The following is a 59,162-nucleotide window of genomic DNA, read 5'->3' on the forward strand; positions in this document are numbered from 1 at the left end:
TGCTTGTGTTCTCAATTCACTTGTAGAAAAAACCTTCTTGGCGAGGTCAACCGCGTTTTGGGATAATTGATAACCATAGAGTAGTGGTGTAGTGGTTACGAGGATTTTTGATCCGTTTTGATCAAAACCTTTAGATCATCAACATCAAAACTCTACCAATTGACTTATCACATAACCTCTCAGAAGATGGGGCCATACTCCCATCAGCAGATCCTCTCCGGGTTCTAGTGTGGTTAGCACCTGCACAGTGGAGAGATACTTCTTAAGCGCTTAGAATGTTGCTTCAGCCTGTTCTGTCCACTCGAAATCGTCATGATTCTTGGGAAGGTTAAAAAAGGGCAATCCGTTCTCACCCAACCACAGAATAAAATGGTTCAAGGTAGCCATAGATCCAGTTAGCTTCTAGACCTCCTTCATCATGCTCAGGGAGCGCATGTCTGCGATAGCTTTGATCTTCTTAGGATTTGCCTCAATGCCATGACTAGAGACTAGAAACCCTAGTAGATTTCCTAAGGCTACCACGAACACACATTTCTCATAATTATGCATCATCCATATTCTTCTAAGGTTACCAAAGGTTTCACGCAAGTCCTCAAGTAAGCTGGTCTTCTTTTTGCTCTTCACGACTATATCATCTACATAAGCCTCAAGGTTTCTTCTAATATGTGAGTTGAATCCAATCTTGTTCATTGGAAGGTGGAACCAACACTCTTTAAACCGAAAGGAATCTTTACATAACAATACACCCCCAACGGAGTGATGAAGGAAGTCTTCTCTTCATCCTCCTTACAAATGCTAATCTAATGGCAATCAGAATATGCATCTAAAAAGAAGAGTAATTAGCACCCGAAAGTTAAGTTGACCAACTGGTTGATCCTCGAGACTAGAAAGGGGTCTTTCGGACAAGTCTTGTTTAAGTCAGTAAAATCCACACACATTCTCCACTTGCCATTGACCTTCTTTACCATTATCGGGTTGGCTAGTCACTCCGGGTGGAATACTTCTCTGATGAATGTTGCTTGTAAAAGCTTGGTCACTTCTTCTTGGATGGCTTTATTATGGTCTTCCACGAATTGTTAGCGTTTCTGCTTCACATGTTTAGCATCAAGCCAGACTTCTAGCCTATGCTTGATCACCTCCTTGGGGATTCCAAGAATGTTAGAGGTTGGCAAGCGAACACATCTACATTTGCCCAAAACAAGGTAACGAGTGCGAGTTCCTATTTGTTATCCACTTTCAAGCATATCTGAACAATCTTGGATGACTCAACTGGATCAAGCAGAATGGTCTTGACATCATCGTTAGGCGGGGGAAGGGGCTTTAAGTCTTGAATGCTTAGGGGAGCCTTGCTGCACGGCATTAACATCGTGTAGAGGCATCTGCTCAACCATGTCCAGTCTTCGCTTGGCACATTTGAAGGCCATGGACTTGTCATCCTACACTGCAACCTTAGGCCCAGGCATGTTCATGCATTGATAGGTGTAGTGAGTCCCCAACATGAACTTGGCCAACACTAGTCGACCAAGGATATCATTGTACACCATTTCGAAGTTGGCCACATCAAATGTGACCTTCTCCATCCAAAAATTGTTGGGCTTCCTGAAAGTCACTGGGAGTTTGCTTTGCCCTAACGGGTCAGAGGAGGAACCATGGATGATTTCTATGGAATGACCTTATTACTGCCTCGATCTAAGTTCTTAGTATCTGCATGGCATCTAGATTACCGATGAACAGAATATTCAAAGAACTCTCACCGTTGACAAGTACATGACTAACCTTGAAGTTGTTGATAGTGGGTCCAACCATGATAGGGAACCTTCCTGGTCGTGAGATAAACTCGGGGCAATCCCCTTGATTGAATGTTGTCATGGAATCCGACCACTTAGTTACCTTATGGATGGGAGCGATAGTAGCACAGACCTCCTGCTCTACAATCTTGTACCCCCTCTTCAAGCGGTAAGACAAGGACCTTCCAAAAATATGATTGACTTTGTGATCCGTCTTCAGAAAAAGCTACTCATCATCTTTTGAATTATCATCATGCTGTTGTCCAGCCTTCTAGTTGGGTATCACGTCGACGGGATTCCCCCTTTTGTGCTTCTCGAATTCTTTCAAGAAGACCCGACAATTAGCTAAGTCCTAAGTATCCAACTTGTGGATGGGGCACCGTCTCTCCTTTTGGGGTCCCGCTTCTCCCTTCTAGAATGCAGCCGCAATGACTTCAACACCACCTTCTTTTTTTTTTGTTAGCCTGGTTACCGTTTTGGTTGTTCTTCCTATTCTTGGCACCTTTAGACGACCCTGGGTCAGTCCCTAGCCAAGACAACATGGCACCCTTATCGGTGGAGTGTTGCAACCCAATAGTTTCAGCTACCGCGAAGCAACCATCAACTAATTTGAAAAGTTCTCTAACCGTCTTTGGTCGCTTTATCACTAAGTCTTCTGACAACCTCTAGTCATGTACACCTTCTCGGAGGGCATTGACCACCATTTTTCATATTGGGAATTGTGTTGTGGACAACCGCAAACCTCTTAACAAAGCTGCAGAGGCTCACATCCTCGCTGTGGCGAAGGTGTCTCAGATCATCAGTCGTGCTAGGTTGATCATTTGTTCCTTGAAAATTTCCAATGAACTTCGTGTATAGGTTTAAACCTTTAGGTAGATTGATTAACCATGATCTAGTGGAACTCAAGAGTAAAGTAGGTAGGTAATTTGCCATGAATTTCTCACCTCCTTCTGCCGCCTAGATGGCACTAGTGTGAACCTAGAAGAACTCAATAGGGTTATACTCCCTTCGTACCTTTCTTGTAGACTTGGCTTGAACCTTAATGGCCAATGCACGTCACAAAGTCTGGACGAGAAGGCCGGGCACCCCATGATCACACCAGACAATTTATGATACCTTGGGGAAGGACTCATGTCATCGAAAGCTGACTCATGGACGTCAAAGCCAGAACTAACCTTCACTGGTGACTTGCTATGCCTTCCCATTTGTTTGTGGCAAGCATCAAGCTTGTGGTGCAAATCCCACCTATCTCGACTTCTAGGCAATGCAAATCGTCATGAAGGATGCCCTCGCCCCTCTGTACGAGTTTGTCAGTGTTGATGCTGCCAATCTTGAGATTTGGAATGAGAAACTGATGTCTTAGAGGTGGTTGTGTAGCTCTTGGCCATGTGTGAGGCCTCCACCACTAGTTGGGCACCATATGCATATGTGTCCATGCCGCATGGCCACTCGAGGACTTTACATCTGAATTTTTGACATTCAGGGGAGGATAACTGAGTAAGGTCCCGACGCTACGCATGCAAATCACAATGCTAGACTTAAACTTGCGATCTTTGTCGCCTCCATCCCCCGTATCAAATAACCTCCGATTAAGAGGAGTTTCGTCTTTGTTATGAGAATTTTGCAGAGGTTCACAATTTTCTTCTCTTCTCTGGGTTTTGGAGGGCAACTGTCACGTCCCAAAAATGCTAATTTTGTAATTAATCATGCGTAATTGTTATCGCATGTGCTTACACGTGTTTGCCTATCAAAGACTAGTTAAACATATTTCAAATACCTTAGAGATGGTTTAGAGCGCTTTGGAGAATCCCTAAATACCTTGGAGAAGAAAAAGAATAGAAGGAGGTTGATGTGGGGAGACTTAGAAAAATTTCAGTAAAAGAACCCCCTCGCGGTCTGACCGGGGTCCCCCGTAGTCTGACCGCCAGGTACGTTGTCACGTGGGCTGCCACATGGATTTCCCACGGTCCAATTAGAGCCAATCACGGTCTGACAGCCAACACACATAGGCTCAGGTTAAGTAGATCGATCACTTTCTTTTGATCTCCCCCTCCCCACGTGCACACTCTCTCACACCCTGTCCCTCATTTCCCCCCCAACTAGCCAAGAGAGTTGGTGGAGAGGAGGAGCAAGGAGGGGAGGCCTAGGAGGAGGTCTCCGGTGAGCTTCCCCACTGGAGGTGGATTTCCCCGTCGAGCCCGAGCTCCTCGGCAACGTCTTCTTCCTCCTCAAGCCGTCCACCACCTCCCCAACGGTGATTTCGAGCTCCGACCATTCCTCAACCTCCACGACTGGACCACAGACTTGCTAGGATGTGGTGAGCACCCTAAACCCCCTCCCATTCCTTTCCCATGGCTAGATCGACCGGATTTGAGCTCATCGAGCTCAACAATGGCCTCCACCACCATTAGAGACAATAACCGAGTTTCAATCGTTTTTGGCGTGTGCTTGTTATCCTACGTAGTAGAGGAAGTAAAAATGATGCTTTAGGTCCAAAATCCCCACCCAAAAGCCATCGGAATCATCGACGGTGAGCTCACCACACAACGGTCTGATCATCGTTCCAGGAGTCGGACCGCCTCCGAGCCGGTCTAACCGCCAGACCCCACATCTCTCTACACGCCAACTGTCTGATTGCATTTGCCCACTATCTGACCACCACTCCCGACTGTCTGACCACCTATGTTGGTGGTCTGACCGTGGTCAACTCAGATAATACCGTTTCAGCGGAGTTCACTGTTTGCTGAAACTTGTAAAATTCATAATAAATTCTTCGTAGCTCCAAAAATTATGAAACCAATTTTATCGGCTTCATAATATCCTAATATACCTATTAAAAATATTCCCAACTATGAAATAATTAATTAATTTTCTGAGATAAATTAATTAGGTTGAGGCTTCATTAATTCATCGTTAATTCTTTACAAGTCCAAAAATTGTGAAACCAATTTTGTTAGTCTTCTTATTACTTTTTCTAGCTAGGAAAAATGTTTTCATGCATTATAAAGTATATGTTATGGTATTTCATCATATGCATATTGTAGCATGCATTGTTGCATTTCATTCATGCTCATCATTGAATGCATTCTTCTTTAATGAATGAAGAACCGGAGCGTGGAGCGATCGTGGTTGAAGGCGACGCCAATTCCCAGAGTTTCGTGAGTGTTGTACAGGGAGCATCAAGCAATCACCAGAGCAACAAGTTAAGCATCTAAGCATATTGTACCCGTTGAATTGAAGTGTGGAGTCTAAAATTGATAAGATATGCTCTATTTATGTTTGTATGTGTAGCGAGTCAATATCGGATTTATGTGGGTAGAAACTATGTTGATTGCATTACCTCTACGTTGAGTTGTTGAATATCCACATCCTTATAGCCTTGGCGATATTGTTGATGTCTAATTTATAAGGTCATTCGAAATGCTTAGCGATGCATAGGTCACTGGTAGATGTCGAGTGGTGGAGTGTTCCATCGCTCGCAAGCTATAGGTTTTATTACGGTTCACTATGATAATATTGATGATGTTGGTTGGGTGAGTTGTGAGGATGAGACGAGATGTGGGCAGTATTAGGTGTGTCTTCTGCCCAGGAGGAGTTCCTTGGGGTAGTTCGGGAGAGGAGCCCGGGCACCATATACCGCTTTGTATCGTTTAAGCACCTTTCGTCGGTGCTGTAGGCTTTAGCACTTTCCGTATTTACTACAGGTCGTATTATGGGAATGACAAGCCGAATACCTTTGTAGCTATGGCCTTTTGGCATGCGAGTCGATGGTGTGAGCGGGCGGGCTTGTAAGAGTATCCAGATTGCTCCGAGAGAAGTTCTGGATGACTCCGACACCTATCGGCGCATGAGCAAATGATTGAGGCTTATTGGGAAAGGTTGACTCGAGTACTCCCTTGCGTGAGCCTGTGTGGGCACGTGAGCTGTATGGTCCTCAAGTCGTGTAGGTAAAGGAGTACCCTCTGCAGGGTGTAAAAATAATTAAAATTACACGCTCTCGATCATGAGCATGCTTCTGTCCATCCGCATCGGTCGTAGAGTTACGAGTGTGGGATGATGGTATGGATGGTCTGTTGGGAAATATTGATGTTGGCTATTGATGTATTGCTATGTTTCCATTTACATTTATGTGCAAGTTGTTGGTTACATGGTATGTTAGTTAAGCATAGATGCTCACACATATGTGTCTAGGTTGCTTAAGCATATGAATGTACTTAATCTTGTGATCTTTTTCTTGCTAATGGCTCAATGCATGATCCTTGGAGTCGGGTTATTTATATGTACCCTATATGGATTAAGTCTTGCTAGTACCTTCGTACTAAGCTGCTCTACAGGTTTTGCAGGTGAGGAAGAGGCGGTGTTTGGCTACTTCACACCTGCTGAGGGTGGCGGGCATGAGTAGGCAATGGTCGCGCTTTTGGGATGAAGCCTAAGGGCATATGGATTCACCCACCTTTTGTGGTCTATAGCTTTTGTTTCCGCTGCGTAGTTCTCTTTTGGCTAGGAGTTGATCAGTTTTAGTTTCCTCCTAGATCTCTTTTGTTGTAAATTGTTAAACTTGTTAATCCTTAAGAACTTATAATATAATTTAATTACTCACTCTTTATTAAGCTTGATTGTGATGGCTTATGTTGGAAAGGCATGTGTTCCGATCTTGAGCACAAAATATGTGCCGATACTACTGGGATAGTATTCTGGTTAATCTTTGAAGTCGTGATTGAGTAAATGATCAACTTAATGATTAATTAGAATACTGTTTGGACGGTTTCTCACAGTGTGGTATCAGAGTTTGGTTTAATAAAGTAGCCTAAATAATGCTTAGGGTGTGGGTTAGTAAAGTGTCAAATCCACTAAGTAACCCACTAAAGTTTTTTTTATGCCTCTCCATGATTAATATGTATAAAACTACTATATTATGCCCCTAAGTGTAATACGTTGATGTTTGTTGCGGAGAGACGCGTTTGAGAAAGAAACATATAGATAGGAATCGAGCATACGTTAATTTTCTGTAACTCATATGCATGTTTTTTTTTCCAAGTATAGGGTATTATGAGATCCAAGTAATGATATCCGGCTAATGCTATTATACTAAGTTAAAATTTGATGTTCCCTCTTCTATCTTGTCGTCATTAACAGGATGAAAACCGACGGCAGTTTGGTTGAGCTTTCTGAGGCCTCGAATGATAATAATCCAGTGCCGCCTCCACCGTCGAGCATGGCAAAGGTACTCATCCAAATTGAGTAGAACCGTCAGGCCCAGACGGTGCTCCTCGAGGCTCTCGTGTGCAACACGGCCCCTCATGGAGGAGGTGGGGCCAGGCGCTATGATGACTTCGCTGATTTTCTATGGACTCAACCACCCACCTTCAAGCGGGCTAAGGATCCTCTGGATGCCAACCACTGGCTCCGGACTATCGAGCAGAAGCTCGCTCTCCTTTGATGCGAGGACCACGAGAAGGTGCTCTTCGCCGCCCATCAGCTTCAGGGTGCAGCGGGCGTGTGGTGGTCCAACTTTCTGGCCATGCACCCCGCTAATCACTGGGTGTCTTGGACGGAGTTTCGCCAGGCATGCAATGAAAGAGGCTCCACAGTGTATGACACAGTGGAGATGTAATGTTTCACGAGGTGAGTTTAAATCATTAAGGATTTTCCTTAATTTAAATTACTGTTAAACATTTAATAATTTATGCATTAAATTAAGCTTTAAACTAAGCTTAATTCTAATTAGAAAGTTAATTATGTTTAACATGAGTGTGAGTATTTTTAATGAATAGGATATAATTAATAAGATTTACAAAATTGGTTTCACCAATTTTGGAGTTACCAATAATTAATTATGAATTGATGAAGCTTAAACATATTTTATTAATCAAAGAAAACTCAACACATATTTCATGGCTCCTAGTATTTTTAACATGAAGAGAATAATCATACCAAGATAACAAAATTGGTTTCATAATCTTTGGAGCAATATTCAATTTTCTATGCATTTTACAAGTTTTGGGCGATTTAATAGTTGAACAAATATTCTATTTTGCATTTTCCCGAATTAATCGAATAATGAAATGCCATAAATACTTTTTGCACCGGGGAACTCTAGCCACAGCGGCTGACAGTAGGCCTAGGCACTTGACTCCGGTCAAAATGGCTCGAGCCATTGCCGCACAGTGCACCGCCGGTTCAACTGGCTTGACCAGCACTTCACTAGCTATCCGCCCAGCCAAGGGCACCAACAAGATTAGCACGCCATGGCGAACCTGACTGAGGCACGTGTGGTTGACAGCAATGACCGGAGGGTAGCCAATGACGGTGCACAACAGCGACAGCACGACGGCGCATGCACGGGGACAGGGCAGAAGAGCGCGCTCTTCGTCTGAACGAGGGCATGGGGAGCTACGGAGTGCTAAGAGGAAGCTGGCCAGCAGGTCCCCAGGCTGACGGCCTGGCCGTGGCAAGGCTGACGACAAGCCCAGGAGCAACGGCGGTGGGTGGCTCACACAGAACCGCGCGCCGGCGACGGGCCAAGACGAAAAGGGCGCGTGCAAAAAGGTAGAGAGGAGCTTGGGGAGCTCACCGCGGGTTCAGTTGGGCTGGAGAGGCTGTGGTGAGGCAGCCAATGTTGAGGGTCAAAACAACTTGGCCGGTGTCGAGGAAGATAGCGGTACGACGTTGATTTGGAGGGGAAAATGACAGGATTCGCGTGGAAGACTATCGGCGAGGCTCCCAACGTTCTCCCACTTGCTCCTTATGGTTCGGGCTTGACAGAATAGTGTGTGGGCTCGTCGGATTTGGTCGACGGTGGCGGTGTTTTGCTGCTCTGCTCGTATGTGATAGAGAAAAGTGAGGGAGAGCGAGAGACCAAGGGAGGGGGAGGTGGATATAGGCGACGGCCGATCCCCCTCAAAGCTGCTCAGAGGTGTGACTCAACGGCGTGGCTCGGTTGCCGACCTCATAGTCAACAACGGCGGTTGCCCTCTCAAAGCCACTCAACTTGGTGAGAGGATGGAGGGGATGACGAGTTGGGCCTCGGTGAACAGTGATCGATCAGAAGAAAAAAATCTCCGCCACTTCTTTAATCCAAAAGAAAGCCTTCCCAAGCTCCAAAATTTGTCTTGTGAAACTATAATTCATGTGCAATTCATTTTAACTTGTTTGACCCAAAAAGCCTAAGCAAGTTTCAAATTAAAATTCCTCAAAATTGCAACATTTTCTAAATTGCTCTAATATTTAAGGCTTCAAAATAATTCCCAAAAATTTGAGAAAAATCACTAATAATCTTTTCATGCCATGGAATAATTTCTAAAATTATTTCTAACCCTATGTTGAATAGCAAAAATGTGAGTTGCTTCACAAGGCATCAATTATTATTAAACTTAACCATTTTTGTTTAATTCTTTAATTGCATTAATTACTTACTCAAAACTTCAATTATAGTGCTTATAATGATCGTGAATGGTTAATGACTTAATTAAGGACTTTGGGACTTTGGACTGTCACAGGAATCAAGCAAGAAGAATTCAGCAAAACGCTTTTGCCCAAATGGTTGGATCATAGCATCTTCTCGACGAGAGAAGGCCGGACGATCTGCCCTTGGTATCGACTAGAGCCTCGAGTCTACGGAAGAAACCTGAGATATCTGCCCTATCCTACCCCTTGTATCTAATGTTTCCTCTTATTACCATAATATTTACAAGCATTACGAAAACTGCATCAGCCAAGTTGTATCGATGTTATGTTGATATATGGTAAAAATAGGTACACTTGTTAAAGTAGTTAAGAGATAACCATGTAACATAACGAGTCATAGTGATTGCTCCGTCTCTGGTGAGTTCCGTACCTAGGTACAGAGTTCATCACTTTCTCATGAATGTAATCAACAAAATTACCAGATAGTGTTGTAAGTTTCACAAGGAAATGCACCATAGTATGTATATGAATCCACCAGACAGAACGATGACATACACCGCAGTTTATCGGGAAATCACCTGGGCAGGGATCCGCACGAAACCGTTGAACAGGTAGACGGCGGGTCCGCCGCGTGAGGCTAGGGCAGCGGCGAGGACGGTGAGTGGGTTGTAGGAGGCGCCGCCCGTGGCGGCCTCGAGCCAGGCGAAGACGAACATGTAGACGACGGAGAGCGCGATTTTGGCGACCTCGCCCTCGGGCCGCCCGCCGAGGCCGAGTGTGTCGTACACGGCCAACTGCACCCACAGCGCCGCCAGCACCAGGTCGCCCGCCACCAGCCACGGCCGGATGCGGCCGCGCGACGGCGCGAGAGACGGATCCGGATCCCCTGACTTCAGGGGTGAAGTCACGAGTGGACAGTAATTTGTGAGTAGATGAACAGTTCTCTGACATCAATTTACTGTAGCAAAAATACTGTGGCAACAGTTCCGTTAATTTACTGTGCACATTTTACTGTCCCGTTACACTGTAGCAGTGCATCTGATCCATCCATCCATGATCCAACGGTCTACAGACGTTTGAAGTCACCTGACTTCACCCACTGGTGAAGTCAGAGGATCCGATTCCGCGGGAGACATGGGTGCTGGTGTCGGACTCGGAGGTGGGACTGCCAGACAGGGGCGCCGTGCGCGCGCGGCGGTGGCGGTTGGATTCCTCCCGCGAGGGATTAGGAGGAAGGCGAGCGAGTGAGGAATTTGGAGGAAGCTTAATGCGTTTTAGCCCTCCGTTGAAAGTGGAATTCAAAATGAGTAAGCCAAGATTCCCCATGTGATTAGCGGTAACTTGATGACAAGGAAACCAGCACTTCATCTTGTCGTCGTTAGATACAACTTCACATGTTTTTACATATACATGATCTGTGAGCTATCTCTTTTATCTAACTAGTCATTGGGTCCGTCTATATACGGGTGTCAGCTGTGGGAGGATGTTGAAGTGCATGGCGCGTAGCGTGTTGGGCAGGTGGACGCGCGAGCTACAGGCGAAATGTGGGAGTGAGATATACAGGAGCAGAAGACATATGAGCGGAGTAATAGGGATTAAGTGACATAAGATAGATAATTTCTGCGAAGTTTAGGGGTAATCTACAGAACTAGAGGCATGATGGAAAAATCACTACGTATTTTTTAAATAGTAGAGATACTCATATATTTATTGGTTTTTCATCTACTTAATAATTATTTTCATCTACCACTTTAATACGAATCTCAACATTGATGAATCATCCCATAATACGTGTCCGCATGCTAAAAATTTTGTATTCCTTATCGTCTCGTGTATTGAACAAAAACATAGTCTATGAAGATGTTGGTCGGTACTTGCTTCATTTAAACGGATTCCAGGAACTTAGGCAAAATGTCTTAAATTAGAAGAAAAATAAAAAAGGATTGGATCTAAACGCTCTTTACCTACGTTTGTTCAGTGCATCGTATTTTAGTTATCTTCTAAGGAAGAGGGGAAATGTCAGAACGGAAAAAATGCAAAACAGATTCCGTTGCCGGGATTCGAACCCGGGTCTCTCGGGTGAGAGCCGAGTATCCTAACCAGCTAGACTACAACGGATGTCTGAGCCTGATAGCTTAGTTATCATATAATTTATTTGGCTTGATGACTTTCACGTACAAATAAACGGCTGTACTTCATATTTATCCACATATATTGAATTTTCTATTGGAGGAGCCCTATCGTGGCCACATTACACAATGTATTCACATGCTTGGATGCAAGCTCGACCTCGAGACCAAGAGGAGATCAAATGAGGTGAGGGAGTACGAATCCAGCACAACACCCATCTGCTCTCGCGCGTTGGTTATCGGGCTTGCCACCGGCACCACCTAGAACATTTCACACCAAATTTTAGACATTACAAGCACTAAAACTACTAAATCCCAGGCATAATCACTATCATGTTGTATTTTGTTGGGAATGCATTGATTCAAGTTGATGTACCAAACCTTGTCTGGTTGTTGGAAGGAGTTCTCATCCCGCAGCCAACCAGACGTAAGAACCGTCTTTATGGATCCAAATGTCTGAATATCAGTTTCCAGCCCGGTTACAGATATATTAAGATTAACAGCTTTGCTACCGAAATTTACAACCTGCAAAAGAAAATATTTTGCCAAGTTATTTTTTTATTTGCATTAGCTCAGCTAAGTTACTCAATGAGAGAATAAAATCACCTTTATTTTCAGGTAAGTGTTCCCATCTTGCGGATTCTTCCAAGTGATAGCAGACGTGACCAATTGATCATAGTTTGACAGTTGAATAGTCGGATGGAGTGTTGCACCACTTGAATCCTTGAAGAAGTGTAGCATCCAGTAATTTGGACATCCATAATGTTGCCATGAGTTAAAGACTATGGCATCTGGATTCCACCTATGAAGGAGAACAGCATATTTTATCGATGAATCATTAAGTAGAAACACAGTTATCATGCAGAAGTAAACATCCATTATCAAGTGGAAACACAGCTATCATACAGAAGTATATTTCCTTATCCAGAAAACTTCCCATTTAACTGATAATCCAAAATGTAGTTTGTCTTCTGTACATGAAAGGTGGGACAAGAAATTTTAACTGATTGCCCAGTGTGAAGCATATATATCATTTACCTGCGATCATTGTCATTTACAAAGAGTGGGGCACAGCTTGCCATCTCAACCACATCGCTGCATAGAAACAGTTGCAAAACAAATAAGCCTTAACAAAATCTACTATCACCCAAGAGCCAAACCAGAAATAGCATTAAGAAACCTGTTTCTTTCTAATCCAATGAGAAATGCAGCTTCAGCTAAAGCAGCTATGAGTGTTCCTCGGCCAGCATCGTTTCCAGTCACAGCATATTCACTGACAATTGCCTGCAGATTACACTGGGCATTACCAGCAAGTTGTAAGGATGACAATTGAGGTAGAAATTTCAAAGCAATTACCTTGGGTCCATTACGGGCAGAGTTATCAAACATTGTAGATTTGGAAAACATATCACTAGATGAGGTATAGACCTGTAACATAGCAGATGTCAGACTCTCCTAAAAAGATAAAATAAATTATTCTAAGTGAAGACCGAGCAAAACAGTCATTACATGAACATCATATAGATCAGCAGGGTTGACTGGTGAAATAGCAGATCTATCACAGCTTGATATGATTTTGACGTCTGGGTAGGATGCTTTTATCGCAGAATAGAACTTCACGTAGTTCTCTACAAAATGAGACAATTGGTTTCTTGGCATAGCAATAAAACTAAAACCTAAGGAATTTAATGTTTCTTTGAAAAAGAACGTTCCTACGAAGCCAGACAGGAAGAAAATGGAACTGTCTGAAAACCTTTATAGTAGTACTTCGAACATTCTTGATTCCCTATTGAAACATAATAAAGCTGAAAGGGATCTGGATGCCCCATTGCTGCACGAACTGAACCCCATGCAGTCTGGGGGTCTCCCCTGGCAAAATCAATTCCATTAACAACATCCTGCAACATGCAAGCACGAAGAGATTTGAAGGAGAACACAGTGTGTATTAAGTAATTAAGGATATTCCAATCAGAAAATTTCTAAGAATGGAACCATATACTCTAGAAAACTTCATAGCACCTAAGAGTAGGGATTTTCCCTACTGTAATTCCTTAAAAAAACGTATGTGTGACCTTTTTTCTTAGCATAACGAGGAAGTGGTGGAAATCCTAATTAACAATATTACATGGAAATCCTAATTAACATATTACAAGCCTCATGCCCATGCCAGCATTTGACTTTCTTTTTCCTCATTTCCAGCATATTTAGACATGAAGCGCAACCATTGCCTGAGCAATGCTTGTGTGGTAAGTAAGTACATTATGCTAGTCCAAAGTTGTTAGAACAGATGAAAATAAAGTATATAAGTTTAAAGACCCAACAATCTTAGACTAGAAATCAAAAGTCACTTACAATGTCAGTAGTATTGGACTAAGGATGCAGAACCCCACAATTTGAATTCACCAGTTAGCATACTTGCTATTAGCTCTGTAGCATTTTTATTTCGCAGTTCTCGTTGAACAAGCTTATGCTTGTTTCTTTTTTTCTGTTGCCATTGGTTCTTTCCTGGGATAACCCTTGACAAATAAATTAAGGGATAGTTTTCATACCACATTTTTCTGATTACTAGATGTTAAATTAAGGAAAAAGAGTTAATAGGTAACCCATAACCATATTTTTTTCAGTTTAATGCTGAGAAAACTTGCTAAGGGAAGAACTCAATACAGATAAATGCACTTTGTGAATCATAGAGTTTAAGCACCTTCAGTTCATTCATCAGCTCTATTCTTTTTTGGACCAAAGGATCATTTTCAAATTAAACATTCAAAAACAAACCTTTACAAAAGCAGCAATTGTTGCAGATGGAACTTCTTCATTGAGGCTGGCCCCTGTCACATTGGAAGGAATTCCACCAAACCTATCAGGGTAAGTTATCTCTCCAAATATGTGAAGGCTTTTTATGCCTTTTTCTTTTTTACTTTCTTGATATAGCAATTACCATCATTGACCACCCAAACTGGGTAAGCACCAAGGTCTTCTGCTAGCTGCATTAACGAAATAGCAAATCTCAGCTTCAACAGAGTTTTTGTCCACAATATGTGAACTTTCAGTTCAGAGACAAGCAGCAGTATTTTACTCACTTGGAGGAACTCCAAAAATCCAAGTCCATCATCAGTCCAGTAGCCCCAAGCATCATTAAAATGACCAGGTCTCTCTTCCCATGGTCCAACAGTTTCACTCCAGCGGAATGCATTTAATAAATAATTCCCCATTACATAGTTGCCACCTAAAGTAACAAATGTACTGTCAATTCCCAGCAATCTCAATGTCTAACTAGGAGTCTACAAAGGAGATCATGATTTATTTTCTTAGTTGACCATTCTGGATTAATTCATATAATGAAAACACAAACACAAAATATATCATGCATATACAAACTGATGCATCTTGTATTCAGTAAAAGAGTGATACTAAATGTAGTACTCAACGAGTGATACTACATCTAGGAAGTTTCTTCTTTATTTTTCTTGAAATGCTCTTACAAAGTTATAGAAACGTTGATATCGATTCCTTTTACATTTCAGATCAGGATTAGATTTGCCAAAAGTACAGGTAAGCTATCATTTACAGATTCTGTAGCATAAATTGTGTATGGATGGAAATATATAAGTTCTGTGTCAAACCACAAGAGTCGGTAACAAAACAATTTTGGTAAATAACATACTAATAATCATGGTTGCAGGGCACATATTTTCAACATATCTTTTTTTTCGAGATAGAGAGAGTACACGGCACATCTTTTAAACATATCATCCAATTCTTGCACATACAGAAATGGAGGGAAAATTTTGCATGCTGCAATCATGATTACTGGTTTGTTACTCTGAGACCGAAGGTGTACTCTTTTACATAAATCATAGACATACATGATTGACAATGATAAACGAATCAAGAGTATGTGCAAGGTATATGCATCTAAAGCTCTACCGGACTGCTAGCCATATAATCAGCAAGTACTTGCACATTATTCACAACATCGTATTACTTTGTCTGCTCTTATGGTGAAATAAATCCAGGCTCTTCCCTCACATGTTGGGTGGTACTGAGGCATAATACCTTCACCTCTATATATGAAGAATCTCATGTAAGATAAAATGAAAAGTGACAAAACCTGGAAATTTTAGAAATCGAGGCTTCAGGTTTGCCAGCATAGAGACAAGATCTTTACGAAAACCATGCCCCTGAGAAAAAAAAATGATAAATAAAGGTCACTGTTAGATCAAGAAATGGAAATTCCTTGACACCTTAGTTAACTACAGATAAGATATTTTCCTTTCTTGTGCTTAGACCATTTTCTAAACGTGAATAGGTATTAAATTTTCAATGAAACAATATAATTGCATATAAAAAATTTATAGTTTAGCAGGCATTTCAAGGGGTAAAAACATCATCACACAATGCAATTCTGATTATCCATGGACAACATAGTTAGACGAAGATCTGTTAACATTATCTGAACCAAGAATAATTCTTTTCAGCAGCAGAAATTAAATTTAACGAAAATTATGATTCAGGATATGATGTGTTTGGATATGTGACAAGATATATAAAATAGTTGGTGATTGTAAAACGGCCTATACAATGATTTTGTGCTTCTCACATACTCTTTTGGCGGAAATATGCATCAAAGGATAAAAGGGAACTTGGAAATTAATTACCATGTAAGTATCTGATGGCATAAGTGATACTTGATCAAACCAAATTATGCCACTTTTGCTGGTTGTAAGCTCAAGTCTTGAATTAGTATTTCTTTCATTTGATTGCAAATCAAATTCAACCTTCGTCCACTCGGCAAAATCTTCCTTGTCAGCTCTACAATAAATATTGCACATGTTGTTATTTCACTGAAAAGGACACAACGGTAACAAATACACTGTATTCTTGATAATTTGAACCATGAGATGTTGCTTACGTGATGGTATGAGCAGCTAGATTTTGTAGACCATCTGAACTTGTCAAGGAAACTGCCAATTCCACCGAGTCTGATGACTTAATGTACATGCTAACTCTATAAACCTTTGTCTTCTCAATATTCTGCAACAATTGTAGCAAAATTATTTCTTATTGTTATACCAGCGAGAAGTTTATCTTATGAATTTATCAAGTCTGAAAGGGAGAAGAAATGAACATGTTTTGTATTTGCGTTGATTCAGATATCCGTACTGAGAAGTGAATACAGAGGACCTTAAGTAATCTAACAAACACCTAAGTGGAAATTGCTGACAAAGATATACATCAGGCAGATGAAAAATGATAAAAACTTCAAATTATGTTAAATGCATAAAGGTCATACCATGCCCCAGAAACCAGGATTGTAGATTCCAACACCTCCTGACGGGCAGGCATTAGTTCCACTAGCTTCACAAAGTACTTCCATTCGAAGTGCAATTGGGTTACCAGCAAAACAGGATGACCTATCTGTTGCCACAACAATATTTGATTCATCTCCAATAATCAACCATGGGTCAATGTTTGAAGGAGTATTAGGACCACCAGCTTCAAAACCTGTAACTTAAATTGTTAGATATTTGCGCACATAAAGGAAAACTTATAAGGAACCTGAAAATTGTAGGACTAAATCTTTAGCCCAATATCTACATCCTAGCCCTTGTGACTTCCAAACAAAGAATTAGCTATAAATGTTTGCTAGCTGCGATGATGGAGATATTGAACAGAATGAGGTCTGAGCAACTAATCTACACAAACCAGTATGGTTATCAGTTATCACAAACAAAGAGCATCATAGCCATAGTGAAATAAATTCCCTGACTATTAACCATGAGTTATTACAGATAAAAAGTACCACTCTGATGATGAAACATTTAAACTGTTTTTCAGTAATAGATAAAAAGGGGGTCACATGATGAGCACGAATTTCTTCAGATAAACCAAAGTGCCGGGTTTTTTTTTTCAACACCGGGCCCCCTTCCCGGAGCTTTCATTGGAGGCTTTTTGACCGGGCATGCGAGACCGGGGGCTCGAGCCCCCGACCAGCTCCCTCCACCCTTGGAGGTTTGCCACCGGGCTACAAGCCCATCCGCAAACCAAAGTGCCGGTTAAACTCAGACATTGAATCCCATTACCTCTGTTGCTTACAAGCTCTGCCCACAATCCACCAGCCCCGGCATGGTTGATCTCCTACAAGTACAACCAAGAATTACTGGCATTCCTCACCTTAAAAGTAAAATAACTAAGCAAACTATAACACTAGTGTACTACTCTACAAGGTTCAGCTGCTATGATATGAAGAGTTGAAAGGAAATGATGTAATCAAGAAACAGCGTTTATGGACTAGTATCACCATAGGTAACTTTTCCCATGCAATTATATAGGATTACATTTCACAGAAAAAGCAAACACCAACTGAACTCCTGAAGAACCATGCATGCAGATGTGATAGCCTGGCTAAGCAAGTAGGTTATGTAAGCTGCAGTTGACTGTATATGGCCATTTAGCACAAATATAGATAGCTAATCATTTTAGACATGTGTACGGGAGTTGATTGAGTAGGCATAGTAAGTGGCCCAACATTATCAAGGCATTGCCATAGTGTCTCCAAAGGGCATGGTATTGGTAGGGTAGATACTCTGGGAATGGTGAAAGGAAAGAAGCCGCAGGATTTTTCAAGACGAGGAGCTGACGGAACAGGCGCTACTGAAATGCATGCAAGAAGAGGTCATGGATTGGGGCATGGCCGGCGTGAAGGCACACAGCAATTCGAGATAGCAGAGAGAATGTCACTTAATGCTGTGTAATTTTTACTTATGTCGCTAATTTTCTTTCAACTGACCCCTGGCATGTAACTGAACCTTCGGCACCTCTGGTGCCTTGCTCTCCTCTCTAATGTAATCACCCACATGGTGGCTTTAAAAAAAACTGACTTACTACAGGTCATTGAAATGACTACTTAAACTCAATGTATGAACATCAATCAAACATTAGGCTCACCTCAAAGAAGATGCCAAACATATTTCCAGGGATCATCTGAACATTCTGAGGTGAAGCATCCACACTCAATTGAGCAGTTTGTGCGGCCACTGATCCAGCAAAAAGAATCTGGCGCAAGGTGCAAACAAGAACCAGCACGTGGAGCAACCGCCAGACCGAACTGGGCCGTAGGATGCCCATTGCGACCTATTACAGCTTGAATCAAAGCACCAACTAACTGCAAGCTCTATGCGCTCAAATATACATGCTGCAATCCCAGAAACGTACAACAATAGCAACCTGCAAGGATAGGAAACAACAACTGGCTCAGTGCCCCAGAGCAGTAGTGTACGAGTAAAAGTAAAGCCAAAAGAAAATATCAGAGAAGAAGATAGCAACATCGGCTATATGTAATCCTGTCTGAAGATTACTTCTCACACTTGCACTCCGTCGCGGGCAAGCAACACAGAAGCGTCGTTTTCTCCTTATCCATCCAGGAAAGCAATGCCACGTAAGAACTAAGGTACACTCTCCGAAATCTGCATTTCACTGTAACTAGTTTTTGCTGCCCAGGACAAGTAATTTTCCTTCCTCAAAAGTGTATTTACCTTTCCAATGTAAATTCTGCAACAGTAACCCCTCTACATAATCGCATATTGCATTTTCTAAAACTATTAAACTGGAAAAGTACTACTGCTATCGTTTGGCCGAACATGGAACGGTGCCAGATTTGCACAGTATATCACAATCCACAAAATGTTTGCCAAAAAGGGGCGGACTAAAAGTGGGCTCAATTGAACCTCCCAACAATTTTGGAAAGCAAACCAACTGCTCTAGTCCTCCACGCAGTAAAGAAATTTCCCAACAAACTGGACGGATTGATCCGTCCCCGAAAGAAAGGTTGGGAATTGAGGGCTCGCAGCAAAGAAAAACCCTGCAGAACAAAAACGAGCGACCCATCCAGGCGAGCTAGGGCTTCCTTACCGAGCGAGGCGTGCTTTGCTTCTGCGGAGAGGGTTCGATGCTCGTGTGAGGCTCCCGGGGACAAGGCGAGAGGGCGTCGACTGATCGGTGGCGTCGCCGCGGCCGGCGACGAGCAGGCGAAAGGATGATTAGTTAGAGCTGGATGTGCGGACGTGGCAGTGATTAAGTAGTGTTCGGTCGAGATTGAGTTGGGATGAGATGATTTTATTTGTGTATTAAAGGAAGAATAGAATTATTTAAAATTAAATAATTGTTTAGTTGATGGGATAAAACGAGTTTATTTTAGTATTCGATTTACTGTCAGCGTCACAATTGAATGGGATAGTTGTGTTTAGTTTTTTTTTAATGATTTTGTTCTAAATCTTTAAATAATATTTCCTAATTAAAAATATTATATCTTACTAAATTCCACTAAATAGTTTTAAAACGAAATAGATTCACTCCGTCTCACCCACCAAACGCCGACGCGTGAGCTGTTCTCCGATCCAAAAACAATGGTGGGGCCCACTGGAGCCGATGGAGCCTGTCAACGCCGTCAGTGATGCAAGGCAAAGGCGCCGCCACCGCCTCTTCCTCGTCGGGTTGCCGGCGGCGTCTCGGTAACCACTAACCAGTGGTGTGGCCGACGAGGAGGCACTCGTAGGCCGTAGCTTCCACTGGTTATTCCTCGGCGAGAAGCCATGCCGCTATGGTAAAGCTGACGTTTACTCATTACTCGGCTGTGCCTCTTGCTTATCCCGGCTCCGCAATGGATGCGACTTGACAAATCCGACCATTGGTGATGCATACCGGGACCTCGTTGGCATGGAGGGTCGGTTCACGGCTTCACGCACCGGATCGGGGGTGGCAGACTGGCAGCATTCAGGCAAGATGGAGAGGGGAGGGCACAACAAGAAAGAAACTTGCCTTTTCGGGTTTACTTTCTGTTCATGCTTCCTTTAACACGTACTCTGATTCACTTGAATCTCGTCTCAGCGTATCAGTCCATACTCCATACTTCGGGTTTGGCGGAAAATCCTCTCAAAATGGGCTTTCTGAATTAGAGTTTGCAAATCGCCTTGGAAGTTGGAACAGAGTTTGAATGTCTTAAGTATTGGCTTTCCATCTCTGGCAGTTAAACATCATAAACCTTACATGACATTGGTGATATGATTTATGTTTGCGCACTCTCAGCACAAGTCATGCATCATGAATCTTACATTTGCAATCACGCATCAGTATTGACATGCAACAATGCATTAACTGCTCATTCATCTGGGGACTCGTCACCGTCTTCATCAACAACATCTAAGGGCCTGAAAAACTTGCCGTCCAGCAGGTACGTGCCGACGGCGAGCCGCACGGCCCAGACGTCCTTCGGCTTCCGCGCCATGACCCTGCTCAACCGAACGAGGTTGCACGAACGTCAGTACCAAAGCCATTGTAGATTGCACACAGTTTATAACACCAGAAGAGCATATCAAGTTCACATGTCGCTGTCAAGTAGAAGTCCTACTACCTTCCGACGTCGCCGGCCTTGACTTGGCCACTGTTGTGCCGGAGCGACGGCACCGACGCGGCGGTCTTCAGCATCGTAGGCGCCTCCAGGATGACGATCGGCGAGCCTACCTTGAGCTTCGATTTCTTGTCGCCTGCAGGTGCGCCGCCGCCGCCGCCGCCGCCGCCGCTCGGCGCGCACCGGACGGCGACGCCACCGGGACGTCGGCGCACCGGAGAAGCCGGGACTTGTGCTGGCGAGGCGTGGGACGAATACACGGCAGCGGTTGCTGCCGCAAGAATTTGGCGTAGCATTCTACCAACTAAAAACACATAGAGAGGCAAGTATTCGATTCTATGCAGGGGAGGACTTGTGAACGACAGAGGAAGTGAACGGTTGCTGTGCGCTGCGCCCTGTTGCTCCCTTATCCATTTCGTGTGCTATCTAATCCGTAACCTGCATAAAAACTGGCCGGTAGAAATGAAGCCTCAAAACAACAGCACATCATCTCACCATTTCTCTGATGTTATAACTTGTAAGAGAACCATCACGTCATGTCGCGGCCTCACTCATAGACTTTTACCACAATATTCTACATATGTCTCCCTCTCCCACAAAATTCATGGTGACCAAGCCCCGGCTACATGCTTAGGTTTCACTGACATGGTGCAGTTTTTTTTACTGCCCGGAGCTGTTGACATTTTTTACCAAGAAAAGTTTCATGCGGCGGCTATGGTTCAGACCTTCTCAACAGTTTTGAGGCAGTTGCTGATCAGTTGCCCTGTTCGTTCCATGCCAGCGAACCGGGTGTCTCGGATCAAAGTTACCCAGCCTAGCTATTTCCATGGCCAAAAAAAAACTCTAGCTTCGATATTATGTTAGAAATAATAATTTATATTCAATATTAGTCTCTATAAACAATATATAAAATACACAAGTACAAGATAGGAACTCTTGTAATATAACATATACCTAATGGATAAAGAGTATGTATTACTAACAAGGACACGTCTCTGTTCTCCAACGGTTGCCTTGGCAGTTTGTACCGAATGACAGGCTCAGATAATTCAGATCAAGTGTATTGTAGCCTCATAGGATTCAGTCCTATCCTAAAACGAGTGCGTCGTCACTCGTAACGGCATTTGCTATGTGAACGGGGCGTGTGGTCTTACGAAGAAGTCGCAAGTGAAAAGAAACGGATGCGATCACTGTCGCAAAAGAGGAGCAAATTAAAAAAGGCGCGTTTTGTTCTTTTTGGATTGCCCATTTTCCTGCTCTTTTCAACTCCCATGGAAAGTCTCTGTACCATAAAGCAGATGAATACAAGACCAGGCCACGCGCCAATGAAGTGAGTGGAACATGAAATCTTAGCGTTGAACTTGTAAACCTCTTCAAAAGTTCGAGATTTTTCGCACCAATATATGGGAAAAAAATGGCTGTGTTGCAATTTGGAAAGCTGCTTTGGCTGGATGATTTTGATGCGCAGCATGGCAAAATCACAAGTAGAACAAAGATGAAAAAAATAGCATTGTTTTGTTTCGAAATAAAGAGAGTAAAATATCGAGTTTTGTGGTAGGATGTTAAATTTGGAGTTTTGAAAGCAGAGAAGGGTAAATTGGATTTTTTTTTTCAGAAGCTATTTAGTAACCAATGCAAAATCAATTACGGGTGGTGCCCTATGATCTCAAAGACATAAACTTACCAGTACAGGGATAGAATTTTGACAATGCCACATTTTTACACAAGTAGCAGGGAGCTCACATTGACTGGAGGCTTATGCAAGTGCAAGTGCAACTACTGACATCGCGAGAGAGAAGCGTGAGCGCCTGATTTTCTGAGTAGCACCACTAGGCTACATCCCTGGTTCCCTACACCACTCATGGTCACCCCAAACTGTAAATATGTGATGTACAGCTTCTCCGCGACCAGGGAGAAGAAGCCAAGGTAAGGGATGATCAACTGATCATCCATGCTGCTGCACATGAACACATTCGATGGCCTCGAACGGCCGGACAAACGAACACGACGTTATCAGTGGATCATCAAAGTTCAGAGTTCAGACCACCTCGTTCTTCCCGTACATGACGTCCCACGAGTCCAGCGTCGGGAAGAGCGGCTGCTGCTCCGCTACGGTTGCCGCGGCGGTGGGTGCGAGCGTATACGCTGCAGCGACGTGGGCCGCGGTGGCCGCAGAGTCCGCCGGAAGAAACTGTTCGACAGCCTCGAGGCCGAAGTGTGGCAGGAAGAGGCCAAGGCCCGCGGCGTCCTGCTGCGGCTCGGCCTCGCCGATGCCAGTGACGCGCTGCACCATGATGCGGAAGGTGGCGGCGTCGGTGCTGATGTACGTGGTGGGCACGCGCTTCGACGGCCGCGGTCGCCGCCGCTTACCCGCGTGCCCGCCCGCTGGCCCCAGCCGAAGGCACCGGGCGGACGGCGGCGACGGCGCCGCGCCCATCGGCGGGTGACCCCCGGCCCCGGCGCCGTGCATCGGCACCGCCTCGGGAGATGCATTCGTCGTGGCCGTGGCCGCGGCGCGGGCGCCGAGGTCGGTGGCGGGCACGGACGGCTCGGGGGCGTCGGAGAGGGAAAAGTGGAGGGCGCGGGCGATGGCCGCGTCGGTGAAGGAGCGGGAGAGGAGCCCGGTCGGCGGCGGCACGCTCACGCAGGACACGGCGTCCATGGCGTTGGCCTCGCTGACTCGGTGTGCGTGCTAGACTCAGGTTCTCGGCTTTCTAAGCTGCAAGCGGAGTAGGAGGGGGCTAGCGACTCGACCGGCGATGGGAGTGGGGGCGGGGGAGTGAGCGAGCGACTGAGCGGCAAACGGGCTTATAAAAGGAGGCGGCTTGGCTGGAAGAGCAGCGTGGTGGGGGCGGCCGGGCCTCGGTATTGCGTCGGGGTCGGACGGACGGACGGACGGATGCGGAGGCGTCGGCGCGTGGGCGGTTTTGCGTCCTCACAGCAGCCAACGGCGGGTCACGGGGGACGACGGGATGTGGACGCGTCGTGCGGTGCGTGATGGACTGATGGCAGCATGGTCGCATGATTCTGAAATGGACTCCGGCCAAACTGTTGTACGGTATCGCCGATCGGGTAGGTGCCGTGCGTACGTCCCTGCGATCAAAATCCGGTTGTGTCAAGCGTCTAGAGAAGTAGAGTGGCAAAGTCCCGTCGCGACTATGCGTACGCCCTCCCTTTCCCCCCGACTGCTCATGATAATCTGCGAGGCTTTTCCTTCCCCCTTTTCTCCTGGGAATGTGAGAGAACTTTTTTTATTTTAGTCTTTTTTATACTAATAAAACTAAATTTACAGAAACTACCCTATTTTATTAGGTTAAAGTCTTTGGCGTGATTTTCTAACCTGATCACATTAATATATATAGTGTGATCAAAATGACCATGGTATAGTCCATCATAACACCTCTACATATGGGATCAACGTGGCAGTCTCGAGCACTTGACTAGTAAAGAATGAACAGTACCAACATGATTCTAACCTTTTCTCTTTCCTCTTTCTCTATTTGATCGGTGGGGTTGTTGTATTTCAAAATTTTCGTAACTTTTTTTTTAGGTTATATAATTCATATTGAATCCATTTAAAAAAGATTCAGCTCAATACCCCGTGTAGGTTTCAAAATAAAAAAACTCCAAATAGGATTACTTTAAAAATTTCTAGAAATTTTTTAGGTCTCAAAGAAATTCTCGAAAATCTGAGAAAATCAATAATATTCCTCTCATATGGCTTAATAATTTCTAAAATTATTTCAACCCTAGGTTACTTGGTGAAAAAGTGAGTTACTTTGCAATTCTCTATTTATATGCATTTCTATCATTTAATGTGATATTCTCTTTTAGTTCAAACACTCTTTGAGAACTTGTCCACGACTCTTATAGTTGAAGTACTAAATTTCACTGCTCCTAGCAATAGAACCAACTGAGGAATTTGTTAATGTTGTAGGTTTGTTCTTCTGATTTGGAGTAGATGCTTCCTTTCTACTTAAAGACGAGCTAATATTTGCATGTAAACCTCCACCAAAATTATTACTAAGATCATGTCCGATATTGAACTGGGGTGCAAATTTGCTGCCACTTGCAGTAAATCGTGAGTTAGTTATTGAAGCTCGACTTGATTTTCTATCTTTTTGTAGTTGACGCTTGGCTTTGGACGCTTGATGCACCAACTCAATAAGAGGCTATTGCAACCTTCTTTTCTTCAGAGTAATTGTGCACATGAAAAATCTTGTCAACCTTTAACTTCCATGTGAAATATGTTTCCGGGTCAGTTCCACCTTCACACTTAGGCATGGTAAATTTTAGCTTGCCAAACCTTTCCTCCTGTTCATGGTCGCGATAGTTCCAAGGTTGATGCTTTGTATATATGGGGAAAACATGATTATCTTCATCAAATTCTTCTTAGAAGTCATCATGGTTCTCATCACCACATCCACGACCTCTTCCTGCACCACGACCAACAGCAGCACCGCCATAACCACAACTAGGGCCATGAGGCCTCATGGCATAAGCAACAACTCTATGTCTTCTTGCTTGAACTTCTCGAGCCATTCTAGCATCAGCTTCTTCATCCGTCTCGTCTAGTTCTTCAACATGTACACTTGCATCTTCAGCAGGAGGTTGGAGACCTTGAATATGTACAATAAGATTTTGAAGTTCTTGTGAAATCCTTTCTTGTGAGGACATGTCCAAATTAAATTTGAATTAATCATTAGGACAATTATTTAATAAGATGAGAGCTAGCTCGCACCCGTCTCTCGACGAACCACGTACTAACCATACCTCACCACAACAATCGTAGACACTAATGATTACAACGAATCTAATTTCGGCAGTCCCGGTATGTATAATATGGTAATTCTCAAGAAAGCTATTACCAGCACATACCTTTATAACATGAATACCACAATATAGCAACAAACTAAAGTTCAAATATTACAAGTTGATACATTAAAAAAAACAAGATTTCATTTAGCATAACATACAAACATCGCAGCGAAAGACATATCTAACAAAATAAAGAACCGGTGGAGCCATTTACCCACAAGGCAACCAACTAGGGTTAGAGTAGCATAACGACTGCTCGCTAGTATACCGCTTCTGGTGGGATTAAAGTAGCTGGCACCTAACTTCATCTGAAATAAGCAACGTGAGTACGAAGGTACTCACAAGACTTAATCCATATTAGGTACATATATATAACCCGACTTCAAGGATTATACATTTGGATATTAGCAAGAATACGGCCACATGGTTAAATAAATTCATATGTGAAAGCAAATTTGATACGAACATGTGTGAGCATCTATACTAGACTAAAGTGACATTCTAGTCCATAAACATTAACTAAATATACATGTAAAAGGAACTATAGTAAGCTTGTAGCTCGACCGTAGGAGTTGGGAAGGGCCGGAGCTCGAGATGACGTTGGGGAGGGTAGTGGCCGGCTTGAGGAGGAAGAAGAGGTGGCCAAGGTGCTTGAGCTCGGCAGCGAGGACGACCTTCGGTGGGCTGCGGTGGGGGAGCTCGCTAGGGACCTCCTCCATGGCCTCCTCTTGCTTCTCTTTCTTCTCTTGGCTCGGTTGGGGAGGGAGAGAGCAGGTGGAAGAGGGAGCGAGTGAGAATGAGATAGAGAGGGAGTGGGTGGGCGAGTGAGGGGGAGAGAGCATGGGTGGGGGAGGGGGATGCTGCTGTGGAGAGAGGGAGGTGAGGTGGTGGGGCTGGCAAGCTAGGTGGGCCCCACATGTTAGAGAAATAAGGTACAAATTCAATTTTTTCTCTCCCGAATTTTCTTTCTCTTACTAGATTGACTCAAAGCGAGGTGTTCTCGTACTCTAAAATAAAATTGCTCAAAAACACATTCCTCCGGATTAGAGGCAACCATCTTTTCTACATGGTTAGTAAAACAAGTAGTTAGAAAAACAAATATGTGCTATAGGACAATTTATGGAATCTAACAACCTCACCTTCCCTTATCAATCAAATCTCTTATGTTTCCTTGCAGATTACAGAAATATATGTGTGGTGGTCTAAGTGATGGTTAAGCAAATACAAGACCAGAAATACGTACACAATGGTTTTTTTTTTTTGAGCTCGATGGGGATTAATGCACAAGGAGCGATCTGAAATCTACTTGTTGTAAAGATAAGTAACAGGACAAACTAGAAGTTCAATGCCTAGTTCTGATCTCAAGATACAAGTGAAGTGTTTGAAGCAACTCACACACAAAGAAATTTTAGATTTGATGCAAACAGGGACTATGCTCGGGGTGCAAGTGTTGCAATAAGATCCAAACAAAAATTTCACCAAAGAAAGATAACAAACTATTTGCCCACTTGATATACGATTTACACTCTTGCACACTTTGACAAAAAGGATTACACTTAGTTGTACAACTTGATTCAAGGTTTACGCACTTGTGCAAACAAATCTTTCTTACTTGTTTCTCAAGTTTCCCTTTTTTGCAGCAACTTTCTTTCTCTTTTTCTTGACACTTTTTAACTCCAACACAACAAGACCAGATATATGACTAGCACAATTAGAAGATAAAACCTAACACGCAGCTAAAACTTGATGGGATCAAAATTTTCGCAAAGGACAACTTTGGCTACGACTTTTTTATTTGTGAGATTTTCACTTATAGATATGAAACGACACAAGAATATAGAATGACACAAAGAATACACAAAAGATGGATGATCAATGACTAAAACAAATACTCTAATGGATAGAAACTTAACCAAACTCATCAAAATAACAGATGCAAGCAAAGAGCTTTGTCATTTTTTTTTTTGCTTTTTAGTGGATAGGGCGAACACAAAATATATAAAGATAGGGGTAAATGATCCTACTATGGCAACAGAGGTTCTGATAATAGATAAAATGACATCAAATAAAAATTACATGTTTGAATTCAAATTGAATTAAAAAGAGAATATCACATGAAATGATAGAAATACATATAAATAGAGTATTTCAAAGGAACTCACTTTTTTACTAAGTAAACTAGGTTTGCAAATAATTTTAGAAATTATTATGCCACATGAGAGGAATATTGGTGAATTTTTTTAGATTTTTGAAAATTTTCTTTGAGGCCTTAAAAATTAATAGAAGTTCTAAAAGTACTCCTTTTGTAGTTTTTTTTTAATTTTGAAACCTACAGGGTATTGAGGTGAATCTTTTTAAAACAGATTTATCATGAATTAAAGAACGTACAGAAAAAGTTTCATAAATTTTAGAGTATGGCAAACCCACAGTTCAAATAGAGAAAGAGATAAAGAAAAAAAATAGGAATCCTGATGGATACTGTTCATCTGACACTTAATGTCGCTACTAAAGACTGTCGTCTCAGTGCCACATATAAAGGTGTCAGGACAGACGCTAACGTGATCACTTTAATCATATCATATGTATTTATATGACTAAGTTGAGAGTCACACTAAAAACTTCGGTACGACAAAAGCAGCTAGTTTCTAAAAATTTAATTTCTCACATGCTATTATTATATATTAGTTTAAATAAGGCTAAAATAAAAAATCGGAACGTGAGCAATGCGCGTGGTATTTTCCTCTTTGTTATTTGGAGACCAACATGAAGTTAGTTAGCCGTGCCGACTGCCGACCCAGTATGCTGTTCTGGCTGTCGTCACAAGGAAACAAGGAAGCGTTGAAGAGTTCAAACAAGATCTAGAAGATATCTCTCCTATGCGCTCTTTTGGAAAGCTTACCGTGCATTTTGGTCGGCTTTTCGAGATGCCCCCGTCGGCTCTCTTTAGTTAGTGCGCCTTTTGGCCTCTCAACGTAATTCCACTGCTGTTACCTCGGAGCATATGAACATGCGAGCAACTGCACGCTGAGAACGACACAAGAACCTTCCGCGACACCAAGCTACTAAGTTAGCTTCAAGTTTTTCTAAACTCGCCTTTTTATCACCCCATCTTGGTTATTAAAGCGAATAATGAATCTTACGTGCTTGTCATGCATCTGATCTTATGCATCCTGGGCGAAGTAAAGCATCACCCAAAGGCGCAACATGCGTGGCAAGTGAAACTCTCCAAGAGTACTCAGCTAGAACACAAAAAATCCACTATAGTATGCAGGTTCGTATCAGGATTGTTTATTGAGGTTAAGATTCGTACGGAAGATATTTGTGAAAAAAATATAAAAAGAATGGGAGAATTAATAGATAAACGAAGTGGGAGAGATGAATAGCTAAGATAGACTATACTTATACAAAGACATTCAGAGTTGTAGAGTTGCAGGCTTACTTGCGCAGAGTTACAGACTTGCAGCATTTATGAGCCGGAAGAGCAGTGGAATCCAGCCCCAAACTGCTCAACAACTGGAACAGGTATGAAGATTCCGGACGCTCGTCAGCGTTGATCTTTAAGGAGTCCAACTGCTTCATGATAGGCCACTTCACTAGGCAATACTGGAACTGTTGCGGCCGTCATGTTTCTTGGTTTTTTCTTGCGCTAGGCATGACGAATTATGGTAGTATCACAGGTTCCCAAGTCCTAACCTCCGACTATGGCTTAGTTTAGCCATCACTAATATGCAATCAGCCTTGTTCCACGGTGGAACTTGATGGAGTGGTTTGGATGTCACAGCACTTGATCACTCCCACTAACACACGTACGACAGTAGTCAAATGGATAGAACCAGCGTTCACTTAAAAGTTGCAATTTACTTAAAAATAATAATTGCAACGTACATTGACACGAAACAAAATCTTCAGCAATCAATCCAAATAGCGTCCCGCCGGGGAAGAGCCGAAGAGGAAGTGCCTGAACAATGAGTGACCAGTGAGAGTACATTGCTCACTAAGTATTTGGTTTCCCATATTTCACAAATGAGTTTGATCTTGAAAATTTACTGGTATATAAAACATGACATCCCCGTTATCTGACAGTTTTTTTTTCAACTAAAGTAAAACGCACCTGATTTTTTTAGGGATATGCACTATTTAGCCCATTTTTACATGAGTGAGGACATCATGATATCAGTATGTGGTAATCAATCACTGCCGCGACATTTCTTTACTTGGACTTTCAGGCACGTCAAGGCACTAGGCGCCACCTTAGAATACTCCTTATGTAATTCGCCCTGCTTTGACATTGCTGCGTATGCGTCTCGTCCGCTTGTCCTTTCTTTTGAATTGTGACTGCGAGCCTGGGGGTATTCTAATCCAATGCCCACAAAGGCCACAAACTGAATATTTATAGTGCATACAATATATGTACGAAGGTAGAAGGTACCAATCATGCTGATGGAAAGGAAATGAATATTATTTAAAGCCTGCTATGACACTAGGTAAACGTTAATTCTAGATGATATTTCATCGTCTCTTTTGATATTTATAGGCTGCTTAAGAGTTAAGAACATCCTACCCTTATTCCCTAGCTACTGCCAAGGTTAATGGCTGATGGCACCTAACATGGAAGACAGGGAGAGTTGTTTCGGTCAGCCGGATATCAACAAGGGAGCCATGTTCCAACAGATATACTCTGTTTCTTCTTCTTATCACTATTTTTTTATTGCATGTCTGTTGCTTATTCCTTCTTATTTCAGTTTTCTAACCCCCTGGTGTTGGTTAATGCTTCTAGTTTCAATGCATGATCCTTCAACGTACGCAGAATCTTGTAAAGTAATTGCTGTTTCTTTTTCATATACCGTTGCTTTTATGCCGCAAACAACGCAAGGCATCATGCCCTAACCAGATTTGACGTGTCTACTCCTAACAAGCAGCAGTACTATATTTGTGCGTTGTACAATACTGCAGCCTACAGTAGGACTACGACTTGTCCCGTTACTGTTAATAGGTAACCTGTTGGGCACGCTGTGCCCAACCACGCAACCACAGCCAACCCGGGCCAATTATTCTACTTGTCATTGTCAAGTTTATAAAGGTATCACTAGTGTTTGTGCCAAAAGTCGCCTTAAGGCGATGTGATCTGCCCAAACGGGTTTTAAGGCCTCGAGTATATAAAGCCCAAGCAGGCCTTAAGGTGGGGCCTAATTCTACATAAAAAATCATGTCCACACCAACGAACTCCCCCCCCCCCCCACTCCCGATCAAGGATCAACACCGTCCTCCCGTCCTCCACTACTCCTCTCACCTGAGAACCCGACTCTTTCCATGGCCACTCTGCCCTCATCCTCAGCCGCCTTACCCTCCTCTCCATCGTTGTAACATTGCGTAGTAGTGAGTTGGCCTATATGATCCAGATCATGGTATGTAGCGAATATGATTTTATTGATGTATGTATATAATTTTAGTGATTAATAATAATATAGTCAATGCGACTATCATATTTTTTAAATATATATTTTAGTAAGTTTTATGAATATAAGATATAAAAAAGTTATCGAAGTTGGAACAAAGTTTGGACTGAATTGAATAAGTTCTAAGAAAAATGACTATACCGGATGGTCTAACGCTCAAGACATTGTACACATCAGAGTATTCCTCCCGGGTATATTATACTCACCGGATAATTCGATGATTAGAGTGCTACACATCGGATGCCTACACCAGAGCATTTAACAGATACTGTGCAAATAAGGGAAGCAAATATTTTAACTCACCGGATGATCTAGTGATGAAAAAGTTAATACACCGGAGTGTTTTTCAGCAAGATGTCAAAGCCTCAGTAGAAGATGAAGGTCAACACACCGAAAGATCCAGTGATCAAAAGGATCTACACATCAGACTAATGCACAAAGAAGAAGTGGCTCGACTTGGCTCAAGACTACACACTGGATTGTCTGGTGATGGAAGTGAAGGAAACACCGGACATCAGGTGTTCATAATATGTTTGAGTGGGGTTCCAACGGCTAGTTGCTGATGCTACTCACCGGATAGTCTGATACTTGTACTACTGTTGTCACCAGATCATTCGGTGTTCATAGTAAAGTTGAGTCGTTAGAGCAATAGTTAGTTATCGGGTTTGAGACTATAAATACCCAGCCACTCGGCCATTTGAAGGTGTTGGAGTCCAGAGAAGCCTATATACACTTGAGAAGACATTCAAGCTATGAAAGTGCTAAAAACGATCATCCAATGTGATTAAACACAAGATTAGAGAGTGATTAGTGCTTATAGGTCTAAAAAGAGGTGTTGCTAGGTGCTGCAACCTAGAGAGTGGATCAAAAAGTGATCCAACCTTATACCGAGAGGTACGCTGACGTCTTAGAGTCTTGGTGACTCGCTGAAAACTTAAGTATTGGTGGCTCAAGCTTGTTAACCCTTCGACTTGGTGTGGAGTGGTGTCAAAAAATGTGTACGTGGATGCGGAGGCCCTTGCCTTAGTTGCTAAGACTCTGAAGTGAGGACGATGTACAAGTGACCGGAAGAGAGGTTAGTTGTGAGATCTCGTCTTAGTGGCTTGGTTGCTCATCGTGCTTGAGGCCTTGCCTTGGTAGCTTGATAGCTCAAGAGCTGTGACCAGAAGAGTCTTGGCGATTGAAAGCATATCCTTTGTGGAGCTCCAACATGGACTAGGGGTGACTTGTGTGCCACCGATACCATGGGATAAAAATCTTTTGTTCCGAGTTTGCTCTCTCTACCTTATTTACGTTTCTGCATTTACATACTTGCAATTTATCTTCCTAAAGTATATTGCGAATATTTTTGAACGGTAGAGTAGACACACTAGATAAATCTAGAGTACATTTAGATAGAAATTGATATATGTTTATCTTGTGAAGCTTTTGGAGCTATTAGTTTTTAAGTGTCATAATTTATCTTCTTCTTAGTATGTCACCATTCCTCATAATGGTGTCTTGGGATTAGTCATATCTTGTGTGTATTAGGTAGGTGAGGGTCAGCATATAAGATATTATGCTCTAAATATATCACTGATGGGTTAACTCTTTTACACGAAATGATGACAAAAATGTAAGCGGGGTGCTATGTATATGCGAGTTCACTCCCGTGGGGCTAGGCTGTAAGAGGGTTTTGAAGGCGGGATGTTACAACCTCTTATCAATCTGCTAGCAATGGTGTTGGCTCATGTGACACAGGTGTTGGTGTGGTGTGATTAATGCTACCATGGGTGTTTAAGTGGGTAAGAGCCAGCATATAAGCTATTGTGCTCCAAACACATCACCTATGAGTTAGCCATTTTACACAAAGGGCAAGGACGAAAGTATAAGCGATGTGTTGTGCATACACGGCCACACAAGTCCGCCCTCACGTGGGGGTTGAGCAGATTTTAGAGACGGGGTGTTACAAGTGGTATCAAGGCATCAACCTTTGTTGCATGTGCATATGGATCGGCCCGCGTCACGGCCTTGGTACTGTGGGGAGATTCCGGGTATTTGCTTGCCGTGTATGCGATGTGTTGCCAGGGCATCAATCCTTAAGAATAGTGATAATTGTAACACCCTGGTTTGTTAGTAGTGATATTGGCTCAGGTGTTGGTGTAGTGGGATTAGTGTCACCTTGGGTGTTTAGGTGGGCAAGGGCCAGCATACGCATTTTATGTGCTATTCATACACGTATCCATCTCACGTGAAGGCTAGGATGTAAATGGATTTTAGAAGCGGGGTGTTACAATCACGCCATGCCTAGTGGTGGAATTCCACCTCCCACCATTCAAATCTACGAACGGTGTGGTGGATCTCCACAATTAGCAGCATGGGATGCACCCGGTCTATAAGCGAAGGCCTGATCTATTGTCGCGACAGGCCTTGCGGGTCCACTTCTCCAATGGACGAGTTGAAGACGAGGCTCGCCGTCTAGATCTAGGAGCGGCCGAGGTTGGGGATGATGCTCGCCGGCAGGATTAAGGGGTGGCCAAGGTCGGAGACGATGCTCACCGACTGGATAATATGGTGGCATCAACAATCCTCTCCGCATTAAAGAACCCTCCTCTTCCCTTGGTTTACATTTGTTTTATTGCTTGAGACCAGGTCCGAAGCTTGAGGTTCAACCTTAAGCCTTTTTTCCTTATGGCCGACTTGTTTAGTGCATGAGGTCGACCTAAAACCCACCAAGTCATCCTTAAGACCTCCATTTTCACACACTACCAGTACCCTAAGATTGGTTATGATGTCATGTTGAGATAGCTACAAGCACATAAAGCCAACCTGTAAGTATATATATTTAGGATCACTTGTAAGTGTAATTCATCGATTTGTAATGTTCGATAAATAAAATTTACCAGACCTCCAATAGATGAATTTCCATTAACAGGAATAGGCTTAGCTTGAACTGACCTGGTTCCCTCACAAAAAAGGAAAAAAAAGGAGGAAGAAAAAGAATAAGACCTAGTTCATTTCTGGCTAACTTCTTTATGTCTTGGCCCAACCCAAACTGGCTATCGGGCTACAATAAAAAGACCAGCTTTGTTTCTTTTTTTACGAACGAGTCCCCCCCCAACCCAGCAACCTCCACAGAGTTTTTTTTCTAGGTAACGGTGATCCTATAGACCTATATGGCTATATCCATCTGGCACGACACATGTACTCCTAGTCCAAGATATTGTATACAAATACAAATAATTCCTGGTGCTGATAAGTTCCGTCTACATGGACTACTGAACAGCAGGAAATGGTGTGGTTGGATCGTCACCTTTGCACCATTTTCATAACTAATAACATGCACATGCGACACGCACACTTAATTTTTGTACACGCATGTATATGTACTCAACATTTAGTACATTGCATGGAAGCCATGTTTCTAAAAATAAAACAATGTGTACTATAACCTTTCTGCCAAACAGTTTTGAGCATCCCATTATATCCTGGAGAGATCTATCAAGTCTTTCAACAACTTGACATTTGGTCATGGCAGCTTCGTCCCAGATTATCAAGTGTGACATGCGAAGAAACTCGACGTTACCACCCTATTTGGTGAAATTACATATGATGTTATCAGAAAGCTATATGGGTTTGCATACACAATTCTCCCAAATTGTGGCATCTTTACTCTTGACTGCCAACGCTTGTCGGACCTGATCCACCAGAAGTGCTTCGGGAATTCTCTGTATAACATATGTGACGTGCTATCAACCCGGTTCATCTTGAAATACTTAGTAAGCGTTGACCTTTTAGATTTCTTGTGATTGGCAACATCATTCAGGTTATCAGAAGCTTTGTATGCTACAAATTGCATGTTTGGCTGATGAAGTTGGAGTTACAAAACAGAAGGAGACACGACATACAAAGGGAAACCAAATATTCGATACAAAACCTCATGGGGAGTTATGAACCTTGCATCCATGTATTGTCAAATCTCGTTGATTGCTGCACCATTTTGATGGTGTATCGACCGAGAAGGTTGCACGGTCATTGCCTTTATAGACATATTTGTAGAGGTATTTAACTACCTTGATGCTTGAACAAACTTTGACATTAACATGGTAGTTATACCGCATAAGTAGTTTGGGGTTGTTCGAAACATCCCATCTATTATCCAAAATGGCACCCCAGATCTCTACTTAGCGGCCATATTCTCTTCTCCTATATATAAGATAAGAGTCATTTTCTTGTTGTATATCTGAATAGAACTATTGAGGATAACAAAAATGACAATGTCCGTCTATCATGCAGTGGCGATTTTGTTGAAAGAACCACATGATCCATGTAGCTCTCACCCCCTCCCCCACCTATGTCTAATAAAAAATTGGACAAAACTGGCCTCCCACTTAATTAAAAAACTAAAAAAATCACAAAAAGAAAAAATCGACAAAACCGATAACCTAAACCTCCCACCCCCGCCCCACCCTCCCCTCCCCTCATGCCCAGACGCACCTCTATTGTAGGGAGATACATAATGTGGAGCTAGTATAATAGCTTATGCAAGGCACCATTAGAAAAAAAATCATGATGTCGAGCTAGTAGAATAGCTAAATGAGCAAATTATGAGGAAACACCATAGTAATTGTAGCTCAGAGTTCAGAATTCGTTTCACGACAGATGAGCTAGGATGTCTTAAGTAAATGTCAATTGCTAAAATGCAGTCACTGCAATACATACAACATGGGGACACATAGAATCATCTTAGATAGACTGTTTTTTAAAGAAAGCACACAATTGCAACATGCACATGAGTCACATACTCATATAGATATAGTTACATCTCACAGGAACAAAAGGGATACATCAAATAAATTACACTACTCTCATATATACTGATAAGTTATCATCACGCTTACTATATAGACATATGTACATATACAAACATAGTTATCACATAAAAAATGAAGTCATATACAGCAGTTTTTACCTATTGAAAACTGTGAAATTGATACAACTCATATAGATATAGTTACATCTCATAGGAACAAAAGGGATACTTTAAATGATGTACATATTGTTGGTGATTAATCAAGTATTGGACACCTAAGCTTATGAGCTAGCAGCAAAAAACACGGTACAACATATTCAACCAATGTGTGTGGGTGAGAATCCAAAGCTAAGTGCTAGGAAGACCTGCTAGCAAATCAAGTTACTCCATGGCATTTTTGGGAGAGTGTACGGCTTCAACACTCTGCTCTATTTCTTCTCCATGCAATTTTTGCAAACATATGAGCTGTAGCTCGCTCCCTGCAAGGATTCTACACATTTTTGCTTTGGTGAAGTCTTACCCAAATAGCCAAGAATCCCTGCATAGTGTTAGAGTATATGGCATAGGATACACAAGGATCCAAAAACCAGCAGTAGGTCAGGCAGCTAGCGGTGCGTGCAGCCGACGGCATGACACGCATGAGCGACGATGGCTCGGCCCACACACGGCACATAGATCAGCACCTGTCGGCACGACCACGCAGATCGGCACCTGTTGGCACAACCACACCCTAAACCCCGCGGATATACCTGCGTACTTCTTCTGTTGATGACACATGACGAGCGACGGAAGAGTGGGCGATCAAGCAGAACGACCACGTGAGTGACGAAGACGTGACTAGGGATGGCAATTGGGTATGACGTGTACGAGTAGTGCTCACCAATACTTGTACCCATCAGTTTTTACCCACCCGTGGATATACCCGTTAACGCTCACAGGCAAAGAGCGGACGCTAAACCCATCTCCCGCGGGTATACCCGTTTACTCACCGACCATTTACACTCATGTGAATACAACAGTCAACAATACAACACATATAGCAACACATAAGGTCTGAAATATGGTTCTGAATATAACACATACGATTATGAAATCTGAACACAATTTACAGACAACACAATACTCAAACATCATACTCAGTACTAGGATTCATACTTAGACATGGGGTTCATTACTTACAAAATAACATGACATGTTAGGTAAAATTGATGCCCAAGCTTGCAGTGGCCCTGGTCCTAGAAACTGATACTCTAGTGTCATGGTCCATTATTCCATTTCATCAGTCCTTCACCTAAAAGAAGACTTGATTTTTCTTTCTATCAATGTGCACGTGATCAGAAGGAGTTGAACTTGTGCAAAGGCACGAGGCATACAAAGTATTATGTCGCTGGGTGGTGATGCATCTATATACCAACAACTAATGAATCGATTCCTTCTACCCACTACATGAATAGATCCACGCACACATAGAGAGATTCCATCATTAACCTAATAAGGAGCATTGATGTAGGTACAAATGTGTGATGATTGTGCATCTTCCAGCCGACGACGTGGAGGAAGCCAAGGAAGGAGTCGATGGCGGGTGCGAAGCTGGTGCGCAACTCAAACGAGACGTGGCTGAAGAGCTCTATGACCACGTCAGCGTGCTTGCTGAGTGCCAACCGCACCTCATCCACCATGCGCCCAACCACCAACGATGACCCCACCGCCTCCTCGTCCATCTCTTTGTAGATGTCCCTAGGCTTCACTTTTATTTTGATCTTATCCACTTTGCTTTGCTTTTTTTGCTAGGTTTCATACTCAGACAAGGGCAAAGTTAGGATTCATACTCAGACAAGGGCGGGGCTGGTGGCGACGGCTTAGGGCAGAGCTGGGACTGGGAGGCGGCGGCTTGGGGTGGGGTGGGGCTAGGTCGCTAGGAGGAGGCGGCGAGGTGGGGCTAGGTCGCTAGGAGGAGGTGGCGAGGTGGGTGGGGCAGCGATGCGGTGTGGCTAGTTGGGATTGGGATGCTGGGAGGTGGCAGTATGAGTTGGCCGAGTGGGGTTGGGTCACTAGGAGGTGGCTGCGAGATAGGTGGATCGGGGTTCGGGGAGAGGGAGGTGGCGATGAGCTGCTGGATAGGGGTCTAGGGAGGGGAGGGGGAGAGAGGGGACTGGAGAGGGAGGTGACAGCGGACACGGACTCATGCTACGGGAGAGACTGAGTTTGAGACATTGAGGCCAGCTGCGTTTGGATTTGGAGATTAGGGTTTGAACTTTTGATAATTAGGCCCACATGTTAGACTAGTTTCATGGGTAAACGAGTTTCATGGGTATGGGTACGTCTTACCCATACCCATACCTGTTTACCCGTTGGGTAGTATTATTTGCCCATGAACATACCCGTGGGTATCAAATGCTATCTATACCCTACCCTATTCGGGTATTTACCCGCTAGTAAATGGGTAGTCGGGATAAATTGCCATCCCTAGATGTGACTTGTCAACATGACCATGTCAGCGAGGACCATGACATGAACGACCACGTGAGCGGCAACCACGCGGCAGATCGGCGAGCTCAGGCGTGGGCGCAGTGCAAACATGGGCACCCATCGGCACGACCATGTGGGCGCATGAGAGATAGAAGAGCGGGCCCAAGCACGATCCTGTTGATGGCGTGACATGTCACGAGTGACGATGCAGATGTGCGTCCGACGGACCGAGCCATCCACGAAGGAACATGTGGCCAACGAGCAGAGCGTTCCAACGGGAGAAACGCACGCATGGAGGAGTCCTTCTGCTGATGGATGACACGAAGATGGTGGCGGATCAATAGGATTGACCACGAGACTGGTTGTGCAGCCCCAGGCAGAGATCATGGAGATCAATCTCCCTGGGGGCGGGGCGACAGAAGCGGAAGCGGTTTAGGGCTATGACCGAAACTTAAACTGATACCATGTATGAAGAATAGATTGCATAGGATGTTGATTGTATTGCATTGAGCCTCGAGGGTGGAATATATAGAGTACGTGTACCTTGGATATCAAGCAACCTAGAGATAAGATTGAATCTAATCCTATCCTACCATAACAATTGGATCCTTGTGTATCCTATACTATATACTCTAACACATAGCAGCAATAGTGCAATTAATATTTAGATAAAGGGTTACACAACATGAAAAGAAGTAATACAACATTGCAATTTAAATAACAGAGCTCCACATGTTCCCATCCCTTTTCACTTTTTCAATGTTGAATGACCATGTTGTATTAAAGTGTTTTCTATATATAAAGGGATTCATGTGTGAATCTTATCATCCATGTGAGATCACAGAAATAGCCTTTGTTACTTCCAGTTCACATAACGCAATACTATATTTCTACAACTAGAGCGATAGCATAAACCTAAATTTTCCAATCTTATCTGAGAAGCATCAAGATTACTCATAAGCAACCTTAGATCAATGATCATTTTTGAAATCTACAGAGTGATAATCTAAAGTTAAGCCCAGGAATTGAGAAAACACATTGAAGAAAAAGATTAGTGTAGGAAATCAGTATATTTTCTCCAAAGAAAATCTTTGATCGGAAAGTGATCCAATGAACCTCGGTTGATAGGTGTATGTCAAAGACTATGTTCCTCTGTTTCCATCAAGATCATGGATAGCCCAAAACAATAGTTAGAAGAGGTCCATGAGTAGGACAAATAGGAAAACAAATGGTAATTGTCACGTCCCGAAATCCATAATTGTGTGTTTTAATCCTAAAACATGCAATTTCAGCTTCATGTTCCAGTTTGGGTCACTGGAGCACTTCACTTTGAGTCAATGAGGTGGGAGAAGGAAAAACTAAGAGAAATAAAGGAGCTGGAAGCAAGTCTGGACTTTCCTCTAGGTAAATGGGGCCCACTTGGGTGGAAAATATCTCTCCATAAGTGGGCAACAGCTCTCTCTCCCCTCAAACTTGCCCATACGTACTCCTCACCCACTCCACCATATAAGGCTTTTTGAGGAAGCAAGTTGGAGTTGGCTGTCTCTCTCACTCTCTCTCTTAGGCTCCCTTTTTCCCCTTTGGATCCCTACCTCTGGGAGCAAGATCAAGGTACGTATGTGGTACTCACGAGACCACCAGCTCAAGGACTACTCGTCCATCCAATTCATTTTCAGTTTCCCCGAAGGAATTCGAGCTGGTTCTGAACTTGTTTGGTGTTCTTTGGGAGAAGCAAGGAAGCAGCAGTTTTTCCTCTCTTCTCCAAGCCATTTTCCGTCGTTTCCTCCTTCAACTGGCGGTCACCAACCTCAGCAAAGGACCTTAGGTGAGTCTGCTAGGCTCCCATGGCAAGTATGCTCATTTTTGGTTGGATAGATCTTGAATCTGGAACTAGGGTTGCAAAGTTCTTAAAGTTCTGCAGTCTGGGAACAAATGAGGATTTATGTGGATTTGAGTTAGGAATCATGTTACTAGGCGGTTGAGCAAAGTCTAGACCCTGTACACCCTTCTAGGCATTTTTACTTTTGATTTAGAGAGACTCCCAGGTTAGTTTAGCCCAGTTTTTCCCTTCGTAATGGTTGCTGTTCTGGAGCTGCGCGAGGCTGATTTTACTGTAGCGCCGGGTACTGTTCACCCGAGCACCCCGGGTACTGTTCACCCCGAGCACCCCCGGGTACTGTTCACCCCGGGTACCCGTGAGTACTGTTCATCCCGGGCACCCCGAGCACGGTTTATCAGGCTTTCCTGATAGCTGATAGCTTGTAAAATTCGTAGTTAATTCGTAGGAACTCCAAACTTTTTGAGACCACTTGGAAAATTCTGGTTTGGACAGTACGATCTTGGAATAATGTTGTCATGTATTGTGGAGCATATTTTTCTTACATGATCGCATTTCATACATGCTCATTACATTGCACGCGTTGCTCTCTGTAGTGAACGTCGATCCGTCGATCCCGGAGGCCGTGGGCGATCGTGAGGCGTCCCACCTTTCTGATTCAGGGCAGCAAGGCAAGCATCGTTCATATTGCACCGTGTCTACTTGAAATTTTAATATGTTATCTACGCTTATGTATACATTGCATGTGTCGGGTACTGAGTTGGGTAGAACCTATACCGATGCATTATCCCATTTCGGTCACGTGTCATGTGTTGTTCCTAGGAGCCTAGTGGTGTCATCGAGGTCTAATTTTAGTTCGCTATGCTTAGTGGTACTTAGGCTTTCCGGTAGAAGTCGACGACGGCGTCCACCGTTGTCGCGAGCCTAGGACTTATTACTTGTTCGCACTTATGGTTGTGTTGATGATGAGTCGGTTTGGTGAGTGGTGAGTTGAGACGAGGTGTGGGCGGTGTTAGGGGTGTCATCTGCTCACGAGGAGTCCTCAGGCAGTTCGGGGAGGGAACCCGGACACCGTAGACCGCTTGCACCGGTTAAGCACCGATTATCGGTGTAGTCGGCTTTAGCACATACCTTACTCACCACATGCTGATATAATGGTAGGCGAGCCGATTACCTTCGCAGACGTGGTCATGTGGGCCTCGTCATAGACGGTGTGAGTCCGGTTTGAGTCCGGGCTTTTAGCGGTATTAGTTTGCTCGGGGAGTAGTTCTAATACCGCCGTGCCGAGCTATGGTTGATCCACATGGTTGGGCCTGGTTGGGAAAGGTTGTCACGGGTACCCCCTTGTGCGCATCTTAGCGGGTGGCACAAGCCGTATGGTCCCTGTGTCGTGTGGGTCCAGGAGTATCCCCCTGCAGGGTGTATTATCAGTTCGAACTGCCGCGCTCTCGGTTATGAGCATCGCTATCGCTTATCTCCACCGAGCGACCATGTTTTGGTCGTAGAGTTTCGATGTGGGTTGTGGCACGGTTGGATTGGGGTAGCTTGGTCGGTATGTGGTTGGTGGTTTGGTGGGAATGGTTTGCTTTTATACACTTGTTGTTATATATCTGTTTTGATCAGTTGGTTGGCAGGGTTTGAGTCGGTGGTTGGTTAAGTCAGTGGCTTTCACCTAGAGTCTAGGTTGCTTACTGCTTAATAAACTTAAACATGTCTTAATCCTTGCTACAGCTTTAAATGCATGATCCTTGGAGTCGAGAATATATATACTCATACTGTGTAAGACTTGCTAGTACCTTCGTACTAAGGGTGCTGCCCTTAAGTTGCTTCCAGGTTCGCAGGTCGGCGAAGAAGAGGCAGTGTTCGGCTACTTTGTGCCTGCCGATCAGGGTGGCGGGCAGGAGTAGCACCTTCTACTCCAAACTCCGGCGCTTTTGGTATGGAGCCTAAGGGCATACGGCTCCATACTCTTTTGTTGTATAGGTTTTTCTTCCGCTGCGTAGTAGTTGTTGTTGTTCCTATTTTGTTGTAAATTGTGGAAGCAGTTGCTTGTTTAACAATGGTAATCCAGTTTAATTATTTGCTCTCTATTAAACTGTGTTGTGATATCTGAGTTGGAAGGCATGTGTTCCGATCCTGGGCACAAAACACGTGCCGGGACTACCGGAATGGTATTCTGGTTAATCGTCGAGGTTGTGATTATGAATAATGATCCTCCTGATGATTAATTAGAATACTATTTGGACGGTTCCTCACAGTAATGCTATCTCTTGCTGCTCGGTGGTGATCAATACCAATGTATAGAAGTTACCTTGCAACGAGGAAGGCGAATTGGTGGAGGATTTGACAAATCCCCAAAATTCCCCTTCCTCTCTTATTCTTCTTCCTTCTTTCTCTTGATGCTCTTCCTTCCATGCTCTCCTCACCTTCTCTCTCATGTTCCAATCGGCCATACAACAGTAGTAGCAGGGCACAACAGCACACACAATAGTCGCAGCACAGAACAGCAGCAACACGCAGGCGCATAGACCTAACTATGAGATAAGTTTTATATTCAAATAAAAAGTTGAAATAATAACTTGAATCAGGTCTCGTATGCAATTTATATACGACCTAACAAAGTACATAAAAGGTTATCATGAAAAATGGTCAAGAATTCATCTCTATAATGCCTTTAATTTGTGATCTAACAAAACAGAGAAAGACATTTTAACACAAACCAGCTCTAATGGCCAAATGAAACAAAAAATGTATCAGCCCTTATTACAACACTAACACACGTGTTTAAACATATATAGCATATTCGCATGCCTTCCAAAAAAAGTGTATCAATAGGAATAGCATGATTCTGATCGAGGAAGGACAGGGCAATGCAGGCATCAACCTTTGGACCAACACCTGGCAGAGTGCAAAGAGCCTTAATCACCTCCAGAAGTTCCCTCTCACGTAGTGAGGCAAGCCATTTTTCACCTCCACCAGGCTTGGCCTGCAATTCTTTAGCCGTGCCAACAATGTACTTTGTCCTGTTGATTTGTCATGAAAGGAACATAGAATTTGCCCAAATCAGTGTATTATGAATAAAACACAATTGCAGAGGAATAACTAATGTTTGTAGCAAACACAATTGCAGTTCGAATGAGAAAAGGCACCAAGAATTGACTTGTACCCAAACCCGGCCTCCCGAAGCTCCTGCTCTAACAGACGTGTGAGCCACTCGATCATGGGGAACTGGTGGAACACGAACCCACCAACCCCACCGAGCCGCTCCCCATAGCCAGCGAGCACCACACCATTTTCTCGATCCTCTTAATGTTGTTGGAGGAGCAGAGGAACCGGAAGACGCACTTGACCTCGGCATAGCTGCTCCCCAAAGTCGACGACCTCGGCGAAGTGCTCGTTGACGGTGGCGAACTGGCGCCTGACGTCGGCGAACTGGCGCCTGACGTCGGCGAGCGGGATGGCCACGTTTAGGTAATTGCACAGCGCGGCGCAGACCGCAGGGACCAAGTAGGAGGCTGGGTGGCCGCCATCGGTGAGGAGGGGGAAGGCGAAGCTGCATTCTAGGAGGTGTGAGAGGGAGAGGAGGTGGGGCCCCATGGCGCCAGTGAAGCGGAGCGGGGAGAGGGAGGTGCAGCGCCAGAGGAAGGTCTGGCCGGTGAGGAAGGTGAGTGAGAGGGAGAGGTTGGTGGCGAAGAGCGGGAGCGCGTGCCACTCTTCTTGAGTCTACTCATCGGCAGCAGCGGAGGTGAGGGGGCAGCGGCGACCGGTGGGAGGGTCATGGTCGTCGGGGGCTCCTGGATTAAGGACCTCTATGGGCGGTGTTGGCAGTGGCATCGAGGAGAGGTGGGAAGGGGAAAGCAAGATGGGCAGCGGTATGACGACGACACGGCGGTGGCGGCGATGAGGCATGGCAATTGTTGCGGCGACGATGGTATGGGACCGTGAGAGAAGCGGTAGGGCATGGGAAAGCGAGGGTAGATGGCAAAAGGATAGAAATGTGACGCATTGCGGTTGGGGGAGAGAGGGCCATTGTATAAAATTTACTAGACGTCCAATAGATCAATTTCCGTTAACAGGGATATGCTCGGCTTGAACTGGCCTGGTTCCCCCGAAAAGAAGAAGAAGAAGAAGAAGAAGAAGAAGAAGAAGAAGAAGAAGAAGAAGAAGAAGAAGAAGAAGAAGAAGAAGACCTGGTTCATTTCTAGCTACCTTCTTTCTGTCTAGGCCCAGACTAAACTGGCTATCGGGCTACGATAAAGCAGACCATTTTTTTTTCTTTACAGACGAGTCCGCACGCCCCGCCCAACAACCTCCAGAGAGTCTTTTTTTTTCAGGTAACCGTGCTCCTGTAGACCTATATGGTTATATCCATGTGGCATGACATATGTACTCCTAGTCCAAGATACTGTACGAAAATACAAACAGTTCCTGGTGCTGACAAGTTCCATAGACATGGACTGCTGCACCGCAGGAAAGGGTCCGGTTGGATCGCCATCTTTGCACCATTTCCATAATCAGAATGGCAACGCCAAACTACCTTTATCACAGCTCTACTTTGCCTTTTCCAGCCGCAGCTTACTGTCTTAGACCAACTCCAGCGGCGCCCTTATCCGAGCCGCAAACTACTGTAGCGGCTGATTTTTCCCCCGAACGCGCCCGCATCCGTCTACCGCTGGGTGAACAGGGAAGCGGGGCAGCCATTCGCGTCGGCAAATTTGCGGGGAGATGCGGGCGCCGCAACACTGTGCGCGAGGGGAATCCAGCACCGGCCGTTGCTCCCGCGGAGAGGAGGAAGTTGAGCTGGCGAGTGGTTGCGGCGACGAGGTGGGGACGTTCGGGGGACATCGCAAGCGAGCTGCTTCCGGCAAGCCGGGCGACGACGCGGAATCGGCGGCTTCCCCACCATCTATCTGCTCGGCCGCCGGCGCCCTAGCGACACCGTGGTCGACCCCAAAGCTCTGGTAAGCCTCACGCGCCGAGATCCATGGGTATTCGTCGAGGTTGGGCTGGTGCTGCGGTGGGTTGCCGTGGGCAATGTCGGGGATAGGCCGATGTAGCTGGTGTAGGGATTCTTCGTCCCGAAGATCCTGTGATTTCCAATGTTTTGGCTGTGGATTTGTCAAATTGTTTGGTTAGGTGAACGGATCTGAGGGGGTGGCACTCGTAACATTCTAATCTAGCATGCAATTTGTTGTTGTGCAAGGATTTGCAGTGTAATTTCATTTTGTGCATGGAAACCGAACTGAAGATGTGCCGCAAAATGGTAGGGTGGTAGGATATTGTACCAACTCGGGTTGCAGCATTGCGTTGACATGAAATGTGGTCAAATTGATCAGGGTTTGAGATTGAATCGAGTTCATTTGCAGATTGGAGCGTTTAGATTGATATAGGGTGCTCTGATATGGTTTGGGCATGCCAAATCCCATTTGTTCGTGCTGTGTATGTGCCTAGGATTTTTGTACCTGCTCTGTTGGTTCATAGTGGTGTGGTGTGGTGTTGTATAAAGGATGTCTGTTGCTCTGAGCCATGAAGAAATCAAAATGCAGGTTGACCTAAAATTTGGTGCTGCAATGTAGGACCCTTGAGTGCAAATGAAGTAGAAGAATGTCAGGTAGTGTGGTGACAAATTGATACCTATGGGTTTGTGGGTTTCATACAATTGATTGGGTCTATAGGCAGTGCTGGGAGGTGTACAATTGAAGTAGCTGGCCTCTGTTTAAATGGAATGGTGCCAAATTCATAACCTAACCTGCACCTGTTACATGTAGTTTCAGTGGAAGTGCATCTCACTGATATAATTGGAATGTTTTTGTTTTGAGGTACTGCTTTTGAAAGCTGGATCTTACTCATGACTTAACTAAAGGTTGAGTTCATGTATGCATAATGTGAAATAAGGGGTCATTTGACAGGGGAGGCATGAAACCTTGTGCAATTCTTTGTTTTGAATGGACAATCATGCTGATCAGGCTGTGTTCATACATGTTTTTGTGTCCAATGTTGATGCACCTGATGCTTGATACTTGTAGGATCAGTGAAAGTGCAATTCACTGAGACATTGGCATTGAGTGTGATGCAAATGAAGTATTCGGTTCTGCTGACTTAAGTGCAATTAATGTGTGGAACTCTTGATGCTAGTGAGAGCTTTACCTAAGGGGGGACAGTACTAAGAGTGGACCATATACTAGAGGTCTGTTCTGTTTATGTATCCTAACTTCATGACATTTGTAGTTTGTCGCTTTAGTCTTCCCTCTCCTTGGTTGTAGATGGACACCGCCGAGCTAGCCGATCTTGTGTCGAAGATGCAAGGCTGTGTGCAGGTGGCGGTTGATGCTTTGCAGAAGGTGGTTAGCGATAACCTGAGCCCGGATAGCACCCCTGGTGCCGTGGACCTGAACATGGCACTTCTGCAGGTCGACACCATTGCGGCGGACCTTCAACAACTTGGGTTCGAAGTAGAAGATGCATTGAACCGTGTTGGTCACGCCGATAATGGGACCGACGAGGAGGTACAGGAAGGTTCAGCATCATTGGACGTTGACGACGATGACGTGGTTCCCGTTGACTGGAGCCCGGATGAGTTACTTTGTTCAGATGATAGTATGCCCTATGAATCCGATCGTTCTGGTAGCATTTAGTCGGGGAGGGTGCAACCTTAGATGTTGGCAATGTGCCGTAATGTATGTGTTCCAGTAGTAATGTGTTATGCATGTGTCATTGCCTTAGGCGTACCAATTTGTGTGTGAACTCATGAGCTACGTTATGTGTCAATGTACCAATTTGTGTGTGAACTCCTTATGGCAGGTTGAACTTTGTTGCTTCCTGTGCTACATTATGTGTCAATGTACCGATCAAAATCTGTTGGACCATACTGATTTCATTACAATGCATGTCCATTTGCTGATGTTGTTGTGTTCAGGGAATTGATGGAGTATGCCGGGCTCCTTCGTGGCGACAGCGAAGACATGAATTGGGCCGATGTTACGCCGCTAACCCAAGACAGCATTTTCGGTAGCCAGATCCCGACGGCAGATGTCCAGAGTGGGGAGGCTACTGGAGATGTCGCTCCTGGGGGTGGCCGTGGAGCCAGTTACAGGATTGAGGAGGACCTTCTACTGGTGGGGGCATGGCTGCAAGTGAGCATGGATCCCGTGGTAGGGAGCAACCAGACGTTGGGTGCTTTCTGGCAGCGGGTGGAGACTTTCTACCACGAGAACAAAAAATTCGCGTCTACCCGCAATCGGAAGTCGCTGCAGGGGAGATGGACTTTCATCAACGGTATGGTGCAGAAGTTCTGCGGCCATTATGCTAGGGCGCAGCGCAACAGGAGGAGCGGAACAACCGAGGCAGAGATGGTACGTCGTTAGTTCTGTATTTGTTTCCATTCAGCAATGTCTTGCAACCACAGTTTCGATTGTAGCACCATGCAATGCTTCGGTTTCAAACATACCTCTTTGCCTAGGCTTGCACCATTTTTCACATGGCTACTATGCAATACATTTGCATCTCGTAATCTGATGGCTGCTATTTTTTTACACATTCTAGGTCGTGGAGGCGTGCACGATGTTTCAAGCCGCCGAGCACAAGGAGTTCACCTTGCTGCCATGTTGGAGGGAGTTGAGGGATCATCCCAAGTGGCAGGTAGAAAGCTCGCGCAAAAGGCAGAAGGTCTCCGCCGCGGGAAGCCCCTCATCGACCCCCAATGTAGGCTCGTCTGCCGGCTTGAATGGAGCAGAGGATGTGGATGCAACTCCATCCAATGCCGGTGAACGTGGCAAACGGCCACCAGGTCGCACTCGGTCGAAGGAAGCCCGCGGTAATTCGTCGTCGAGTTCAGCCTCAGGGCCCATGACAGACTTATTCGATCGGCAGTTGGCAATGAAAGACAAGATTGAAAAGGAAAGAGCTGAGAGGTTTGCAGAGTTGATGGATGTTGAGCGGCAAAGGCTAAGGCTCGAGGAGGAACGAATGAAAATGGAACTTGAAAAGGAGCAGCAGAGGCTGAGGCTCGAGGCGGAGCGTATGCAAATGGAAAAGGACAAGGAGGAGAGGCACATAATGAGCATGTACCTTTCTCAAATGGATGAGGACCAGCAGTCCTACTACAAGAGCCTCAGGCAGAGCATCATTGCCGCTAGGCGCGTCACCGGAGGCCCATCTTTGTGAACTCCTTATGGCCGAATTTCAGTTTATGGTTACATTGTTGTCCAGTTTGAGGTGTCGCATCTGAACCATGGTCTTGTTCATTGTTTCTTTCAGTTCGGTGTGGAGTTTATGTAGAGTAGCTGTCCAGTTCGATTTATGTTCGGTCTTGTTCCTGGTGTTGGCATAAGGTACAAATGTTGCTTGAATTTCAGACGGCTTGATGCCTGTGCTTGTCTAGAGTATGATGGGAAATTACTGGTGTACACCTGTATGAATAAGCTAGTGTAATGGCTATGCTGCATTTGAACTGATCCTTGCAGTTCCAGTCAGTCTTCACTACGAGGACATACATTCGTGCGAAGTGCCAAAGAGCATGGCAATTTTTATTGCACATAATACGCAGTACCCTCACACTAGCTGCCAAAGGACGGGTGACAAATTACTAAACATAATACACAATACCAAAGTACACACGACCAATTATTTAACGTAATACTGACTACCAAAGGACACGTGACGAATTACTCGACTCCGTGGAACTGCCACAGATGCTCGACAAGATCCTCACGGAGCTGGTGATGCCCCTGCCTGCTAGTTATCATCCCATACCTTTGGGCAAATGCTTCTAGTGTGGCGGATGGGGTGTGTGATGGCTCCACAGGATCACCAGCACCCTCGTACACATGCTCGACGTCCCCATCAGGTCTCTCATCTTCGATTATCATGTTATGCATGACAATGCAGGCGGTCATGATGTTGTGAAGTGTTTCCTCATCCCGTAGCCTCGTTGCCCCCCTCACTATGGGAAACTGAGATTGTAGGACCCCGAAGGCCCTTTCGACATCCTTCCGTAACGCCGCCTGCTGAACGACGAAGTGCTGCCGCTTCCTCCCAACTGGACAAGGAATTGGCTTCACGAAGGTGGCCCATTCCGGATAGATACCATCTGCAAGGAAGTACCCCATGGTGTAACCGTGATCGTTAACGGAGTAATGTACCTGGGGGCCCACGCCAGCGGCAAGATTGTCGAGGAGATGCGAGCGGTGCAGAACGTTGATGTCGTTTAGCGAACCAGGCATGCCGAAGAAAGCATGCCAAATCCACAGGTCCTGTGACGCCACTGCCTCTAGAATGATCGTCGGAGAGTTCACATGTCCCGTGTAGGAACCGGACCACGCTGTGGGACAGTTCTTCCACCTCCAGTGCATACAATCGATGCTTCCGAGCATCCCGGGGAACCCTCTTCGCTCGTTTGTAGCAATCAAGCGCGCGGTGTCCTCGTCGTTCGGAGCGCGGAGGTACTGGTCGCCAAACACCCCGACGACGGCTCGCACAAACCGCCTCATACTCTCAATGATAGTTGCCTCCCCTAGCCGGAGGCACTCATCGAGAGAATCGGCGGGATCATCGTACGCGAGCATGCGAAACGCCGCACTGACTTTTTGCAACGCCGACAGGCCGAGATCTCCTGCAGCATTCCTCCTCTGTTGGAACCACGGATCGTGGTCCGCAACTGCCTGAACAATCTTGAGATACAGGTCACGTTTCATCCTAAACCTGCAGGAGTGACGAGCATAAGACGTTTCATCATAATACTGTGACAACACACTTCCTTTTAATAACATTACCTGCGACGAAAGATGTAATCTGGGTACACCGGGTGATCGGCGAAGTAGTCATTAAACAACCTATGATGACCCTCCAGGCGATTCCGCTCGATACGCTGATGGCCCGGCACTGAACCACCCCAAGGTCCCCACTGTGATGCCTCCGACTCATGCAAGGCGCTCACAGTGGCAAGGAACAAATTAGCTTCCTCATCGGAAGAGTCATTTCCGAAACACAACTCCCTCACGGTCTCCTTCCAAGCTTCACGACGATCCATTTGTTGGTGGCTTGCCAATTGTGAGTACCTCACCCGTGTATATATAGGGACCTCATGAGCCTTCTGACGGAAGACACCGCCCCTCCTTCCCCGAGAAGCCAGTTCTCGTGAGGTTTCTAGGGGAAGACTCGCCACATTCTTCCAGGATACATTCCATCAGGTCATGTTCGAATGCTTACTTGCAGGTGCAGCGATACTGATTTATCCCTCAAAATTTAATGCAAATATATTGTCCGCAAAATTATTTTCTAACAAAATATAATTCGACACACTAATTTGTAACGTGCGTTTCAATGGCCGCTGCAACGGGATCATACGACAAAACATTGCCCCTCAGACGGTTATGGCGGTTGGGAAATAATCATTTTAATAGAGGGGAGAGAAGATAGTGGATGAGATATAGAGTATCTGCTGGAGATGGATAGATTGAGGGATGCTGTAATAGTGATAGGGGATGCTGTAATAGTGTTTTTAGGATGAAAATTTAAGGTAACTAATGGAGATATCCTTACAATTTCACACGTACGCTCTAGAAAATGACTAATAATGTGAGGTCTTACTGGGCTAACGACGGTCTCGTAAACCAAAAGAAATCACTTGTACACTAATAAACGCTCAACTTAATGAGCTTATACAGTAGCCTAGTACCGTTCAGGCAAAGCCGCATGCAACTCAGCCGACCCATGTCTCTCTCGGCGACAGGAACGCGAAGACGTCGCCGGAATAACCGATGCTGTTTACTGCTACGTGCCACGGTACCACCGCGCTTCGCGCTTGGGCTGTTATTGGGGGGGGGGGGGTAATAAGACTAGCCCAACAGCTTTCCTTCATGTCATATTCTTGTTAAGAAGAGATTTTTTTTTCCTTCAGCATCCTAATAATTTCCTTTTACGGTTCCTATCATGGCGGGATTTTCAGATCATTACTTTCAGGATGGAACTCTCTTTTTTCTCTTCGCGATTCCTTTCGAAAGAAAGCTGTTAAAGATAAGAGAAAATAAAAGGAATAGGAACGAGAAAGAGAATCGGGAAGATAACGAAATGAAGGGAATATAGTTTGAGATGATCTAATGTGTGTTTGGTTTATGACCCAGTGAGTCGAACTGAAATTTGGTCATAATTACAATTGGAGGAGTGTTAACATTAAACTATAGAGATGGTGTTTGGTTTAACATCAAACCAAATTTAGATAGTGTTAATGTTAAAACTATTAATATGATATATGAGTCCATATGTTACTATTATTTTTTATTTTTAAATATAGCCAACATAGGTCTTGTTGTATATTAAATAGTGAGGAGTGCAAAAATTCAAATGGATCATATATCGGATGCATGGTTTAGAAAATATGGCTGTTTAAATATCATAAATCCAAAATACAAAGCATTTATTAGAACCAATCAGTAGCTGACACATAAGCAAATCACCATGCCCAGCCAAGCCAAATCCCCAGGCAGCCGCTTTGCTGGCCGGAATTTTGCCCACCTCCACAGTTAACTATAGCTGGGCATGAGCAATTGTTTTAGGCATGGCTAAAGTTGGGCTACAATCCAAATGGAGGCCAAAATTTAGCTTGGCACACCCGTTCACTAAACCAAACAGCCTCTAAATCTACCTGTTTGTGTCCTCACCATCGCTGAAGGAGACAATGAGATCCGGAGCGTGTTTGGATGCCCGTATCATGATATCAGGTTGTCTCTACGTATATTTTTGTGGAGAATATCTTTTTTTCAAACACGTAGGAGAATTGTGCATTATTGTATTAAGAAAGAGTGATCTAGTTTATAAGAGAAACCGGATCCAAAAATCTTAACAAGTATTGTATTATAACCTGCAGAGTGCAGCTCATGCGCAAGAAAAGGAGAAAAAAAGAAACCCCAAACCCCTATAACAACCGAACGATGAAGATATGTAAAAGCAACATACAACCCAACAACCACATAATAAGCAGCAACCACACCAAGCAATGCTACACTGTAAGCGACTATGCTCTGCTAGCACCTCGACCAGGATAGTCCGACAACTCAACAGGGAGCCCTACTCCCACGTCTGACTACCCGACTCGGTTGGCGGTCACACCAAACCACAAACTCGAAGGCAGGTCCTACTGCCACGAAGCGTCGAAAGGTGATGAGAAGCTCCACCGAACAGGAGAACGAGGGGTCGGAGCAACCGTAGAGGATGGTGTGCTTTGCAAGGAGTGCCGGCTATAGTAACATCAAGTAACAGAGGGATTCTCTGATGCCACACAAGCCAAAGATACTACTAGACTACTCTACAAACACACCGAACTAGCAAAATTTTAGCAGCAACTCAGAACAGAGGCTACACAGAAGCAACTAACAAACACAGATATATATTATGAACAAACCAGCACACTAACATTTTAAAACATCCTAGCAATAAATGAACAAGAGCTTAACTGCTCTAGAACATTAATAAAACGGTCAAGCAACGACACCAGCAACTATTACTTTATTATTATAGCACCACTCTATATTATTTGTGATGGTGCAAAAGTGGATGATGTGTTACTAACCCATTCCTTCCACGCTAGCTTCCATAAAAGCAACCTAGGGAGAGAGAAATACAAGAGTGAGATTGAAAAATCTCAGCAAGTAAACTGGTTTTACCAAGCTATTTAAACCACAAGTACATTATACATCAATTTAATAAATGACATGTAAGAAAGGTGTTAGCATCAATTTGGTTCATCCTAAAGCAACTAAATATTTAATTTCTCTGTGCTTAAGTAAAATGTGGTCATCATCCCACTACATCAAACTCATCATAGCACATAACAAGAACTAGATATCATGTGAGACAGGATACGATCTTTAAAACCAAAATTTAAACTTCCAGACACAAACAAATATAACATGTGGGATAAATCTATCTAGACATGATGGATAAATATTCTAAGTTGTGCAAACAAAGAAAAACATAAGGTTACACAAATCATAACACATGGTATGACATCAACAACATTAAACTATAGGATTCTCACAAATATCATAGCTACAAGTATAATTTTATATCCACAAGAGCATATAAACTTTAATATATTCCATAAATGCATATGAATGTAATGCAAAACCACATATACATATCTTTATAATTTCATAAGCCACACCACAATACAAATCACCACTGAGAAGCATCACTTCCCATCATAACTTCGAACACAAATCCAACAATCTTCTATGCAACAAAGCATATGAATGCATAAGAATGCAATGACGCGTCTTCTTTTGCATCGCACCCCTCCTTGGGCAATATACGATGTACGGTACAGTCATAATCATAAGATCACGGTATAACTTTCAATGCATATGTAAATGCAATGCAGTGGAAATGATGCACTTCAAATGTCATCTGACATTCACATACACCACACTCATCAATATGCATAACATAGATATGATATTTCACGTAAGGCAACATATAAACATGTGCCACTGATATCAACATATAAGTGAAACTTCAAAGATAAATAACATGGATCATGATCTTTCGTATATAGCAGCATATATAACATATTTCTATTGAACTAAAAGATGCTCGTATGGATGACTGTTCCCATGAAACTCATCAATAAGTTAAGTGCTACACTTATATTAGCTCATGATTTCACTTCTTTCATCTATGACATTATGTGTATGATAACAAGATTGCATTAACAAATCTTATAGCAATTAAAATACCAAAGATAGGAACTTTCTTTAGACAACTACCCGAATGCTACAAAGACATAGGTACAACCTACATCTATAAATGAGAGAAACTAAAGATCAAACCTTTTACCTTCCATTTAGCATGACTTACCAAATCTCACTTCTCTAACCCAACAAAGGCCATAGCACGATGGCTCAATCATCATCTACATATATCCAAGAATTTCAACCATTGGGAAACATAAGATGTCAATTTGCTATAAACGACTAAATCCCATCATCAGTTTCCTTTCTACCGCACTACATTCCTCATATATGTAATCAATGAGGATTTCAAAAATACATCATCGGCAGACCCTAGCACAATTAATTTATGATGCATGGGCCAATTGAGCATTTCAAAATTACCCACAAAGTATAACCATGTGAACAACTTATTCTTGCTAAAAAACACAGTACCATACTATCATCCTACTCACATGGCCAACATAAAGGCATAAGTCTCCATGAGCAAATAAAGCAAGAACTCCAACATTTAAGACATTTAGGGCATACCTTAACCTGAATCATATCACAACATGAATGAAGCATGGTTTACATAGGTTATATAAGTTTGGTATTTGTATTGAAATTTAATGTTTAGGCAGAATAAATAACAAGATAAAATTGTAGCAACCACCGCTACGTTTACTTAGCTTCAACTAGCGATGAGGATAAGATGTTCAACACAATAAGAAGCACTACCACCTGCTATCAAACACCCACTCAATACAAACTACTCATACAAGCACCATACAATAGTAGGTAAAGCGCTTTTGTGACCCAACTCGACAAAAGAGCGAAAATAATATTCAACGCGATCGGTTGAAACAGCAATAGTAAACAAATACACTTCTGGAAACTAGAGAATAATACCTACAACTTTTATGCAGATATCCCATTTTAATTTTGAATTTGTTCAAGGCTAAGCTACCGTTGAAAACTGACTCCATAAACTGCCTAAAATTTCATACAATCACATTCAAACATCCATAGCTGCTAATCCACGAATCCAAAAATTCTTAAATTTCACCAGTACATGCATCTATAGATTCTCTACAACTTTCTAATCATCACTGTTACCATTAGAAGAATTTAAGGTCACCAAAAAAAAGGTCTGAAGCTCTACTGCATAATCTGCCCCTTTCGTAGATCAGCTAAATTTGACAGATTATAACTGACAATCTACCCAATCAAAAATTATGAATGTGTATAATCTAGAAATCTTATGAATTTCTCTGCAACTTCCTCCAAAATAACTCAGATCAGTTATACCTCTAAGGCCTCCAAACCTTGAGTAGATCTATTACTGACCAAACATCAACAGCTCATTTCAAAGGGCCATATCTCCTAAACCACCAAAGAAATTCTTATGAAATTTTTACAGTAGGTTCTAATATTAATTATCTACAGAAAACTTCATAGTGGAAAAACCTAATTCGGCCACTATTTTTCCCTAAAAACTAATGGATCCTTTGTTGTCCAGATTCTTGACCATAACACAACAGTCATCTTCAAAACACGATATCTCCCAAACCAAATCTCCTAAACTTCTGAAATTTTGACAATATCTACTACTCTGAATTATCTAAAATTTTCAAATACAAACTTTCCTCGGGAAAAATAATTAAGGCCACGAAAACAGCCACTGAATCGGGACTGCACCGATCAAACATTACTGCAGCTTGACCAAAACCCTAATCCTCTAGATCCACCATTAGAATCCCTAATCCCCTGGTCTAACTCATCCAAAAACAACACAAAAAATGGGGATACAGTGGATCCATGTCTCACCTTGCTTTTCCCCAAAGAATCTAGGGCATCCCGTCATCGATTCCCTTTTCCTTCTTTCTCCCTCCTTCTTCCTAAGCCCTTTCTTCTTTCTTCCTTCTCTCTTTCTTTGCAGCAGCCATAGAGGAATAGGGACAAGGATCCCCTGACGATCGCGTGCTGTCGCTAACACGTGAGGCCGGGCCCATACATCAGCGTCGAAGTCACCGTGATGTCAATGTCAAGGATCCGGATCCAGAGGAATAGAGGAGGGCGCCAAGCACCTGTAGCAGGCCAATGGTGGAGGAGAGGGGTGTGAGTGTTGGGGGTTGCTCGTTGGGGCCTGGTTGGAGTGTGGGGAGGTGCTGGCAGTCTTTAGGATCAGCCCACAAGTGGCCCAGCCTACTCTAAACTGAATATTTATTCTTTATTTTCTTTTCTTCCTTTTTGCTGTGACTTAAAAAAACAAAGTCAACAATTATGCCAGATATTACAGTTAGAGCATGATCTGATGGATACGTTCGAATCAAGTTTATCTATGGAGCCTAACTTGATGAATACATTACATCTGTTACAATCTTGCAACAAGCTCAGTCATTAGTTTCGGTACAGAATCATTACATCTACTTATTCAGATAATCAAATACTCTATTTTTTATAATCACAACATTAACTCAGTCTATTTTTACTCCTTCCGAATTTTTGTGGCTGCTTACGGAAACAACCAAACCCATTCTAGGGCTATGAGCTACCTCGCCTTACCTGCACCGTAGCGACACGTGGCCACCCCTGCCCGGCAGGCACGCAGGCATGTGCAATAAAGGTCATCCATGCACTCTCTTGTACCAGCACGTACACGCCGTGCCGCGAGGTTACTATAGGCGGTGGCAAGCTGCACCGGCCGGCCCTATGGCAGTAAGCATGGAGGATGTGTTACGACCATCTTTCTATCGATCCGTTGGCTTTTCGCGCGCGTCTTTTGCCACGCCGCGTTGTCCTATCAATGCCGGTACCAGCGAACCTAGTGCCGCCTGATCGAGGCCAAAAGGGTATGACCATTCGCGTACGAATATGCTTCTATCGTTATGCTTCTGTGTGTTGGGACTCCGGAACTCGCGAAGTGCCCACCCATATCATCAGGTTGTATTGACACCGGTCGGTTCCACCATCGTAGCGCTTCGAGTGTTCGATTTATCAGGTCCTTATCTATTGCTATCGGACTTGTTTTCAAAACCCATTGCTTTCAAATATTGATGTGCTGAATTAGGTCCGTTTAGATAGGTTATGATTTTAGAGTTTTTGTTAGCTGAGAAAGCTGTTATGGTTGTTGAATTTTGATTTTTAGTTTTTATAATAAATTTTTGGCTTCTCAGCACACCTAAAAGCTAGAAAAGTTAGCCAGAACTTGTTTCTCAGCTTTTAGTTTATTTCAGACACAGTCGCTTCCTCAGCTAGTCAAAAGACACTAGAAATTGGGACCAGAAGTCAGCTATTTGCAAAATAAGAATTAGGACCAGAGCTACACATTACGGTAAAAATCCAAAAATAGACAACATATCGAACCGTATTTACCAAAATATACAACATGATATTATATATATAGCATGTGTATTCAGCACCTTATTCACCGAAAATAGGTTTTTTTTACACCATGCACCGAAAAAGGGTAGGCCCGACTATTTTCAATAGATGAGGTGTTGAATACAGTGCACAGTATTGTATTCAATATCTCTTGTGCTGAATATAGCCGAGCCCCCATTTGTCAGTGCTTTCGGCGCCGATCTCGTCCATGTGCTCTATCCCCACGTGTTGTTGTCCCCTGCTGCTGTTGTCCCGTACTTTCAGTGTTTTGAATCGGTGCTATAAAATGAGAGCGCCATCAGTTGAGGAAGCAGAAGCGTGAGAAGAGATCAGCAGCGCGAGGAGAAGAGGAGCAACGCGAGAAGAGGAGGAGGAGGAGCACGAGGAAAGGAGCGGCGGCATGAGCAAACGAGGAGCAGCAACAGAGGAGCAACACAAGTAGCAGTAGCACGAGTTGAACACTTCAAGAGCGTTTCCTTCAATTATAGTACTTAGATTACGTATTTAATTAACAGTTAGATTAGTAGTAGTAATTAGAGTAAATAGATTATTTAATCCATTCGATTAAATTTGTTTAATTATATTAAGTTGATAAATTAGAGTAATTAGATTATTTACTTAGTTTGATTACATTAATTTGATTAGTCAGTGTAATTACATTATTTACTTAGTTTAATAATATGAATTTTTATTAATCAGTGTAATTAGATTATTTTATTAGTATAATTATATAAATATTATTAACTAAGTATAATTAGAGTATTTACGTAATTTATTCATAGTTATTACAGTTACATGATTAATCGAATTAATTAGTTTAATTCAACTAATTTGATTAACTAGCTTAATCACTAAGGTTAAGTAGAGTAGTATGATTAATCGGATTATTTAAATAGGGTATTGCGAATTTATTTAATGGCTGTGAAATAATTATAACACGTAACTTTAAATAGTAATTGTGATTATTAATAGACGTTTATTATTTATTAATTATTCCAGAACTTTTGCTGTTTAATGTTTATGTAATAGTTATTCAGTAAATATTTATTATTACTTTTAATATTTATTAAATATTTAATCACAATATTTGTGTATTAATACTTAGTTAATGTTTATTAAATATTTTAATTCAATGCTAAATATTAATTGTTTCATTTGAATTTAATATTGATAATTTAATTAGTATTATTAATTACTCAAATATTCTAGTGATATTGAAGTTTCATTGACCCTCTGCATCTCGCATGTTTTGTATGCAATATGATATGAAGGATGTTAGATTCTTCATGTCCTAGATTTATAGGCATCCACAGTTCGATCCATGTTCACCGGATATAGACTATGCTACAGTTATGCAGCATTATAAGGTGTACATATGTATCTTGCTGGGAGATATCATGTTCTGCAACACCACAGATGATTATGCCCTCTCTAATATTGTATAGTTAGCGGGTCAGCTCGCGTCACGTCTTTATGAGCCGACATCTTACAGTTAGGGATCTGATGTGTTTGCTGCAACCTATAGAGGATTGTGTGCTACAACCCAGTGGTCAAACAAGAAGGGCTCTATTGCAAGCTTCTTATACCTCTTGCAGCTATGAAGTTGGGAGCACCTCTCGATTTTGTTGGTCTTGTGTGAGCAAGAGCTACTATCCAGTTCTCATCTCCGATGACATTGCAAATGACAAGAGACCTACGATAGGGTATCGATGGATTCATGTTTGGTTGAGATGGAGTAAACAACAAAACCATGGTAGCTACTCCCGGGTGATTAGTGATATTGTCGGAGGGTTAACTCCTGTCGCAGGGATCCTGAGGGACCCCTTTTTAGAGATTCGGCCGGGGGGATGATTTTGACTATGTTCACCGGAGAAATAAATGGGTATGAATGCGATGACCGGTGGGGTGGAATGATCTAATGCGGAACGGAGTAAATGCGCTGGTGTTTAGATAGGTTCGGGCCGCACGGAG

General features: G+C 43.5%; 4 protein-coding genes, 1 long non-coding RNA gene, 1 other non-coding gene and 1 pseudogene across 7 annotated transcripts; 1 reads left to right on the forward strand and 6 right to left on the reverse strand.

Annotated features, from left to right (window-relative positions):
• Window positions 1-11,239: 11,239 nt before the first annotated feature.
• TRNAE-CUC (transfer RNA glutamic acid (anticodon CUC)) lies at window positions 11,240-11,312 on the reverse strand. The gene has a single exon. It is a non-coding gene; the product is annotated as a tRNA-Glu (tRNA).
• A 4-nt stretch (window positions 11,313-11,316) lies between these two features.
• On the reverse strand, window positions 11,317-19,403 carry LOC133912385 (alpha-L-arabinofuranosidase 1-like). Of its 2 annotated transcripts, none has more exons than XM_062355084.1 (18): window positions 19,235-19,403; window positions 18,272-18,550; window positions 17,407-17,461; window positions 16,617-16,828; window positions 16,236-16,357; window positions 15,982-16,135; window positions 15,435-15,504; window positions 14,404-14,549; window positions 14,262-14,307; window positions 14,099-14,151; window positions 13,077-13,221; window positions 12,833-12,951; window positions 12,680-12,751; window positions 12,504-12,619; window positions 12,362-12,418; window positions 11,930-12,125; window positions 11,705-11,848; window positions 11,317-11,584 (listed from the first exon to the last, which is right to left on the reverse strand). In XM_062355084.1, the coding sequence occupies exons 2-18, from the start codon at window positions 18,449-18,451 to the stop codon at window positions 11,459-11,461; spliced, it is 2,013 nt and encodes a 670-aa protein (XP_062211068.1). In that variant the 5' UTR covers window positions 18,452-18,550; window positions 19,235-19,403; the 3' UTR covers window positions 11,317-11,458. The 2 variants fall into 2 exon arrangements, with proteins under 2 accessions (XP_062211068.1, XP_062211069.1); XM_062355085.1 differs by having other exon boundaries at window positions 12,504-12,607; window positions 19,235-19,402.
• A 904-nt stretch (window positions 19,404-20,307) lies between these two features.
• Window positions 20,308-21,196, reverse strand: LOC133912387 (protein CHLORORESPIRATORY REDUCTION 42, chloroplastic). The gene is made up of 2 exons (XM_062355088.1): window positions 20,733-21,196; window positions 20,308-20,610 (listed from the first exon to the last, which is right to left on the reverse strand). The coding sequence occupies exons 1-2, from the start codon at window positions 21,023-21,025 to the stop codon at window positions 20,481-20,483; spliced, it is 423 nt and encodes a 140-aa protein (XP_062211072.1). The 5' UTR covers window positions 21,026-21,196; the 3' UTR covers window positions 20,308-20,480.
• A 1,249-nt stretch (window positions 21,197-22,445) lies between these two features.
• LOC133912386 (uncharacterized) lies at window positions 22,446-23,524 on the reverse strand. The gene has a single exon (XM_062355086.1). It carries the CDS (start codon window positions 23,389-23,391, stop codon window positions 22,768-22,770), a length of 624 nt encoding a protein of 207 aa, XP_062211070.1. The 5' UTR covers window positions 23,392-23,524; the 3' UTR covers window positions 22,446-22,767.
• A 16,198-nt stretch (window positions 23,525-39,722) lies between these two features.
• On the forward strand, window positions 39,723-41,541 carry LOC133911018 (uncharacterized). Its single transcript, XR_009908580.1, has 3 exons — window positions 39,723-39,875; window positions 39,997-40,089; window positions 40,698-41,541. It is a non-coding gene; the product is annotated as an uncharacterized LOC133911018 (long non-coding RNA).
• A 1,223-nt stretch (window positions 41,542-42,764) lies between these two features.
• Window positions 42,765-44,010, reverse strand: LOC133910529 (N-glycosylase/DNA lyase OGG1-like; annotated as a pseudogene).
• A 4,754-nt stretch (window positions 44,011-48,764) lies between these two features.
• On the reverse strand, window positions 48,765-50,128 carry LOC133910530 (uncharacterized). Its single transcript, XM_062352896.1, has 2 exons — window positions 49,872-50,128; window positions 48,765-49,800 (listed from the first exon to the last, which is right to left on the reverse strand). Exons 1-2 carry the CDS (start codon window positions 50,126-50,128, stop codon window positions 48,765-48,767), a joined length of 1,293 nt encoding a protein of 430 aa, XP_062208880.1.
• Between the last annotated feature and the right edge of the window lie 9,034 nt (window positions 50,129-59,162).

The sequence above is a fragment of the Phragmites australis genome, chromosome 3 (assembly GCF_958298935.1).
Source record: "Phragmites australis chromosome 3, lpPhrAust1.1, whole genome shotgun sequence".
Lineage (NCBI taxonomy): Eukaryota > Viridiplantae > Streptophyta > Magnoliopsida > Poales > Poaceae > Phragmites > Phragmites australis.

Excerpts from the sequence above, each read along its gene's own strand:
- LOC133912387 (XM_062355088.1), bottom strand. The coding sequence starts at position 21,025 with ATGCTACGCCAAATTCTTGCGGCAGCAACCGCTGCCGTGTATTCGTCC. Across the intron at positions 20,611-20,732 it reads AAGGCCGGCGACGTCGGAAG|GGTCATGGCGCGGAAGCCGA; the intron begins GTAGTAGGACTT and ends TCGGTTGAGCAG.
- LOC133910530 (XM_062352896.1), bottom strand. The coding sequence starts at position 50,128 with ATGGATCGTCGTGAAGCTTGGAAGGAGACCGTGAGGGAGTTGTGTTTC. Across the intron at positions 49,801-49,871 it reads GATTACATCTTTCGTCGCAG|GTTTAGGATGAAACGTGACC; the intron begins GTAATGTTATTA and ends TCACTCCTGCAG.
- LOC133912386 (XM_062355086.1), bottom strand. The coding sequence starts at position 23,391 with ATGGACGCCGTGTCCTGCGTGAGCGTGCCGCCGCCGACCGGGCTCCTC.
- LOC133912385 (XM_062355084.1), bottom strand. The coding sequence starts at position 18,451 with ATGGGCATCCTACGGCCCAGTTCGGTCTGGCGGTTGCTCCACGTGCTG. Across the intron at positions 17,462-18,271 it reads TGTTTGGCATCTTCTTTGAG|GAGATCAACCATGCCGGGGC; the intron begins GTGAGCCTAATG and ends TTGTACTTGTAG. Across the intron at positions 14,550-15,434 it reads TCGATTTCTAAAATTTCCAG|GTGGCAACTATGTAATGGGG; the intron begins GTTTTGTCACTT and ends TTGTTACTTTAG.